Raw genomic sequence first — 72089 nt, 5'->3', positions numbered from 1 at the left:
CCTCGTCTTAACCATGTCAAACACATTCTCCGCTACATCAAAGGCACCCTAGACTATGGTCTCTCCATTAACACTTCCACTCCACATTCTCTCATTGGGTACTCCGATGTAGACTAGGCTGGTTGCCCGGATACTCGTCGATCCACTTCCGCTTACTGTGTATACTTGGGTGATAATTTGATTTACTGGTCGTCAAAACAACAACTAGCTAACAGTTTCCAGGTCCTCTGTGGAAGCCGACTATCTCTCCGTTCTCATGTAGTGGCCGAAACAGTCTGGCTTCGTCAGCTTCTTGGAGAACTTCATCGCCCCATTTAGCAAGCTATTGTAGTGTACTGTGATAACATTTTTGCTATGTACATGTCATGTAATCTTGTCCAACGTCGTAGGACTAAACACATAAAAATTGACATACACTTTATAAGAGAGAAAGTAGCTCTAGCTAGGGGAGGTCAGAGTCCTTCATGTTCCTACCAGCGCACAGTTTACGGACATATTCACCAAGGGCCTTCAGACAGCATCCTTCATCGACATACGGTCCAGTCTCAACGTTGTTGAGCCCAATGTTGACACTGCGGCGGGGACGTTAGACGACTTACTCGTTCAGCGCAGGAGTTGCGCCATGTTCCCTCCCACGATCTCCATGATGCCCACGCATCAGTATGGCTGCAGCTGATATATGTACTCTGTAGTCTGTACTCCTTTCGTGATCAATCAAGACTGTTGTTCTATTGTTTATCACATAAGAATGGTGCTTCCTGCACAACAACCAAGTTATGCAAGCATCACAAAACCAAAATGATTCATAAACAACTGGTAAAAGTTTCTGCTATATTTGATAACCATGCTTCCATCAATTATTAGTACCGTATGCTTCGTAACAGCAAAGTAAAGCTTCTGTCACAATCTGTTCTTCATAACCCTCACCATACAAGTGCTTCGTTGCTCCCTAATTCTGTATAAATTTTTCTGGGGATACGTTGAATTAGATGACAGAAAAATCTTCCAATACCATGCTTCTGCTGCATTGGTTCTTTTGTTTTGAGGCGAAACCAAAGAATGGAGGAAGCTACGGGGAGTTGAAAACTTCTGACTGTCCATATGATTTCAATTCCGTTGCAAGCTCTTTGTGGTGGAATACATGGCGTCCGTGGCTCTGTACATCCGTTGGCGTTGGGTGCGCAACTTGGGCGCCATGCCAAAAGTCGTCGCCTGCATGCTTGTCAACAGCCCTGCAGCGGCTATGATCATAGTCTACACGACGTTTTTGTGGGGACGATTTTTCGGGGATCCCCAGCTCGCCGCTTGCCTCTCGTGGGTATTGGCGGCGGCGCTCGTCGTCTTCCTCAGGCGGTGCATCTCCATCGACAGGGCTCTTTCAAAGAACTCATCCCTGCCTCACCTCGAAGAAGATACGTGTAAAATGACGGCGTGCTCCATATTTTGACATGCGATTATTAGCGAGGTATTGCTAGTGCTTGCTTTAATTTCTCGAAATTAGTGTGCACACCAAACTTTAATCTGCTTTTTAGATGATGCAATAATTCAGTGAAGGACTGTTTAATCTGCTTTTTAGATGATGCAATAATTCATTGTACTTTTACCTAATGTGTTTCTGACAAGGCATTAATTCCCTGAAATATATCTAGTGTAGTCAATTGTCGCTGTCTTCATTGAATAGAAAGCAAATCCTATAAACTTGTATTTCTCACGTTTTCAAAAATTGCTAAGTTTTTTGAAAAATATGGGAGTAATTTTTTGAACCGCCCGCTACAGTAAATCAACTAAGTCGCAGTAACTTCGCATGCTACTATGGCTGCAAGAAAAGCTGAAGGCTCATGAACCGCTCAAGATCGACTTGAAAAGAAGCGAGTTGAGTTGATCTTGAGCCAACAATGGCTTTTTAGTGCAATATTATATAATAATATAAAATAACCCTGATATATATTAAATTGGCATAGGATAATTTATTACCACGTATGTTGTATATGGGTTTTCTTCATTTTATCTACTAGCAAACATGAAAGTTTAGTTAACTACGGAGAAAAATAGCAATATGATACGTAGTCGGTCATGTGTTAAGGTCAATTCTAACCAATCCCCTATAACAGGTTACAGGAGTAAAAAATCGGTTTTACTCCTCTAACCCAGACCTAGCCGCCCCTAACACTGTTAGAGGAGTAAAAAAATTCCTCCATCGCTTATCCCGTGCCTATATTTACTCCACAACTCAGCATTGGAGTAAAAAAAATCTTCACCCTCCTCTGCCTCTCCTCCTCCGTCCCTGCTGCTCCTACCGCCCCAATGGACGGATCTCGTGGCCGCCGGTCCCCGCCGCCCATCCGCAACACGGATCCTCGCCGCCACGAGCTCAGCGTAGGCGCGCCCTCCTCGCGCTGCCGCCGTGAAGCTGCAACCCCCTCCGGCGGGCTAGCCGGCTTTCCCGACCTCCCCACGCCGGCGTCGCTGCTGTAAAGACAGTACCTCGACATCCGACAATGGTCGTGGGGACGTGGGTGGCCAAAATCACGGATCAGAAGACCCACCAAGAACCATTGGTTGGGCTCCTTTCACACTGTCGAGCTCGCCGCAAAGGAGTACGACTGGTGTCAGATCCGCCTGCACGGCGCCGCCGACCGCCTCAACTATGCGTGGGGTGAGGGTCCGCTGCAACCTCCACCAGCATGGAGGATGGTGACTGCGGCGGTGGTTAGGGAGGACCGGGAGGCGAGGGAGCGCTTCACGGCGAAGGCTGCGGACGAGGAGTACACGCCAGACCTCCGCCGCAAGTACCTCGAGCTAGTGGAGGCGAAGCGCGGGTCATCACCCTCTCGGACGATGAGCATGACGGCAACGCGGAGGGCGGCGAGGAGGACGGCGAAGCGGAAGACGACGAGGACTTCGACGTTGAAGAGTGCCGACGGATCTTCCCTGACCGCTGTGACGACGGCACATGGTCGGACCCCATGGGTGGTGGAATTTCGCGGAAGTATTGGCTCACCCTCTACAAGGGTAACAATGTTTAATTTTAGTTTGAGTTCATTTTTTAGTTTTAACTTCAAGTTTATGTTTAGATTTTAAAACAAGACTATGTTTTATGTACATTATGTTTTGAATTTCGGTTGTTTAAATTGAATCTATGTTGAACTAATGAAAAAATGCTTTTTACTCCATTAAATTTAGGAGGTCAGCTAGGGCCAACCAAAATTTAGTGAGGTAAAAGAATCCTCCGCTAAGTTTACTCCGCTGGTTTGCTTCTCTTTTTTTAGGCGATCCATTAGTGTTGGTCTAAATATATTTTTGTTGCCAAAGTTTGGCGCACCTTCATTTTCATCTCTTACTACTTCACCACTGATCTCCTGCTATTAATTACTAGTCTTGAATTGAGAAAGAATACGTCAAACTACCTTGAATCAAGAAAATAGTGAAAGAAAAATCAAGAAAGAAACAAAGAAAACCAAAATATAATGATGAAAAACCAAAAACAATTGTAAAAACGAAAAAGTATAATGAAAAAACCCGATGAAAAAACCAACAAAAAAACATTCAAAAACAAAAGAAAATGAAAAAGAAAGAACCTCAAAGAGAATGGGAGTAGAGCGAACCACACAGCGACAGGAACGGCAGCACCTCTAATGAGCCGGCCCGATTTGCTCGTCTGTAGGTGATTTCTAATAGAAGTGGGTACGAGTGAGACATAGCTTTCTCGGACATGGGATAAGTTTTCTTGTTTTAGACACGGACATGAGATAAGTTTTTTTTAGCAAAACGGGCATGGGTTAGAAAATTTAGCTTTTTTAGGGGTAAATTCTTTTTAGCTTTTTTTAGAAAAGGCACCCTTTATTAATTGCAAATGTTCAAAGGAATACAAATAATCTCAGGCAAATCTAAGAGCCACACATGGCACCTGGTAGAAAGAGAGGATGCCGCTTTGGCGAGGTTATGAGCCTTAACATTAGACTGGCGTTTTTCATGCATAAATTTGACATTTCGGAGCAAACTCCGCTGAAAGTTGATCTCCCATAAGATAGTTGCATACCGACAGGGAGCTTCAGATGCAATATTGGTCACCGCTTCCAAGAAGTCCGACGCAATGCACAACGAGTCGAGATGAAGGTCCGTAGCCAAATCCAGAGCCTCCTTGACCGCCGGAGCTTCAAGTGTCGCGGGATCCACGAGCCCCTCGAAGACCACGGCAGAGGCGCCCAGGTACTTGCCGTTCTTAGAGCAACTCTAGCAGAACCCGCAAAACGCCCCAGCCCGCAAAATAACCGCCAAATTACGGGTCGGGGCCAAAAACATTGCACGACCAGACCCCGCATCCGGCACCAGCCCGCAAAATTTTTTGCAGGGTGTGGCAAATCTTCTCCCTCAATCTCTATCTTCACGGGCTGGGAGGCCGACCCGAGCTCAACCCCCATCCGGCGCGAGATTTGGCGGGAGGGACATTTCCGCGCGCCTTTTCCCGCTCCCCGCACCCTCCGCCACCATTGCCCCCTCCGAAAGCTCTGGCTGCTCCTCCCCGGCCGTCCCTCGCCGCCATGGACGACCCCATGCTGTCCCCCGTCACCGTCGAGGTCGCGCACGCCCCTTCCCCTCGGGCGGATCTCGTCGCCGGCCATGTTGGCCCCGCCGGCGTCGCCCAAGCACACGCCGCGCCTGCCCGCAAGCGGCAGGGCAACGTGGTTGTGCATGTCGGGAATCCGGCTGCCCCCGCTGGCCGGAAGGTATATCTCTTCGGACTTCGACCATTCTCTTTCATTTTCGCCATTGTTTTCGATAGCTCATGACTTGTTATCGTTCACTATAGCGGTGGTTCGAACAATGCAACAACCGAGTTCGTGAACTTGTTGGACACGAACGCGGTTGACATTGATCAAGTCCCTTTCGAACCTTTCAACTACAATGAAACGGAGGGCGGCGTGGATGATCATGGTTGTGCGGACGACTTGGCGGAGATCGAAGCGGAAGCGTTTGAGAATTCACAAGCAAAAACTAGGAAAAGCCAAAGATCAAAGAACTACACTATCTTGGAAGATCAAGCTTTGATCAAAGCATGGAGTGCAGTGTCTCTTGATGCATGCACGGGTACTAATCAAACCGCCAAGAGATATTGGCAAAGGATTGAAGATCAATACTTACGCATTATGAAAAACTACCCCAATAAGACTCCACGCACATTTCATTTTCTTCAAGGTTGTTGGGAGAACATCAAGCCTATGTGCAGCTGTTGGGCACCTTGCTTGGAGCAAGTACGCAATGCACCTCCAAGTGGCACCATGGAGTCTGACTATGTGAGTTTTCTTTGCCTTTGTTCAAGTTGTTCACATTGTGTAGGACAAGATTGCTCAACATAGATACAAGGACACGGAAGCTTCGGAAGGCAGATTCTTCAAATTAGAGCATTGTTGGGAGTTGCTCCAAAACTGCGACAAGTGGAAGTTGATCGACAAAGAGTCCCCACCAAAGAGAGGCTCACTTAAAAACATGGATGAAGATGAGGATGATGATGGCCCAAGAAATTTGAACAAGCCCGATGGCGACAAGAAGACTAGAGAGAAGATAAAGAGAGAGCAAGAAGCATCGAGCTTGAGGGAGAAGATTGATGCCATGGTGCAATCAAATGAGTTGATGTTGTTGAAGTCGTTGGAGATCAAGAAAGAGTTGGCCGAAAAGAAGGCAAAAGAGAAGCAAGAAAAATGGCAAATGCTCAAGGAGGAGGGGCTGCGCAGAGCTGCCATTGAGGAGAGAAAAGTACGCGCCTCTGAAAACAAATCGCTGTCATTGTTGCTCGCCGAAGAGAACAAGATCATGTCAATGAACCGCAATGACATGGACGACGTCACCAAAACATGGCATGATATGGCAAGGAGAGAGATCTTGAAGAGGAGAATGGTCGCCTCGGCCGGTCCGTCTGCCAGTTCCGGTGATGTTTTCTCTGCTCCATATGGTGGCAATATGGATGATTTCGGTGCGGGAGTTGGAACAAGCGACGAAGGTGGCTACGGTGGCTACGGTGGCGCCGATGAACTTCAAGATGGACTCCATGGCGCGGAGTGAAGATCTACCCCCAAGATGATGCCGGACATGGGCGCATACCTTTGCATGCCCTCTTTTGCGTAATGAACTTCGCTTTTATTTACGCGCAAACTGTTTATGTCATTTGAATTTGAACTTGTTTGTGAAACCCTATGACAAATTTCAGATTTGCAGTTTTTCTGTTTGCGGGTCGTTGCGCTATTGCCCGAGAAAAACCCGCATAGCCGACCCGTAAAAAAGCATATTCCGCGAATATACTTTTTTACGGGTCCGTTTAGGGGGTCTGCATCTGTGCTAGCCCTCGCCAGCCCGCAAAAGCGGTTTTGCACGAACTGCAAACGCGTTTTGCGGGATCTGCTAGAGTTGCTCTTATCCCTGCAAATAACCGCTGGAGCCCCCTTTGAACCATCCCTAGCCAGGCCACCATCAACATTCAGTTTGTACTCATGATCAAACAGGTCGCAGCGAACAGTGGCCTGTAGGCGCTAATTCTGTCTCATGTGTGATAAGTTTTTTTTTGAGCAACTGCATCCTTTATTAACAGTTCAAACACATGGGGATACAGATAATATCGGGCAAAGTACCAAGCCACACATGGCGCCCGGGGCTAAGGGAGGCAGCTGCCTTTGCTAAGGCATGTGCTTCACCGTTGTGCTTCCTACTCTCATGAAGAAACTTTACATCGTGAAATTGACTCCTCTGGTACTTGATGTCTTGTAGGATGGGGAAATATCGGCAAGGAACTTCCTCTTGAATATTCATCACTACTTCCAAGCAGTCTGAGGCCACACACAGAGAAAAGACCTGCAAATCAGAGGCGAGGGAGAGGGCCTCGCAACAGGCATGTGCTTCGAGAATAGTTGGATCAAGGCGGCCTTCGTGGATGATGGCCGAGGCACCTAGAAAGTTGCCGCGTTTATCTCTGCATATCACTGCTGCTGCTGCCCGATCGCCGATCTTCGAAAAGCCACCATCAACATTCATCTTGACATCATGATGCTCCGGTGTGAGCCACGCATTCGAAGGCGGACCCCCATGGCCACCTCTAGTCACATGCAGGTCCCTGGAGTTCACAAGCAGGTCCCTGGAAGTTACATGTAAGTCCTTGGGGTGTGCTTTCTTATCTGGCATCATCACGAGCTCTGCTAGAAACTTGTCGATGAAAATACGGGTACTCAGTGGGCTCTGGTACTGGTTGTCATGGATGGCTCGGCGTCTCGCCCACCATATGGCCCACACTGTAACCAATACTCGTACTAGGTCAGCCGAAGGTAGGGTATCAACCAACCAAAGCATCCAAAGCTTGGCATCCTTCTTCCTGTTTGATATGATTGTTTCCGTCAGATCCTCATCGGAGAGGGCCCAAACACATCGGGCCATGCGACAATCAAAGAGGGAATGGCGCCATGTATCGACCGCCGCGTGACAGATCGCACACTTCGCAGAATCAGCCATATTTCGGTGTTTTCGGACATCTCCGGTAGGGATCGAACTCTTGGCCAACCTCCAGGCGAAAACCCGCACTTTCACGAGCACTGCAACACCCCAGAGTCTGGCCCAAGACCGGCGATCTGCATCGGCGCGCGAGTGCCCCTCATTGTGTTCGAGCCAATCTGTGCGTTGCTGCTTTGTAGAGGACAAAAGTTTGTAGGCCGACCTTACCGTGAAAACGCCCTTGCGCTCATAATGCCACGCCCAGAAGTCATCGCGGACTCGAGAGCTGAGAGGGATATTGAGGATCGCTTCCTTGTCCATTGTATAGAAGTATGTTTCGAGCATATCGACATCCCATGAAAAGGTGACAGGGTTGATGAGTTCTGACACCGTCTGTGGAGGGTTAGACATCTTCGGGCACACCGGTCTGAGCTTAAAATCTCGTGGTATCCAGTTATCCACCCAAATGTTGGTGTCCTCGCCAGAGCCAATACGTTTCACGAGCCCAAGCTGTAGAGTGTCTCGTCCTTCTATCAAGGAGCGCCAGACTTGTGATGGGTTCCTGCCTAGCTCGGCTTCAAGGATTGACGAGGCGGCACTGGTAGAAAAAGGGCCTTTAGTCCCGGTTTGTAAGGGCCTTTAGTCCCGGTTCTGGAACCGAGACTAAAGGGTCGGTACTAATGCCCTGACCCTTTAGTCCCGGTTCAATCCAGAACCGGGACTAAAGGCCCTCCACGTGGCCGGTCCACCTTTAGTCCCGGTTGGTAACACCAACCGGTACTAAAGGAAATTTTCTGGTTTTTTTTGAAATTTTTTTTGAAATTCTTTTTTGAAAATTTTTTTATTTTCAAATTTCTGAATTAAATACGTTTCACGAGCCCAAGCTGTAGAGTGTCTCGTCCTTCTATCAAGGAGCGCCAGACTTGTGATAGGTTCCTGCCTAGCTCGGCTTCAAGGATTGACGAGGCGGCACTGGTAGAAAAAGGGCCTTTAGTCCCGGTTTGTAAGGGCCTTTAGTCCCAGTTCTGGAACCGGGACTAAAGGGTCGGTACTAATGCCCTGACCCTTTAGTCCCGGTTCAATCCAGAACCGGGACTAAAGGCCCTCCACGTGGCCGGTCCACCTTTAGTCCCGGTTGGTAACACCAACCGGTATAAAGGAAATTTTCTGATTTTTTTTGAAATTATTTTTTGAAATTCTTTTTTGAAAAAATTTTTATTTTCAAATTTCTGAATTAAATACGTTTCACGCGCCCAAGCTGTAGAGTGTCTCGTCCTTCTATCAAGGAGCGCCAGACTTGTGATGGGTTCCTGCCTAGCTCGGCTTCAAGGATTGACGAGGCGGCACTGGTAGAAAAAGGGCCTTTAGTCCCGGTTCTGGAACCGGGACTAAAGGGTCGGTACTAATGCCCTGACCCTTTAGTCCTGGTTCAATCTAGAACCGGGACTAAAGGCCCTCCACGTGGCCGGTCCACCTTTAATCCCAGTTGGTAACACCAACCGGTACTAAAGGAAATTTTCTGATTTTTTTTTAAAAAAAAATTGAAATTCTTTTTTGAAAATTTTTTTATTTTCAAATTTCTGAATTATTTTAACCTCTAATCTCTAATCACCCCTCATCACTGCTCAATTTAATCTCTAATCACCCCTCATCATTCCAAATTATCTAACTTCCCGAACGGTCACCCATCCTCTCACTACTCCAGCCTGAGCACGCTTAACTTCCAGGTTCTATTCTCCCTCGTTTCCAAGTCTGCACTTGTTGTTTTCCTAACAATAGTAAGATGTCAATCCTATTAACCCTCAGGAATTTAGCTTGAGCATGAAGTCACATATTTCACTGTTTGAGTTTAAAACTATTATTCTAAAAAACAATAATTTTTTAGTAACACTAATATTTCTTCAATAAGTAGTTTGACCATTGTTTGACCACGGTTTGACCATAGTTTGACCATTGTTTGACCAGATTTGACCAAAATTCAAAAAAGGTGAAATAATTATTTAATAACACTAATATTCTTGAATAATTATTTAGTAACACTAATACTTCTTGAATAAGTAGTTTGACCATAGTTTGACCAGATTTACTGAAAATTTAAAAAAACTGAAATTTGAGCATAACTTTTTTTCCTTTTGGAATTTGAGGATTCTACAAATTTGCAAACAGGCCATAGGCAGTCTCCATCGGATGTAACTTTTCGAGTAGATGATTTTTCATATAAAAAACTTTTTAATCCGAGTTCGTATGCAAAAGTTATGCCCATTTTACAAATTCCAGAGAGATTTTGTAAATAAAGTCGAAATTCATATTTGTAAATTTTCCCAACAACTAGACCACATATCACATGGAAAACTTATTTTATTTTCTTTTTATTGACATTTCCATCATTTTCTTTTGTTTTTTTCTCACCTGGGCCCTTTAGTTCCGGTTCGTGCCATGAACCAGTACTAATGCCTCAAAGCCCATTAGTCCCGGTTGGTGGCACCAACCGGGACTAAAGGTCTAACCTTTAGTACCGGTTGGTGCCACCAACCGGGACCAATGGGCATCGCACCCTTTAGTCCCGGTTCATGGCACGAACCGGGACTAAAGGGCCCAGGTGAACCGGGACTAATGCCTTAGCCGCATGAACCGGGATAAATGCACCCATTGGTCCCGGTTCTGGACTGAACCGGGACTAATGGGCTTACCCGGCCTGGACCAAAGCCCCCTTTTCTACTAGTGCGGGGTAATAAACAGCCTTGAGAATTCGAGCGCTCAGGGAGTTTGGTTCCTGGAGGAGACGCCACGCTTGCCTCGCAAGCAGGGCTAGGTTAAAAAGCTCAATGTCACGGAATCCCATGCCCCCCCCATGAATTTCGGCTATGTCATGACTTCCCAGGAGAGACCCAAGCAGTTTTCCTCTCGCCGTTTTTGGATCCCCACCAAAACTTCCGCAAGATGCCGTTGATGTGGTGGCACAAGCCTCTCGGAAGCTTGAAACAGGCCATGGAATATGTGGGAATTGCTTGAGCCACAGACTTGATGAGCACCTCCTTTCCTCCCATAGAAAGCGCCTTCTCCATCCAGCCTTGTACTTGCTTCCAAATCCTGTCCTTCAAATATTTGAAAGATCCCTCCTTAGCTCTGCCCACATCGGCAGGAAGTCCAAGATATTTTTCGGAAAGCTTCTCATTCTGAACTTGAAGAAGTTGTTTTATCTCTTGCCTTGAGGATTCAGAATAGCCGTTACTAAAAAATATGGAGGATTTCTCCTTGTTAACGCGCTGCCCTGAAGCCGCACAGTATTTTTGAAGAAGGGTATCCACTCTGTTTGCCATCTCCGGTGTAGCATTGAAGAATAAGAGGCTGCCATCTGCAAAAAGCAAGTGATTTACCTGTGGTGCACCAGCCGCCACCATGATTCCATTCACAATCTCATCAGGTCTTGTGGATTTCAGGAGGCAAGAGAGCCCTTCAGCAGCTAATAGAAATAGATATGGGGATATAGGGCAGCCCTGCCTGAGACCACGGGAGGGCCTGAACTCCTCCTGTTTGCCTCCGTTGAAGATAACCGAAAAGGAGACAGATGTGACACACCTCATGACTGTTTGTGTGAAACGTGGGCTGATGCCCAATTTGAGCATAACCCTCTCCAAATAATTCCATTCGATCCTGTCATAAGCCTTCATCATATCAAGTTTTACGGCACAGTACCTGTTACCCTTTAGCTTCCTTGTTTTCATATAGTGGAGACATTCGTAGGCTGAAATGAAGTTGTCCGTAATAAGACGTCCTGGTACAAATGCGGACTGTTCTTCAGAGATGATATGGGGGAGAATAAGCTTGGGCCGGTTTGCCAATGCCTTGGATGCAATCTTATAGATCACATTGCAGAGGCTTATCGGTTGAAACTGTGCTAACTTTTTTGGACTAGCAATCTTGGGAATTAAAACAATGAACGTTTTGTTGATCTCCTCCGGGGAATCCTCTCCATTAAGAACTCGGAGCACCATAGCAGTAACCTCATCACCACACAACTCCCAGTGCCGTTGGAAAAAGTGTGCAGGCAAACCGTCAGGCCCAGGGGCCTTAGTCGGGAACATCTGAAATAGAGCCATTTTTACCTCGGCGTTGCTATACTGTGCATTAAGTGAAGCGTTCATAGAAGCGTCCACTCTTGAGGGTATGTGTGAAAGCACTTCCTCAATGCCCACCGTATTCTCTGAGGCATACAAGTTGTTGTAAAAGGATGTGGCCAAGAGACCGACATCTCGTGCTCATCCGTACAGGTAGAGCCATCCGGCCGTTGTAGCTCAACAATGCGGTTCTTGGCCTTACGAGCGCTCGCCTTGCGATGGAAATTTTTTTTGTTGATGTCTCCTTCCGCAAGCGACTGAATTCGCGCCCTCTGGCGCCACATGATCTCTTCCCTCAGACAGAGTTCTATCATGCGGGTTTTCACCCGCTCCTCTTCATCCGATGGTCCCGTGTGATTAGGAAGTGAACGCAACTCCTCTAGTTGCTTGCGTAGACGGCGGAGCTCGGCCCAGACTGCACCGAAAGTGGTTTTTCTCCAGCGTTGCAGCCTGTCAGCTACCACTGCCAACTTGTCTGACAGTTCTGTGATGGTTTCCGCTCTTCCCGTTGAATTCCATGCCTCGTGAGCATGTCTCCGAAACGTGTGTCCCGCTCCCACATACACTCATAGCGAAATTGATTCTGTTTTGCCCGCACACATGCAACATTCAGGTCAGTCTCCAGGAGGATCGGGCAATGATCAGATTTTGCTGCTGTAAGGAGCTCAACTGAGGCAAACGGGAAAAGAGTAGACCAGCAAGGTGATGCCAAAACTCTATCCAACCGGACGCGACAATAATGTCCCCCGGCTACCTTCTTCTCCCAAGTCCAGTCGAGGCCGCGATAACCCAAGTCCGCTAGGCCACACACATCCACTGCTTCCGGGAAAGCTTCGATCTGAGAGCTGTCACGTTCATTGGGACCATGTTGCTCTTCAGGCCGCAGAATCTCGTTAAAATCGCCTATACACATCCACGGGAGGGTGCTCTCCCCCCTCAAGCATTTCATAGTATTCCATGTCTTGTAGCGCAAACTTTTGGTCGCTTCCCCATAAAAGCATGTCATCCTCCATTGCTCCCTCCCAGGTTCTTTGACCCAGGTGTCAAAATGATACTCGGAATATTTTTTATTTCAACATACAAAGAGTTCTTCCAAAAGATACAAAGGCTGCCACTGCGACCACTACTCCCTAGTCCAAAACTGAAATCAAAACCTAAAGATGTGCGAAGACCTTCCACACGACTCTTCTGCAATTGAGTTTCAACTAAACATAAGATAGTTGGCGAACTAATCTCCATGAGGTTGCGGAGTTCACGAACTGTCGCGGGATCGCCTATCCCGCGGCAGTTCTAGCTTAAGATTTTCATTGGGCCTGGCGGCGCCCCGAGTCGGAGCCCGCCAATGATGCCATCTTGTTTGTGTTCTGCTTCTTGGGTGAAGTTGTTGTCTTTGCCTTTTGCCTTTTTGGATTCCTGGGAGATACATACTGTAGGGGTAGTGGAGGGACGATCACCAAAGCCTGACTCTTGTCCCCCAGACTTGTCATGCCCGCATCAGGTACCTTTGGTTGCTAGTCTTGGCCCTGTGTATCAGACAGGTTGAAGTCCAGGTTTCTACGGGCCCCCAATGGTTCACCTTGATCTTTCCCCTCGGCGTCGATCGGCTTCAAGGGGCTGGTGACATCTTCTTCTCCCTCTTCTGCATCTGAGAGACCCGCCTCTTGAGATGAGCGTTTACGCACTGGAGATGTTTGGCGAGTTGGTGCAGCACCCCGGCTTGATCTTCCTCTGCCTCGACCTCCAAAACGGCCTCCTCGAGGAGCTCGGCCACCACCTAGCTGCTCCTGAGGTATCTCCCTTCGCTGCGTCAGCATCCAGCCACCCCATTGCTTGTCTTTCGCCCCCCAAACTCCATCTCCACACACCTCGTGGTTGTGACCCATGAGACCGCAGACTTGGCAAAAATAGGGTATCTTTTCATACTTAACAGGGAGGAATTTCCTGCCCTCGCCCGCCACATTCAACGGAGTCACCCTTGTCAGGGGTTTATTGACCAAAACCCTAGCACGGACCTGTACATAGTCACCCTCGTAGAAAAGTCTAGGTGAAAGTTGTGTCTCCTTAACCCGGCCGATCCGCCGTGCTAGTTGATCAACTACCTTGATCTTGCGATACAATTCTGGAATATTGTGGATCTGCGCCCATACATGCAAGCCATCGAAGACGAAAGATGCTGGATCTTGCTTGCCGTCATAATCCTCAATGAGCATACTCATCCCCCTGAATAACCAGGGTCCTCCATGAACAACCTTCTTCCAATCTCCCAAGCAGAACATCTGAAAGATGTAAAGGTTCTCACCTGCTTCTGTGTACTTTGGCACTTGTGCTAATCCCGAGATGGATTTCATGGTCTCAAACATCGATGATGAACTGAACTGCCGGGCCGTGTTAACCTTCCCGATCGCCAGCCAACGCGCATCTGCTGCGTACTTCTTGGTTTCCTCCTCTCCCACAATCACATCATCCAGTTCATCGTCCTTGAGGTCCAGGTGCTGCAGCATCTCCTCCAGCTTCTTCCCCGACCAACCTGCGGAAGACGATCCTGCTTCGGCCGCCATCTAGGGTTTACCCTCGAAACAGCTCGCCAAGTCAAGCCAAACAGCTAGCCAGTCTTCTCCCTCCGTTCGCCAGCACCAGGGCGGGCTCGAGCGGGGAACACACCGGCGGTAGATCGGACGAAAAAACTCTAGACGGCGATGGCAGTGCCGCCAGAGGCAAGAAACCCTAAACTTGAGGGTAGTATTGTGTTCATGCATGATAAGTGGGCCCGAAACAACTTCGGTGCGTGATTAAGGGGCCGCCCGAATGGGCCGTGGCGAGGCCCCCATCCCTGCTACGGCATACTAGAAGTGCTTCCTCTCTCTATTTATTATCGTGAGGGAATCACCCAGTCGGTCAGTTTTTGCCCTAAGTCGATCTCCACCGCCGCCGCCGCCGCCGCCAGCCACCTCTGCGTCATGCCTTTTCATTTCCATTGTCATCTGTGTGGTCTGCGCCGCCACCGGTGGAGCAAGCAGGTCTCCCATGGATCTTCCACGACATTTACATGGCGCTGGGCTCTGTTTTGGCAATATACTTTTTACTAGTAGATGTACGCTACGAGGAGTTAAAGACTTCGTGCGCCTTCAGTTCAGACAACCCATGCGTCTTCAATTCCCTGGCAAGCCTCTATGCCGTGGTATTTATGGCGTACATGGCTTTGCTAAGCCGCTGGCGTTGGGCGCGCAACTTGAGCACAACGCCGACAGCCGTCGCCTGCATCCTCGTCAACAGCCCTGCAGCGGTCACGATCATAGTCGCCCCGACGTTCTTGTGGGGGCATCTTTTCGGGGATGCCCAGTTCGCCACCTGCCTCTCGTGGGTATTGGCGGCGGCGCTCGTTGTCTTCCTCCGGTGGTGCATCTCCATCGACAGGGCTCTTTCAAAGAACTCATCCCTGCCTCACCTCGAAGAAGATACGTGTAAAAATGACGGCGTGCTCCATATTTTGACAATCGATTATTAGAGCGGTACCATTGCCAGTGCTTGCCTTGACTTATTATAAATTTCCGAGATTCACTTAAGGACTGTTTAATCTGGTTATTAGATGATGCAATAATTCATTGTACTTTGACCGTATGTATTTATTACATGACATTTATTCAGGGAATCATGCCTACTGTAGTCAATTGTAGCAGCTGCCTTCATTGGGTAGAAAGCAAATCCTAAAAGCTTGAAAATTTTCATGTTTTCAGAAAATGTTTACGTTTTCGAAAAATTGCGTGCAGTTTTATTGAACCGTTTAGTACAGTAAAGTTGTGTGCTGCAGTATCACATCACAGTAACCTCGCACACTACTGTGTGTGCGTGCGTGTGTGCGATTCTAAAATATGGAAGTGCACATATTATTTGTATTAGGAAAAATGTGAAATCTATTCACCATATTAAACCTTGGTTTCACTTTTTTTGCATATTGTGAGCCTCGTGACAGCAATATTTGGTGTTTTTCAGTTCATTGTATTTCTCCAGAAAATGTTAGACTTAGAGTGAAAGAGAAGCCATGGGAACCTCATCCGTTTGCTCCCGCATGAGGTCTGAGTAGTCGATGGACTATGGATTCTTAGAAATAATTATGTCCTGTTCCATCTCTCTTTGTGCTTCGATGCTAGAGTGTAAGATAACCTTGATTCCTCCGTAAGCAGATTCACATGTGCCCCGTCTTGATGCCTTACTTTTTCTGCCCATAAAATCAAACTTTGTAGCAGACCTGATGGGTTATTCCAAGATAACACTGTTAACAAGAATTTCTCTGCTCGGTCCTTCATAGTCAGAGCAGTGATGACTTTCCTACTGGTTTGCCATATCCAGTTTGTCCTGGGAGTGAAAGATCACGAAGATTCTTTATATGAATGGTCCTTGCTCCTAGGATCACAAAGGAGTGAAAGTTCATGCACTCACAAGCTTAACTGAAGTAGCATAGAAAGCAGTTTTAATCGTTTCTAATTCCATCGTCAGTTTTAATAGTTAGTGCTAATTGTATGCGGTTTGGCACATATCATGCAATCTCATTCTCAACCTCCTATCCGTATCTCTCTATGCAAGAGCATTTCTAACGGCTTCCCTATTCAAAAAAAAATCAGGTGCATGGAAAGTTGGCACAAAAAAGCGCTCCAGTATATGCATCTTCCCCTATAAACCAATTGAACCGAACCACCTCAACCTTCACATACTGGCGCGCCACAAACATCACCAGCGGACGCCCTTCTCGCCACCGACAATTGCCTCTCCCCGAGCCGGCTCCACTAAACTTTCATTTTGCTGTCTCAAAACAGAAAGCTATCATTTCCCTACACCTTAACACAATTTGTAGAAAACGTGTTTCTCCATGATATGTGGACGGTTAGGTTAGCCAAGCGACCAAGAGGCGAGAGGGTGAGTGGGTCCCTTTGTGATCCACCAGCGATGTCACTGGTTCCATCTCCCTCCGCCGGCAGCTCCGGCGGCGGGAGGAAGGAGGAACCTCGGATATGTGCCTCAGGTGAGTTCTCAATAGGGTTATAAGTGAGGGAGACGCTGCCTAGGTCGTTGTGGCGGCGGTGCGTCTGAATAAGTTTCCCAGGACTCTGTTCGTGGCAGCCGGAGCTTTTGCCTTTGTCTCCGAGCCCAAGGGGGAGGGGGGGTCCCTGGATCTCATTGAGGTCATGTGCTATAGTGTCTAGAGGTCAACCGACACTGGCCGGATTGGACCTCGGGTGGGTGGTAGTTGTGTGGAGATGAAGATTCTTCTTCCTCCTCGTCGGTATGACTTTACGTTGTTGTTCTTTCTCTTTCTTTGTGTTGTTGTTCTTCCTCTTTCTTTGTGCTACTGCTGGAGGGAATGTCCTGCTTTACCAGGGCGGTTGGGCCGGTCACAGTGCCAGAACCTGATCTTAGTTCTCTTCCATCTAGAAGGGGCACATATAGTGGTACTCAAAGCCATAGATGACGAAGCCTGGTGCAGGTGTGTTGGATGCACATGTGTCTCCTTGTCTTTTCGGTGTCGGAGTGAAGAAAAGGGAGAGCAGCGTGGCGGCAATTATGTCGTGGCGAAGATGATGAACTACTTGGGTCTGATTGTAGATTCTTGTGTTGCAGGGTCTTCTCATAGGGTTTAGGGATAATGGCACAAGGCTCCGGAGATCTTCATGCTTTTACCGATTGTTTTAGGATGCTCTTTGTTATTATGGTTCATTGTGATTATGTTAGTGTGTGCTTGTACCCGATAAAGACATTGTATTATTTTATGATTTGAATATAAACATACTTTAAAAAACGCAATTTGTAGTTCTGTACATTCGAAGAAAAAACAAATGAAATTTGTACGTCCATGATAAGCAGTTACGTTTGGCCATCGGAGAGGCCGTGTGGTGGTCGCGTTCACGCAAATATAGGTGATTGTTGTTGCGCCATCCCAAGATCATCCTATAATTTTTCCCTAGCCAGATCGCCGCCGCCCCTATGCCTGCTGCACCATGAGTTTTCGCTGCGACCTCTCATGGTCATGCCTATGGCAACGCTACGACCTCTCATGGTCATGTTCATGGCGGAGCCGACCAAACAAGCCGGTGGAAGGAAAGAAATCTGAGCCCAAGGGACTCAGATGATGAACTGTTTAGGTCTGGTTGTTGATTCCTATGTTGCAGGTCTCCTTGCAAGGTTTAGGGATGATGGCACAAAGCTCCGAAGAATTTATTGTTTTACTGGTCATTCTAGGGTGCTCTTTATTATTCTGGTTTATTGTGCATGTGTTAGGATGTGCTTGTACCAGATAAAGACATTGTATAATTCATGATTTGAATAGGCATACTTCAAAAAATGCAATTTATGGTTTTGTACACCCAAGGAAAAAAATGAAATTTGCACATCCGTGATCAGCAGTTACGAATAGCCGTCGGAGAGGCCGCGTGGCGCTCGCGTTCGCGCAAATATAGGCTATTGTTATTGTGTCATCCCAAAGATCATATAATTTTGCACTAGTCAGATCGCCGCCGCCTTCGCCCCCGTGCCGGCTACATCATGAGTTTTCGCTGCGATCACTCATGGTCATGCCTATGGGAACGCTACGACCTCTCATGGTCATGTTCATGGCGGAGTCAACCAAACAAGCCGGTGGAAGGAAAGAAATCTGAGCCCAAGGGCTTAGCAAAAGCGGTGCAGAAACCATTGTCATCGACGCCAAAGTGCGGCGAGGACCTAGTACCATACGCATGGATCTACCTAGACATGTGCCTGGCAATTTCCTCCGCCGTGCTCATCTTCGAATTGATTCAAGTCATCCATGCGTTTAAGTCTCTATCGGGTTTCCCATGGGGCTACGCCTTCTTCGTTGTCTACGTGGGCACGGCCAACATGGCGTTCGTCGCTGTGCACGTACGCTGGCGGCAATTGAGCAACTTCGACAGGATCCCCAGAGCAGCCGTCTACTGTCTCGTCTACAGCCCATGGACCCTGCTCCTTGTCGTCCCAACAACTTCCTTAGGTATGTTTTTCAAAGATCTCCCATCCGCCGCCTGCGTCTTGTGGATAGACATGGTGGCGCTCGCCGTCTTCCTCCCGTGGTGCATCTCCCTCAACAGGGCTCACTCCAAGAACTCGTTAGCTGGTCTCACGGATAAAGGCAAAACATGTGAAACCGATGATGAATTTCATAGGTTAGCATCTACTATCTGTTAGTAAGCTCTTATTTAGGGCTCGTTTTTTTTATGAAATAATTGTCCCATATGCATGTTCTTGGTTGTTTCACAAACTTATTGGAGATTCAGTGGTAAATTAATTATTACACTCAACTGGGGTATTTAATAGTACAAGATTATTGTGCTTAGCTGCTTATTGTGCATTCCACCAAATATTATTAATCGACTGTTGTTAAATTGTTATCCAATTGGAAATTCACTGCATCCTATATACTTAAATCGTGTTTATATATGATATGCACATAGTATGGTTCTTCATCAAAAAGCTACTTTGGTGCAGGCGTCTAGTGCTATGCTTATCGGAACCACTCCTTTGCATGTGGATCTGCACAACGCAGTTATGAATCGATGTATATCAACGCAGCGTTTTCATTACAGCATGTAGTATATCACTGGTATAGTGCATGGTTTGGCCCTGGATTCGTCTGCTGGTAGCAGCAAATGTTCCCTGATCCAGCTCCTTAGTATGACGAATTCTGGCTCAGGTAGTAACTTGTACCAGCCAAGGTACACATCCAGACCACGTGTACCGAACCGGGGGTGTGGTCAAGACCAGAGATGCCAGCCAAATAGTTTGGCCCGACAATACCTGCCTCACCCATGCCGGGCACATAGTTATCATGCACATTTAAGGCGACTTTTTATTACCCCATAATCAGTCACTACATTGTTTTTATTATGTAGTTGCCTCACATGCCTAAGACAAAAATCGTTGTCCGGCGGGTTTGATTAATAAGCTCTCTATACTGCATGCAGTATGGGCTAAACATGATTAGGCTAGAGTTTTCTCTCCCACACGTTGAATACAAACTTTGATTTATTAGCCAGCTTTTGAGCAAGTTCCACTATCAGTTGCTAGAGCCTTCATGTATGTAACCTTGTTTTGACCAGTCAATCCCGCTCGCCGCAGCAGCACCATCCGAAGCTCATTTACTGTTCTTGTCCCCCTTCCTCACCTACCCAAAGAAGCTCACTCCCGTGTTGAAGAACAAGATATTCATGGATCCCCACCTCACTCCCCACAAGTATCTTGATCCATAACGAGCGCCCCGACGCAATTCATGATCTTCTTCAAGCGCCAGTCCCCAAATCTATGTTGACGAACTCCATTTTTCATGCAAGAAGGAAAAAGATCGAGATGTATCACCTAGCCTCCACCAGACAGACACCACACAAACCACCCGCCCAACGCATCATGTGTTTCTTTTGCCTGCTAGCCGTTGTTTTGACTATAATAACACCTGAGCAATGAATGGGTCAAGCCAGGACAGCGCGTCCCAAAACTTGTACCAGGCCCTTGTTGTGCCGTACCACACGCCGCATGCAAAGTGGACATGTGCCGGTTTTCACATCGGGTACGAGCATCCGTGGAACAAGTGCCAGAGGGAGGGGGGCGCATGTGTATCCATACTGAACCGTAACATGAGTTAAATGTATCACCTCCATGCAGTATATGGCTCACGTATTGCTGATATATTTGAGCATGGGTCCCATTGTGCCAATCACGATGCATGCAGCGCACGACGTGGATAAAGTGCGCCAATGGCGCCGTGCACTGAAAGTCCGCTCCGGGTTCTTCATGCCTTATAATATTTTGACTATTTCGTGATATTTTTTAATGGCGCTTTTTTGGGGTCAGTGCCAAGCACACATGATCCTCGAAAAATGTAGGGTTTCTTTGATCAAAGCAATTGATTTTTAGAGGATTCAAATATTCGAATTTTTTACATCATAGGTTGTTTGATTCACCATATATCTGTAGAGGAACTCTTGCTATAATTTCTATATTTTCGTATAGTGTGTGGTGTGCTAAACACTCCATTGATTCTAGTTAAGTCATGTAGTTTTCCAGTCTCATGCCTTGTTATAGAAACCATGAGAATATGATTTATGACGGATCATTTGCTACGGTATGCGGATTACCAAAATAAGTATTGTACAAATATGCCAACGTGCTTCATGATGTGCCCATGTGCATTGAGTAGGAGGGCATGTTGATAGACGTACGCCTCGCCTCAAGCGTTGCGAGAATGGGCCGGTCCAATAATGTTCCTTACTTCGATTCTCTTAGTTTGTTTGTTTGATCGCTCCCTTGTCAAGTTACAGTTTGTTCTGTTCATTTCCCCCCTTTTTATATTTTTTATATTTTGAAATACTTATATTTCACAGTACTTACCTCTAAATTTGAAAAAGGTTCATCGCGCATAAAAGTGTTCATGTAGTGTAAAAATTGTTTGCTCATTTTCTTTTAAAAAAAGTTCCATCCCATTGAAAAAATGTTCGTGACATTTAAAAAATGTTCACGCATTTAAACAATATGGTCATTACATTTCATAATGTTCATGAAAATGTAAAAACATGTTCACGTAAATTATAAAAAATGTTCATAATATTCAGAAAATTACGTATGGCATTTATAAAATGTTTTTACATTAAAAATAGGTTACATGCCATTTTTAAAAAATGTTCATGAAATGTACAAATTTGTTCCCATGGAAGTATTTTCATGACATAAAAATGTTGATGCCATTTAAAAACTTGTTGCAAAACATATAAAAATTTGATTGTTTTTTGGAAGATGCTCATGAATTTTCTGAAGACAAGTATACGTGTGTCTAAAAATGTTCACCATGTATTAGAAAATATATTAAATGTGCATTTGCACGTATTCAACATGTATTTGAAAAAAATGTTCAACACTTATTTGAAAAATGTTCAACATGTATTTTCAAAATATTTAACCTGCATAAAAAATGTGCAACATGTATTTAAAAAAATTGACAAAGTATTTGAAAAAAGAAAAAAAGCTAAAAAAGAAAAGCAATAAGAATTGAAAAACTCTGAAATAAAACCAACAAAACAATAGTGAAAACATACGGGAAAGATAAAAGGAGAAAAAACTCAATAAACAGATAAAGAAAACATAGATCAAAAAGGGGATCAAAACTGTGCAAAGGTTTCTAAAACCGATCCATACTGTGTGTTGAGCCTTCCCAAAACCGCTTTATTGGCCCGACCTACTAGGTCGTGTGCTGAGCCGAATGCTAGAGGTGAGACGGTGCTACATCGCAAAGTAAGCAAGTAGGACCTCTAACGATGACATGCTCCCAAGGTATAGCAACGGAGGGAGGACTTGGCCGAACCACCATGAGATGGCTCAGGCTCATTACTCAAATTCAACCACATACTCATGGGGCGCATACTTAGAGTTCAATTGTAAACCGACTCCGCCCCATGTAACTCTAGCTCTCATTCTAAAAAAAAGGTAATAACTCTAGCCCTCGTCCACCTATATAAGGCGAGGTAGGGGCCTCTCAATCTGTATGCTCAATACGCGGTCTAATACATCATATGTGCTCGCACACAAACCATACCTCTCATGCGAGGCAACCATCAATAATATCAACAAAGTCATGAGGTAGGGTATTACATTGTCTTTAGGGTCTGAACCTGGGTAAATACTTGTCTCGCGTGCATTCCTCTGGATTCTCTATGCGTACGATGCCCCATGTTAATTATTGCTGGAAACAACACTGACAATTCACAATTCTATGTTTAACCTTGATATTTGCATCCACACATCACCGTCATACATGAGTGAGATTACATCCAACATCTATATATATATATATATATATATATATATATATATATATATATATATATACTAGCAAAAGGGCCCATGCGTTGCAATGGGAGAAAAGAATATCACACGCTCTTAATTTACAAAAAATTATTTATAATCTGAGTATTTGTAGCTACGGCCCAAATAATGATGGTCTTTGCCTACAAAAGCGCAAGTTCAAGATTCCACATGTCTTCTATTTAAACATGGCTTGCATGTAGATTTAATATGTACAAAGAAACGGGCAAGTGAACTTCAATTTCGTCCCCAATCCTGATTTTGCTGAAATGTTCATCCATAATCTGGATCGGTACCGATATGAAAGAAAGACGGATAATGCACTGCCGATTAAGATTGCAGCTTAGATAGTATTTTTTTTAAATGGTTAACAGGTAAAATAACAACATATTCAAATTCTATATATTTTTCTAATCAAATTTCATATATAACATGTTAAATTTGAAGTTACGGTTTATAAGATATGAGTATTGTAAAAAACATTTGATATATACTGCGGGTTTTAATGTCAAAAACATCATAGGGTTTTCTATAAAATGGCATGACGGACTAAGAATATCTATTTCTTTTATTAGTAGGTATAGATTATGAAGTCCTAGATTGCCTTCAATATATATTATGAAGTTCACAACCAATATTATATCCAAGCAATAAAACATAGATTACAATTTGGCAACGAAATAGAAAACTCATCACTTTATTTATTATCTCGTTGTCTTTGCCTTTCGGAAGGATGTGGTGCAAAAATGGAAAAGGAGAAACATGTTGGCGTATCTTAATCTCCCAAAATACTAGCCTCCTAGATGCATGCTTCTCTGCCTTGCCCTATACAAGAAGATTTGACGCCTGAGTGAGCACAACAGCTCATCGAAATATACAATAAGGAGACCATTTTTTTTTACAAAAATTCCAACTTTATTCATTAAATAACCAAATTACATCAGATCAAAGAAACTGAACCACAGTCGGTCAAAAAAGATCTCTAATACAGCCAGAAGTTACATTGAGGTTCTTTGAATTTGTTGTCTCTACCTCTATGGATTTAATTTTCACTTCTCATCAAGCCTCCAGTGAAAAGGCTAGAGAACATAAAACTGCACAAGTTGGACTAACTTTGTAGGATTTCAAAAGCCGCATAAGCCGCCCATCCCAATGGGTGAGAACATAAGATCGTTGAACACATTGTGGATGGGGAGATGCTCCTTTCAAAGTAGGTTGTTTACTCGTTGCTTCATGTCATATTGTCGGGGAAGAAGATCAAAAACACAAAATAGTGAATAGGAGAACCGCTGAGTAGACCAAATTCAGACTCAAGACTTGACATCACCATGATCTTGACAGGCCGAAGCGTCGAATGATAACCCACCAGATCTAGATCCGTGGGACGACAACACCATAAACTTCCCAACGCGTGGCATTTTCAGCTATGATGATTGGTACTTATATTCCTTACGAAAGTTGCCTCCACCAATGAACCGCCGTCGGTTTGGACACATAAAAGTAACATTAAAAAAACTTACACTACACTCCATCTTTGTTATGTGGTTCCCCTCGCCTCCTAGCGCTAAAGTGTCCACCGGATAGGAGGTGAACCTGTGGAAACACGAGCTAAAAAATGGAGCTTCGCTTCCTCCGTCGGCTAGGGTGTCAACTGTAGAACCAAATTGGTTCGACTGTAATAAAAATGCCATACATATCGGCATCAATATGATACAAATTAATAAAGAAATTTAAAGCAAGGATGCTAGCAGTGGGGTATATATGTGGGAAACACATAACATAGATATGACATCTGTTACCCTGCAAAAAGAAAACACATGACATCTGTTGGTAAACTACTATGCTTTGTTGGAAATATGCCCTAGAGGCAATAATAAATTGGTTATTATTATATTTCCTTGTTCATGATAATCGTTTATTATCCATGCTAGAATTGTATTGATAGGAAACTCAGATACATGTGTGGATACATAGACAACACCATGTCCCTAGTAAGTCTCTAGTTGACTAGCTCGTTGATCAATAGATGGTTACGGTTTCCTGACCATGGACATTGGATGTCGTTGATAACGGGATCACATCATTAGGAGAATGATGTGATGGACAAGACCCAATCCTAAGCCTAGCACAAGATCATGTAGTTCGTATGCTAAAGCTTTTCTAATGTCAAGTGTCATTTCCTTAGACCATGAGATTGTGCAACTCCCGGATACCGTAGGAATACTTTGCGTGTGCCAAACGTCACAACGTAACCGGGTGGCTATAAAGGTACACTACAGGTATCTCCGAAAGTGTCTGTTGGGTTGGCACGAATCGAGGCTGGGATTTGTCACTCCGTGTAAACGGAGAGGTATCTCTGGGCCCACTCGGTAGGACATCATCATAATGTGCACAATGTGACCAAGGAGTTGATCAGGGGATGATGTGTTACGAAACGAGTAAAGAGACTTGCCGGTAATGAGATTGAACAAGGTATCGGGATACTGATGATCAAATCTCGGGCAAGTATCGTACCGATAGACAAAGGGAATTGTATACGGGATTGATTAAGTCCTTGACATCGTGGTTCATCCGATGAGATCATCGTGGAGCATGTGGGAGCCAACATGGGTATCCAGATCCCGCTGTTGGTTATTGACCAGAGAACGTCTCGATCATGTCTGCATGGTTCCCGAACCCGTAGGGTCTACACACTTAAGGTTCGATGACGCTAGGGTTATAGGGAATAGATATATGTGGTTACCAATGTTGTTCGGAGTCCCGGATGAGATCCTGACGTCACGAGGAGTTCCGGAATGGTCCGGAGGTAAAGATTAATATATAGGAAGTATGGTTTTGGCCACCGGAAGTGTTCCGGGCATCACCGGTAGTGTACCCGGACCACCGGAGGGGTCCAGGGGTCCACCAGGTGGGGCCACCAGCCCCGGAGGCCTACATGGGCCAATAGTGGGAAGGGACCAGCCCCTACGTGGGTTGGGGCACCTCCCCACCAAGGCCCATGCGCCTAAGGGGAAGAGGGGGCAAACCCTAAGGGCCGATGGGCCTTAAGGCCCATGCCTGGTGCGCCTCTCTCTCCCCCTCCACTTGGCCGCCACCCTAGATGGGATTGGGGCTGGCCGCCACCCCTAGGGAGGGAACCCTAGGTGGGGCGTAGCCCCTCCTCTCCCCCTATATATACTTGAGGTTTTGGGCTGCCATACACACGATTCAATCTCCTTCTTGGCGCAGCCCTACCCCTCTCCCTCCTCGTCTCTTGCGGTTCTTGGCGAAGCGCCCATGCCTGGGGCGCCTCTCTCTCCCCCTCCACTTGGCCGCCACCCTAGATGGGATTGGGGCTGGCCGCCACCCCTAGGGAGGGAACCCTAGGTGGGGCGTAGCCCCTCCCCTCCCCCTATATATACTTGAGGTTTTGGGCTGCCATACACACGATTCAATCTCCTTCTTGGCGCAGCCCTACCCCTCTCCCTCCTCGTCTCTTGCGGTTCTTGGCGAAGCCCTGCTGGAGTACCACGCTCCTCCACCACCACCACGCCGTCGTGCTGCTGCTGGATGGAGTCTTCCCCAACCTCTCCTTCTCCCCTTGCTGGATCAAGGCGTAGGAGACGTCACTGGGCTGTACATGTGTTGAACACGGAGGTCCCGTCCGTTCGGCACTAGGATCATCGGTGATTTGGATCACGACGAGTACGACTCCATCAACCCCGTTCACTTGAACGCTTCCGCTTAGCGATCTACAAGGGTATGTAGATGCACTCTCCTTCCCCTCGTTGCTAGATTACTCCATAGATTGATCTTGGTGATGCGTAGAAAATTTTGAATTTCTGCAACGTTCCCCAACAGTGGCATCATGAGCTAGGTCTATGCGTAGTTTCTATGCACGAGTAGAACACAAAGCAGTTGTGGGCGTTGATTTTGTTCAATATGCTTACCGTTACTAGTCCAATCTTGATTCGGCGGCATTGTGGGATGAAGCGGCCCGGACCAACCTTACACGTACGCTTACGTGAGACCGGTTCCACCGACTGACATGCACTAGTTGCATAAGGTGGCTGGCGGGTGTCTGTCTCTCCCATTTTAGTCGGATCGGATTCGATGAAAAGGGTCCTTATGAAGGGTAAATAGCAATTGGCATATCACGTTGTGGTTTTTGCGTAGGTAAGAAACGTTCTTGCTAGAAACCCATAGCAGCCACGTAAAACATGCAAACAACAATTAGAGGACGTCTAACTTGTTTTTGCAGGGTATGCTATGTGATGTGATATGGCCAAGAAGAATGTGATGAATGATATGTGATGTATGAGATTGATCATGTTCTTGTAATAGGAATCACGACTTGCATGTCGATGAGTATGACAACCGGCAGGAGCCATAGGAGTTGTCTTTATTTATTGTATGACCTGCGTGTCATTGTACAACGCCATGTAATTACTTTACTTTATTGCTAACCGGTAGCCATAGTAGTAGAAGTAATAAGTTGGCGAGACAACTTCATGGAGACACAATGATGGGGATCATGATGATGGAGATCATGGTGTCATGCCGACGACAATGATGATCATGGAGCCCTGAAGATGGAGATCAAAAGGAGCAATATGATATTGGCCATATCATGTCACTATTTGATTGCATGTGATGTTTATCATGTTTATACATCTTATTTGCTTAGAACGACGGTAGTAAATAAGATGATCCCTCATTAAAATTTCAAGAAAGTGTTCCCCTAACTGTGCACCGTTGCGAAAGTTCGTCATTTCGAAGCACCATGTGATGATCGGGTGTGATAGATTCTTACGTTCACATACAACGGGTGTAAGCCAGATTTACACACGCGAAACACTTAGGTTGACTTGACGAGCCTAGCATGTACAGACATGGCCTCGGAACACAAGAGACCGAAAGGTCGAGCATGAGTCGTATGGTAGATACGATCAACATGAAGATGTTCACCGATGATGACTAGTCCGTCTCACGTGATGATCGGACACGGCCTAGTTGACTCGGATCATGTAATCACTTAGATGACTAGAGGGATGTCTATCTGAGTGGGAGTTCATAAGATGAACTTAATTATCCTGAACATAATCAAAAGGTCTTCGCAAATTATGTCGTGGCTCGCGCTTAAGTTCTACTGTTTAGATATGTTCCTGGAGAAAATTTAGTTGAAAGTTGATAGTAGCATTTATGCGGACTAGGTCCGTAGACTGAGGATTGTCCTCATTGCTTCATAGAAGGCTTGTGTCCTTAATGCACCGCTCAGTGTGCTGAACCTCGAACGTCGTCTGTGGATGTTGCGAACATCTGACATACACATTTTGATAACTACGTGATAGTTCAGTTAAACGGTTTAGAGTTGAGGCACCGAAGACGTTTTGAAACGTCGCGAAACATATGAAATGTTTTGAGGGATGAAATTGGGATTTCAGGCTCGTGCCCACATCAAGAGGTATAAGACCTCCGACGATTTTCTTAGCCTGCAAACTAAGGGAGAAAAGCTCAATTGTTGAGCTTGTGCTCAGATTGTCTGAGTACAACAATCATTTGAATCGAGTGGGAGTTGATCTTCCAGATGAGATAGTGATGTTTCTCCGAACTCATTACCACCAAGCTGCTAGAGCTTCGTGATGAACTATAATATATTAGGGACATATATGATGATCCTTGAGATATTCGCGATGTTTGACACCACAAAAGTAGAAATCAAGAAGGAGCATCAATTGTTGATGGTTGGTGAAACCACTAGTTTCAAGAAGGGCAAGGGCAAGAAGGGATACTTCATGAAACGGCAAATCAGCTGCTGCTCTAGTGAAGAAACCCAAGGTTGAACCCAAACCCGAGACTAAGTGCTTCTGTAATAAGGGGAACAGCCACTGGAGCAGAATTATCCTAGATACTTGGTAGATGAGAAGGCTGGCAAGGTCGATAGAAGTATATTGGATATACATTGTGTACTTTACTAGTACTCCTAGTAGCACCATGGTATTAGATGCCGGTTCGGTTGCTAAATGTTAGTAAACTCGAAATAAAAGGTTGCGGAGTAAACGGAGACTAGCTAAAGGTGAGCTGGCAATATGTGTTGGAAGTTTTTCCAAGCTTGATGTGATCAAGCATCGCACGCTCCCTCCACCATTGAGATTGGTGTTTGCGTTGAGCATAGACATGATTGGATTATGTCTATCGCAATACGGTTATTCATTTAAGGAGAATAATGGTTACTCTGTTTATTTCAATAATACCTTCAATGGTCTTGCACCTAAAATGAATGATTTATTGAATCTCGATCGTAGTGATACACATGTTCATGCCAAAAGATATAAGATAGTAATGATAGTACCACCTACTTGTGGCACTGCCACGTAAGTCATATCGGTATAAAACGCATGAAGAAGCTCCATGTTGATGGATCTTTGGGCTCACTCGTTTTGAAAAGTTTGAGACATGCGAACCATGTCTATTGGTGTATATGCATGAAGAAACTCCATGCAAATGGACCGTTTGGACTCACTTGATTTTGAATCACTTGAGACATGCAAATCATACCACATGGGCAAGATGACTGAAAGCCTCATTTTCAGTAAAATGGAACTAGAAAACAGCTTGTTGGAAGTAATACATTTTGATGTGTGCAGTCCAATGAGTGCTGAGGCGTGTAGTGGATATCGTTATGTTCCTGCTTCACAGATGATTTGAGTAGATGTTGAGTATATTTACTTGATGAATCACGAGTCTGAATTATTGAAAGGTTCAAGTAATTTTAGGGTGAAGTTGAAAGATCATCGTGACAAGAGGATAAAAGATCTATGATATGATCATAGAGATGAATATCTGAATTACGAGTTTGGCACAGAATTAAGACATTGTGGAAATTGTTTCACAACTAATACAGCCTGGAACACCATAGTGTGATGGTGTGTCCGAACATCATAATTGCACCCTATTGGATATGATGCATACCATGATGTCTCTTATCGAATTACCACGATAGTTTATGGGTTAGGCATTAGAGACAACCACATTCACTTTAAATAGGGCACCACGTAATTCCGATGAGATGACACCGTATGAACTATGGTTTAGAGAAACCTAAGCTATCATTTGTTAAAAGGTTTGGGGCTGCGACGCTTATGTGAAAAGTTTCAGGCTGATAAGCTCGAACCCAAAGCGGATATATGCATCTTCATAGGACACCCAAGGGTGACAGTTGGGTATACCTTCTATCTCAGATCCAAGGGCAAATTGTTTGTCGCTAAGAACAGGACCTTTCTCGAGAAGGAGTTTCTCTCGAAAGAATTGAGTGGGAGGAAGATAGAACTTGATGAGGTTGTCGAACCTTTACTTCAACCAGAGAGTGACGCAACACAGAAAGATGTTTTCTGTGGCGCCTACGTCTGTTGAATAGGAAGTTAATGATAGCGATCATGAAGCTTCAGATCAAGTTGCTATCGAACCTCGTAGGTCGACAAGGATATGTACTACTCCTAAGTGGTACGGTAATCCTGTCTTAGATATCATGTTAGACAACAATGAACCTACGATCTATGGAGAAGCGATGGTGGGCCCGTATTCCGACAAATGGTTAGAAGCCATGAAATCCGAGATAGGATCCATATATCAGAACAAAGTATGGACTTTGGTGGACTTGCCCGATGATCGGCAAGCCATTGAGATAAATGGATCTTTAAGAAGAAGACGGACGTGGGCGGTAATATTACCGTCTATGAAGCTCGACTTGTGGGAAAGAGTCTTTTCACAAGTTCAAGGAGTTGACTATGATGAGAATTTCTCACCCGTAGCGATGCTTAAGTCCGTCGGAATCATGATAGCATTAGCTGTATTTTTTGATTATGAAATCTTACAGATGGATGTCAAAACAAGTTTTCTTACCAGTTTTCGTAAGAAAAGTTGTATGTGATACAATAAAAGGTTTTGACGATCCTAAGAATGCTAAAAGGTATGCTAGCTCCGGCAATCCTTCTATGAACTAGAGCAGGCATCTCGGAATCGGAATATATGTTTTGATGGAGTGATCAAAGCTTTTAGGTTTATACAATGTTTGCTAGAAACTTGTATTTACAAGAAAGTGAGTGGGAGCACTACAACATTTCTGATAAGTATATATGGATGACATATTGTTGATCTGAAATGATGTAGAATTTCTGGAAAGCATAAACGGTTGTTTGAAGAGTGATTTTCAAAGGAAGACCTGGATAAAGCTGCTTACATATTGGGCATCAGGATCTATAGAAATAGATCAAGACGCCTGATGATACTTTCAAAGAACGCACACCTTGCCATGTTTTTGAAGGATTTCAAAATAGATCAGTCAAAGAAGGGGTTCTTACCTGAGTTGTAAGGTGTGAAGTTGAGTAAGACTCAAAGCTTGACCACGGTAGAAGAAAGAGGAAGGACGAAGGTCGTCCCCTATGCTTTTGTCATAGGCTCTATACGGTATGCCATGCTGAAGTATCGCACCTGATGTGTGCCTTGCCACATGTCTGGAAAGAGGGTACAAAGGTGATCTAGGAGTAGATCACCGGGTAGCGGTCAAAAATTATCCTTAGAGGAATAAGGAAATGTTTCTCGGTTATGGAGGTGATAAAGAGTTCGACGTAAAGAGTTACATCGATGCAAGCTTGACACCTGTCCAGATAGCTCTGAGTAGAGATACCGAATACGTATAATGGAGCAACAATTTGGAATATCTCCAAGTGGAACGTGGTAGCAGCATCTACGATATGACATAAAGTTTTGCAAAATACATAGGGATCTGAATATGGCGAGACACGTTAACTACAACCTCTCTCACAAGCATAACATGATCAAACCCAGAACTCTTTGAGTGTTAATCACATAGTGATGTGAACTAGATCATTGAGTCTAGTAGACTCTTGGATGTTGGTCACATGGCGATGTGACCTGTGAGTGTTAATCACATGGCGATGTGAACTAGATTATTGACTCTAGTGCAAGTGGGAGACTGTTGGAAATATGCCCTAGAGGCAATAATAAATTGGTTATTATTATATTTCCTTGTTCATGATAATCGTTTATTATCCATGCTAGAATTGTATTGATAGGAAACTCAGATACATGTGTGGATACATAGACAACACCATGTCCCTAGTAAGCCTCTAGTTGACTAGCTCGTTGATCAATAGAAAGAGGAAGGACGAAGGTCGTCCCCTATGCTTTTGTCTGAGTTGTAAGGTATGAAGTTAAGACTTAAAGCTCGACCACGGCAGAAGAAAGAGGAAGGACGAAGGTCGTCCCCTATGCTTTTGTCATAGGCTCTATACGGTATGCCATGCTGAGTACCGCACCTGATGTGTGCCTTGCCACATATCTGGCAAGAGGGTACAAAGGTAATCTAGGAGTAGATTACCATATAGCGGTCTAAATTATCCTTAGAGGAATAAGGATATGTTTCTCGGTTATGGAGGTGATAAAAAGTTCGACGTAAAGAGTTACGTCGATGCAAGCTTAACACCTATCCGGATAGCTCTGAGTAGAGATACCGGATACGTATAATGGAGCAACAATTTAGAATAGCTCCAAGTAGAACAATTATTTGAAATGGCTCCAAATATAGCGTAGTAGCTGCATCTACAAGATGACATAGATATTTGCGAAGTACATACGGATCTGAATGTTGCAGACCCGTTGACTATAACATCTCTCACAAGCATAACATGATCAAACCCAGAACTCATCGAGTGTTGATCACATGGTAATGTGAACTAGATTATTGACTCTAGTAAACTCTTTGGGTGTTAGTCACATGGGGATGTGACCTTGAGTGTTAATCACATATCGATGTGAACTGGATTATTGACTCTAGTGCAAGTGGGAGACTGTTACAAATATGCCCTAGAGGCAATAATAAATTAGTTATTATTATATTTCCTTGTTCATGATAATCGTTTATTATCCATGCTAGAATTGTATTGATAGGAAACTCAGATACATGTGTGGATACATAGACAACACCATGTCCCTAGTAAGCCTCTAGTTGACTAGCTCGTTGATCAATAGATGGTTACGGTTTCCTGACCATGGACATTGGATGTCGTTGATAACGGGATCACATCATTAGGAGAATGATGTGATGGACAAGACCCAATCCTAAGCCTAGCACAAGATCATGTAGTTCGTATGCTAAAGCTTTTCTAATGTCAAGTGTCATTTCCTTAGACCATGAGATTGTGCAACTCCCGGATACCGTAGGAATACTTTGGGTGTGCCAAACGTCACAGCGTAACTGGGTGGCTATAAAGGTACACTACAGGTATCTCCGAAAGTGTCTGTTGGGTTGGCACGAATCGAGACTGGGATTTGTCACTCCGTGTAAACGGAGAGGTATCTCTAGGCCCACTCGGTAGGACATCATCATAATGTGCACAATGTGACCAAGGAGTTGATCAGGGGATGATGTGTTACGGAACGAGTAAAGAGACTTGCCGATAACGAGATTGAACAAGGTATCGGGATACCGATGATCAAATCTCGGGCAAGTATCGTACCGATAGACAAAGGGAATTGTATACGGGATTGATTAAGTCCTTGACATCGTGGTTCATCCGATGAGATCATCGTGGAGCATGTGGGAGCCAACATGGGTATCCAGATCCCGCTGTTGGTTATTCACCAGAGAACGTCTCGATCATGTCTGCATGGTTCCCGAACCCGTAGGGTCTACACACTTAAGCTTCGATGACGCTAGGGTTATAGGGAATAGATATACGTGGTTACCAATGTTGTTCGGAGTCCCGGATGAGATCCCGGACGTCACGAGGAGTTCTGGAATGGTCCGGAGGTAAAGATTAATATATAGGAAGTATGGTTTTGTCCACCGGAAGTGTTCCGGGCATCACCGGTAGTGTACCAGGACCACCGGAGGGGTCTGGGGGTCCACCAGGTGGGGCCACCAGCCCCGGAGGCCTACATGGGCCAATAGTGGGAAGGGACCAGCCCTTAAGTGGGCTAGGGCGCCTCCCCACCAAGGCCCATGCGCCTAAGGGGAAGAGGGGGCAAACCCTAAGGGCCGATGGGCCTTAAGGCCCATGCCTGGTGCGCCTCCCTCTGCCCCTCCACTTGGCCGCCACCCTAGATGGGATTGGGGCTGGCCGCCACCCCTAGGGAGGGAACCCTAGGTGGGGCGTAGCCCCTCCCCTCCCCCTATATATACTTGAGGCTTTGGGCTGCCATACACACGATTCAATCTCCTTCTTGGCGCAGCCCTACCCCTCTCCCTCCTCGTCTCTTGCGGTGCTTGGCGAAGCCCTGCTGGAGTACCACGCTCCTCCACCACTACCACGCCGTCGTGCTGCTGCTGGATGGAGTCTTCCCCAACCTCTCCTTCTCCCCTTGCTGGATCAAGGCGTAGGAGACGTCACCGGGCTGTACGTGTGTTGAACACGGAGGTGCCATCCGTTCGGCACTAGGATCATCGGTGATTTGGATCATGACGAGTACGACTCCATCAACCCCGTTCACTTGTACGCTTCCGCTTAGCGATCTACAAGGGTATGTAGATGCACTCTCCTTCCCCTCGTTGCTAGATTACTCCATAGATTGATCTTGGTGATGCGTAGAAAATTTTGAATTTCTGCTACGTTCCCCAACATGCTTGTACAGTATAAGCACCTTAGTTAGAAAAGAATCAACTAAGCAAGGGAAGAGACAATATATCGACATGCGAGGGGAGAAGGAAAGTGACAATCTGTATAAATGTGAGAGGAATAAGGGAGGCGACAAAAATATTTATTATATCAACCATATGAGGTTAGGGTGAGGATGGGATGATTAAAATGGACGGAGTACGATTTTGTTTATAACATTTTAACATGGATAGAGGGAATTGTGGAATACTCTCATATGGCTAAACTAGATATCTAGTATAGTACTAGGTCATGTCTACTAAACTCATGCACACAACACAAATATAGAATCTTATATTAATTAAATGAATTAAAGTTTCAACAATGACAAAATTTAACAAACCCGCTAGCATTTCAATTTAGTAAGTTGGATGTCCTGGTAAAAAGTAGTTGGATGTAACCAGCAAAACATCAGCTCTTATCTTACATCATTTTACGCTATAAAATTAAATTACTAATGACTACGTCTTATCTAACAATGGCATCAGTTCAACTTAACAACAGCAAACCAGTAGCATATTAACTGATTAGTTGAATATAAAGATAGCAAATAAGCAGCATCTTATCTCATACTAGCATCTTATGTTATAAACTTAAATTACTAACAATTGTATGTCTCTTCTTAATTATACGAAATAGTTCCATCTTATCACATAAATTAAATAACAATATATCATCTTATCTTATAATATTGAACAAACATACTACCGCACGCAAATGGAAGAACGTCATTTTCAGTATGTCCAAAGTGGCTGATAATCAACTTAATATGCTTATGTAGGTGTTTAATTACATGATAAGAAAGAAGAAATCAGACGTATAGATATTTTCTCAAGAAGTTTACAACTTATGAGTGTATGGGCATGTATGTGAGCGTCCGTGTTTGTCCTGTGTATTTCAACAAGAGAGTTTACAACTCAAAAATATATTTTCAAATTGAATATCGTCAATAGAATTTTTTTATAAGATTTGTAATCCTCAAATCTGTGATATGGATATGGAGAGAATTTATTTGTTACTCCCTCCGATCTATATCAATTGAACTTCTTTTTGGCAAGAACGGCCTTGCTTATAGTGGCATCATCGTTCTCTCTTGTGCAAGTGCATACCTAGTTATGGGCTGTTGAGACTCCACTTCTTCTAGCGATGGATATCTCTTGTTCGGTTGAGACCAATTTGTACCAACTGGTCATAGGTCACCACACTAGCTTTGAGCCAAGTACAACATTCCAACCGAGTAGACCTTCTAACAGTAATATGTAAGATTATGGAGAGCAATATATCTTCCTTCATCATTTCATCTTCGTAAGGTAGATTGGCATTAACACTTTCCCCTTTTTTGCACCGACCCTTTCCCTTAAATATATACGCAACATAACAAAGTATATGGTTAGGGTAATGGCTAGCTAATGGTCAACTCTTGTGTCCACTAAGTACATACGGTTTGGATTGACCTGCCTTTTGCGTTAGGATCAATCAAGCTGATTGATCCTTTGTTTGCTCCAAGGGTAAGAAGAAACACAAAATCATAAATCACTAGTGATCCAATTTTAATTTATAATCACGCTAGTTTTACCTTACATGAACCACATAATGGAACATGGCGAATTGGGCAATATGCCTCTAGATTAATGTTCAACAGTTAGCAGCGGTTGTTTACAAAAACTTAGTGGACATAGGTTAAACAAACACGGAATACAAAAAGTTTATAATACACTTCAATATCAATGGCTGGATTTAGTTGGTATTCTAAACCACACTCATGGAGTACCATGATACCGTAATAAATCTAAAAAAACTCAAAGATAACTGAGACCTATAATAAAATCGTCACATTTGCAGTGTAAAAAGTAGTACTATTTATTTATTCTTAAAATTAAAATCAAGTGGAGAGAACGAAAAAGTTTTGAAAGGAATTATATCGATCAGCCAAAATACATATACAAAAATTGTCAAGCGGTACGATCATTATGTGGAGGGCCTTACAATAATAATTTATACAAGTGTTCAAGCACACGCAATACCTTGAACATCCTCTACGCATACTCCTCCTGTGAGCTTCTATTTATTTATCCACTCTATATGTAGATATTCTTTCTTCCCGGGCTCTCACCTCATCACCTCACAATCTCACATCCAGTCCATTCATGGATATTATGGACATCCCAAAATCTAAAAAGTGGCTGCACGCTAAACGGAGAGAATGAGCGGCCGGCTCCGCCACACACATGCATGCGAGGTTTTTGTCTGTTAGTGCATGTGATTGATCATTAAATGCTTTCAGATTTATTATATCCGGTGAACAACAAAGCAGATTCACGTATATTTATTTCGGTTCTTCAATTTTTAAAAAGCCATATCTTTCAAACCACGTGTCGGAATTCAGATTCGTCTTCACTGTTGGGTTCGTCGTGACGAAATCTTTGAAAGTAGATCCCATATGGATATGTATCAATGAAATTTTTTTGATGCCAACTTTGATGATATATTTGTGCAACTTTAGTACTGTATTGTGCAACTTTAATACTACATCGTGCAACTGTTTTCCAAAACTAATGTTTAGAGCTGCACCTTCGTATGAGGTTGCAACCTAGCAACCCCGACAACTTTGATGTGCAACTAGTCTATTACCTCGACGAAAGTCGATGTGCAACCTCCTCTTGTAATGTAGTCTAGTCGCACATATATTGATATTTAGTTGGCTTGTAATGTAGTCTAGTTGCACACATATTGATATTTAGTTGGCAGGAAGAATAGTTGCACACATATGTGCTCAGTTGGCTTATAATTTAGTATAGTTACACATACATGGATGTTTAGTTGGCAGGACTATTTGGCACACACATATGATCAGTTGCCATCACATTGATGTTTAGTTGGCAGGACGATTTGGCACACACATATGCTCAGTTGGCGCGGCAATCTAGTCTAGTTGCACACACATTGATGTTTAGTTGGCAGGACACTAGTTGCACACACATATGCTCAATTGGTGCTGCAATGTAGTCTAGTTGCACACACATTGATATTTAGTTGGAAGGACTACTGGCACACATATATGCTCAGTTGGCGCGGCAATGTAGTCTAGTTGCACACATATTGATGTTTAGTTGGCAGAAAGACTAGTTCGTTGAAACATCCTCATACAGGATCTACTTTTAAAGAGCACGTCGTGATGGTTTCAATGATGAAAATAGATCTGAATTTCGACACGCGGTTTAGAAGATATGTCTTTTATAATTTTAAAAACCAAAAATTAATGTACAAATGACGAACATGAGGAACATTTAATGCATCGGCATGCAGGCACTAAACACATGTATGCAGCGGCTGTTCAAACAGGCACTAGTGCGAGTGGGGCCCGATCGGGTGGCTGTTTCCTTCATTTTCTTTTTCTGAACGTGAAAGAGACAGGTACTTTCTTTATTTAGCCGGCCAGTGGATCATACTAGTGGGCAGTCGGCCGCCCACTAGACGCGTCCAATGGACATTGTGAAGTGGTCCGCAGAAATGTCCGGCCGGCGAGAGGCTGTGATCAGTGTCTCTAGCATTTCCAGCACGAGGCGGCGATGACGGGCTTGCCCTTCCATCCAAGCACTAGGCACCCCTTCTCCTCGGCCACCGTGTACCCGCTGCCGCCGGCCTTCTCCTCCAGCCACTCCCGCGCCTTGGCCGCCATCTTGATCGGCAAGGACTGGAAGCCCGCGCGGCTCATGCGGCGCCGCCACTGGTCCGCGCGCTCGTGCCGCTCCACGCGCGCCGCGCCCTCGCACCCGACCACGTTGCGGATCTCGGCGCCATAGTAGAACTGCTCCACGCGCGCGCGGCGGGCGTCGTAGCGCGGGAGAGCCGCGTCCAGCGCATCGAACAAGGCGGCGTAGTAGTGGAGCGCCTCCATGGACCGCCCGAGGAAGAATGACCCGTTGTGTCCGGCGTCCTGTTCCACGAGCACGAATGCCTTGGGCGACAGCTTGCGGATGGTCTGCAGCATGGAGTTGAGCGCGCTGCGGCTCTCCTTCACCACGCAGTGCAGCTCCAGGACGCTGTTGATGGCGACGGCCTCGTGGGCATCGATGCAGAGATCGTCAACGTGGAGGCTCTCCAGGGTGCGGTCGATGGCCCTGAACTCGAGGCACATCCCGAGCTCCCCCGGGTACGCCTCGATCTCGCGCCCGACGGCCCTCATGGTGTCCACGCGGGCGCCGACGCCGGTGACGCGCACGCGTGCCGGCTTGCCGCCGGCCCGCGTTGCAAGGCCGTCGAGCAGGGGGCGCCACTGGTGGCCGCGGTTCAGGCCCATTGTCATGCCAAGATCAACCACATGGACGTTGCTCTCTCCATCGAAGGCTTCCAGGGTGGACGCGTTCGCCACGAAGTGCGCGAAGCGCAGGTACGGGCACAGCTCGTACGCCACGGCGAGCGCCTCGCGGCGAGCTCCGTCAAGGCACGACGACCGCGGGACACTGAACGCCATGCTCGCCGGGCCCAGGGCCGGCGGGTGCGCCAGGGCCAGCCGGTCCGCCAGGCCCTGCAGGAAGCACGACGCGACGCGCTGGAACGCCGTGCCGTGCACGGGCGCGCCGACCTGGAGCTCGCGCAGCAGCGCCGCCGCCTGTGCGCGGTCGCGGCACGCCCCCGCCTCGGCACATGCAACATGAAGCTGCATGAGCCGCATGCCGTCAGCCCCGCTGCCACCGCCACCGGCCCCGACATCTCCTACAGCGACCACAGCCTCACCTGCTTGTTCCTCATATCCACCACCGGCCACCGGCGGCGAGTGCTCCAAAGCCTCCATGGCCTCCACCTTCTGCTTGCAGGTCTCAAGGACGTCGCGGAACTGCTTCGTCTTCCTGACCCGCGACGACTCGAAGTCGGCCTGCGCAGGCGGCCATGAGGCGTTGTACGGCGAGCTGAGGTAGTCGACCTTGGTCGCCTTGGGAGCCCGGGGGCCGAGCTCCAGCTCGACGCCTTCGAGCGCTACGTCCTCAATGCCGAGGTAGTGAGGATGGTCATAGTCTAGCTCTTGATTAGTGCAAATTGAAGCACCTTCCTGTGTTTGCATGAAGTAGGGAAGGGGTTGGTTGCCATGCCCACCATTTACGTGTGTGTGTGTGATGAACTAGATAGTTAACTAGGTCTTGTGCTGAATTTTGTCTATTTTGGGCCTAGCCTAATAGCAGTTTAAGAAATTCCTAATAAATCCTAAAGACCCACGCAGCCCATTCGTGCAAGCCAAGAGGTGGAACTAAAGTTTAGTCCCACATTGCTAGTTTAGAGGGAGTTGGACCTCTTTATAAGAGAGGCTCTTTCTCCACATGTATGAGGATGAGAACAAGAGGGACATCCACGTGCGCTCCTCCTCCTGCCGCCTGTTCGTTTCGTCTCCCTTGTTCTCTTCAGCTCCCGGTGCAGCCTCTCGCCTCCTTCTCCTGCGCCTATAAAAGGGAGGTCGCTCGAGAAGGGTGATAAGGTGACATGGCTGGTGAGGACACCGACCCCAAGGCCGGTGCATCTGCTCCCGTTCCGTATGTTCTCATACTCTTTCTGTTAGAGGTTCTGTCACAACTTCTTGCTCTAGTGTCCGTTCTAGATGTGTTCGGTTCTAGTTCATATATACAGATGCTATTTACCTTCTCTCTATCGAATTAAATGACTTGTTTTATCTCTGCTATATTAGTCATGCTTTATCTAGTATTTCTGTCAATACAATCATTCGGAAAATTGCTCATATTTCCAACAATCCAAAAACGTTATTATAGGCAATTTACCCCGAGTGGTTTTGCTGCTTCCATGAGACCTTCTATGTTGGGGGTATCCACTATAAGAGGTGGCACATGAGAGCAGTCTTATGGTTTCAAACGATGAGTTGCTATGACGCCACTCTTGGCAAACCTGAAGGAGAGCTTGATGCTCAACAGGCACAAGCTTTTTAGAAAATGGATACTCTGTTTAAGGCTGCTCTCTTGAGTGTTCTTGGTGAGAACATAGTTGATGCTTATGCGTCAATTGATAATGGAAAAGATATGTGGGATGCACTCGAGGCCAAGTTTGGGGTCTCGGATGCTAACACTGAGTTTTACATCATGGAGCAATTCTATGATTATAGGATGACTGAAGAGCGCTCCGTGGTTGAGCAAGCTCATGAGATACAGTCATTTGCTAGAGAACTTGAGCACTTCAGTTGTATGCTACCAGACAAGTTTGTTGCCGGAGGTATCATCACTAAGCTTCCTCCTTCGTGTATGAACTTTGCTACCTTACTGAAACATAAGAGACAGGAGTTTTCCGTCCCGGATCTCATTGGCACTCTTGATGTGGAAGAAAAGGCGAGATCAAAGGACACACGTGCTCGAGGTATTAAGGGAGGATCTAGTGCCAATCTGGTACAGAATAAGAACTTCCAGCCCCACAAGTTCAAGAACAAGGGCAAGTTTGATGGTAAAGCAAAATTTGATGGGAAGAACAAGGTTGTGCAACACATGAACTTCAAGAAGAAGAATGACAAGAAGAAAGGTGTTTGTCATGTGTGTGTGGATCCTGATCATTGGGCTCCTAGTTTCCCTAATCGCTATGACAAGTGTCATCCTGGGAAAGGCGGCAAGACCGCTAATGTTGTCATTGGAGACATTGACATGAAGGATGCTGGGTATGGTATATTTCCTACTATTCTTTCAGTATTTCATTCTCCTGATTGGTTGATTGACACGGGTGCTAATGTGCATGTATGTGGTGATATTTCCATGTTTTCGTCTTATCAGACCGCAGGGACTTCAACCGTGCTGATGGGCAACGGTTCAAGTGCTTATGTTCGTCGTGTTGGCACGGTCGATCTGAAGTTTACTTCAGGGAAGTCGAGCGGCTGAAGAACGTGCATTATGTCCCCTCCGTCAATAAAAATCTTGTTAGCGGATCTCTTCTATGTAGAGATGGCTATAAGCTTGTCTTTGAGTCGAATAGATTTGTAATATCCAAGTATGGAACCTTTGTCGGTAAAGGCTATGAGTCAGGAGGCCTGTTTCGTTTATCCTTATCAGACGTTTGCAATAAAGTTGTTAATCATGTTTACAACAATACTGAATCAAATGTGCGGCATTCACGTCTTTGTCATGTTAACTTTGGTTGCATGTTGCGACTAGCGAAGTTGAACTTAATCCCTAGTTTCACCACTATCAAGGGATCCAAGTGTCAAGTGTGTGTGCAAGCTAAGCAACCTCGTAAGTCTCATGTGACTGCGGAAACGGGAAATCTTGCACCACTAGAACTCATACATTCAGATCTATGTGAAATGAATGGTGTTTTGAAAAAAAAGATGGAAAGAAATATTTCATGACGTCAATTGATGACTCCACTAGATACTGCCGTGTGTATCTTCTGAAATCTAAGGATGAGGCTTTGAACTTTTTCAAGATCTATAAAGCTGAAGTGGAAAACCAACTTGATCAAAAAATCAAGAGGCTTAGGTCCGACCGGGTGGAGAGTATTTTTCCAATGAATTTGATGCTTTTTGTGCGGAACATGGTATAATCCATGAGAGGACGCCTCCCTATTCACCTCAGTCAAATGGGGTGGCCGAAAGAAAGAACTGTACTCTAACAGATTTGGTTAACGCCATGTTAGACACATCGGGTCTCTCCAAGGCATGGTGGGGGGAGGTGATATTGACTGCATGTCATGTCCTAAACTGAGTCCCCACAAAGAATAAAGAGATAACTCCATTCGAGGAATGGGAGAAGAAATGATTAAAACTCTCTTATCTACGAACCTGGGGTTGTTTGGCGAAAGTCAATGTGCCAATTCCAAAGAAGCGCAAGCTTGGACCAAAGACCGTTGAGGGAGTCCGGATTAGGGGGTATCCGGATAGCCGGACTATATCCTTTGGCCGGACTGTTGGACTATGAAGATACCAGATTGAAGACTTCGTCCCGTGTCCGGATGGGACTCTCCTTGGCGTGGAAGGAAAGCTTGGCAATACGGATATGTAGATCTCCTTCCTTGTAACCGACTCTGTGTAACCCTAGCACCCTCCGGTGTCTATATAAACCGGAGGGTTTAGTCCGTAGGACCAAGAACAACAATCATACCATAGGCTAGCTTCTAGGGTTTAGCCTATTCGATCTTGTGGTAGATCAACTCTTGTAATACCCATATCATCAATATCAATCAAGCAGGAGTAGGGTTTTACCTTCATCGAGAGGGCCTGAACCTGGGTAAAAACATCGTGTCCCCTGTCTCCTATTACCATCCGCCTAGACGCACAGTTCGGGACCCCCTACCCGAGATCCGCCGGTTTTGACACCGACATTGGTGCTTTCATTGAGAGTTCCTCTGTGTCGTCATCGTTAGGCTTGATGGATCCTTCAATCATCGATAGCGATGCAGTCCAGGGTGAGACTTTTCTCCCCGGACAGATCTTTGTATTCGGCGGCTTCGCACTGCGGGCCAACTCGCTTGGCCATCTGGAGCAGATCGAGAGTTATGCCCCTGGCCATCAGGTCAGGTTTGGAAGCTTAAACTACACAACCGACATCCGCGAAGCCTTGATCTTCGACGGATTCGAGCCCCTGCCGAGTGCGCCGCACGGTCACGATGAGCATGATTTAGCTCTGCCGTCGGACAGTGCTCTGGAGATCGCACCCGCAACCGCTCCGACCCTCAATCCGGAGCCTATGGCGCCATCCGTGGATGGGTGGCCAGACCCCACCACGGAGGCCGCAATTTCAGCAGCGATCGAGCCGAGTACTGACCTTACCCTTCACAAGAGCCGTGACGCCAAACTGCCGGATTCTTCCCCGGCCACTGACTCCGAACCGCCTGCACCCGTGCCTATCGAATCCGAATGGGCGCCGATCATGGAGTTCACCTCCGCGGATATCTTTCAGCACTCGCCCTTCGGCGACATACTGAACTCATTAAGATCCCTCTCCTTGTCAGGAGAAACCTGGCCGAACTATGTCCGGCAGGATTGGGATGCGGATGACGAAGAAATTCGCCGCCCACCCACCACCCACTTAGTAGCCACTGTCGACGATTTGACCGACATGCTCGACTTCGACTCCAAAGACATTGACGGTATGGACGACGATGCAGGAGACGAACAGGAACCACTACCCACAGGGCACTGGACAACCACCTCATCCCATGATGTATACATGGTGGACACACCCAAAGAAAATGACGACGAGGAACGGAAGGACGCCGCGAAGGATCGTTCCCTCGAGAAGCAGTCAAAGCGGCAGCGTAAACGCCGCTCCAAATCCCGCGTCGGCAGAAACAGCGATCATATAGGCCCAGCGATAGAGCAGGGTGAGCCAGCGGACGACGAACACGGCATTAAACAACCGTCCGACGATGGCAACACGGAGAATCAAACGAACAACCCGTCTCCGGTGAAGATAACAGTCCGGATGACATCACACCAGACAAGCTCCTGGAGCAGAAAATCTCCATCAAAGGCTTGTCGCCACCGCGCGGAGCCTGAAAAAGCAGAAGCGAAAGCTCAAGGCTGCGGAAGATACACTCAGAATCAGATGGAGTAAAGTACTCAACGCCGCAGAAAAGTATGGCGGCAGTCGCCACACAAAGAGCTACCCGAAGCGAAAGCTACTACCTGAATTCGATGATGAGGCCTTAGAGCCCCCGCAATCAAAAAACAAAACAGCCATCCGGTCGGATAGATGACCTCGTGGCCAACATAGAGTGGCAAACGACGCCGCACACAAGCTAGTACGTGATCCACGTGAGGACTCGCATCAAAAGGACGGCCCAACCAGATCCATCTACGGGCCAGGAAAACGTGCTCCAACACGCAATGCAACACAACAAAAATCCGAACACCACGGTACACCCAAATATAGGGGTGCCGCACACCCCCTATGTTTCACCGATGAGGTGCTGGACCATGAATTTCCAGAGGGATTCAAACCCGTAAACATAGAGGCATACGACGGAACAACAGACCCTGGGGTCTGGATTGAGGACTACATCCTCCATATCCACATGGCTCGAGGAGACGATCTCCATGCCATCAAGTACTTACCCCTCAAGCTCAAAGGGCCAGCCCGGCACTGGCTTAAAAGCCTCCCCGCAAACACAATTGGAAGTTGGGAAGAGCTCGAGGACGCTTTTCGGGCAAATTTTCAAGGGACCTATGTCCGACCATCGGATGCAGATGATTTAAGTCATATAACTCAACAGCCCGGAGAGTCAGCCCGAAAGCTTTGGAACAGGTTTCTCACTAAAAAGAACCAAATAGTCGACTGTCCGGACGCCGAAGCCTTAGCAGCTTCCAAACACAGCGTTCGAGACGAATGGCTTGCCAGACACCTCGGCCAAGAAAAGCCAAGAACAATGGCAGCATTAACAAGCCTCATGACCCACTTTTGCATGGGCGATGACAGCAGGTTAGCCCGATGTAGCACCAGCGACCCAAGTACATCCGAAGTCAGGGACGGAAACGGGAAGCCGCCACGCAGAAAAAACAAGCGCTGAAATAAAGAAGACAGCCCGAAGAGAACGGCGGTAAACGCCGGATTTAGAAGCTCTCAGCCAGGTCAGCAAAAGCTGCCCTCCAAAGGCAACAGAGATGAACTGTCCAGCCTAAACAAGATTCTGGACAAACTATGTCAGATCCACAGCACCCCCGACAAACCTGCAAATCATACCCATAGAGAATGTTGGGTCTTCAAGCAGTCCGGCAAGCTCAACGCCGAACAAAACGTGAAGGATACACCAAGCGAAGACGAGGATGAGCCTCGCAAGTAAGGCATTGGGGAACAGAAGAAGTTCCCACCGGAAGTCAAAACAGTAAACGTGTTACACGTGATAAAGAAAAACAACACGACACTCATAGAGACACGTGCCCCATGGCCTATCACCATGGAGTTCCGCCACTGGTCGTCCCAACCGATCACCTTCGACCATCGGGATTACTCGGCAAGTATCCGGCATGCAGGATGGGCTACCTTGGTGTTAGACCCGATAATTGACGGATACCACTTCACACGAGTCCTGATGGACGGCGACAGTAGTTTAAACTTGATATATCGGGATACAGTCCACAAAATTGGGATAGACTTAGCAAAAATCAGCCACAACAATATTACCTTTAAAGGAGTAACGCCAGGCCGAGAAGCCCGTTGCATGGGCTCCCTGCTACTAGAAGTTATATTCGGCTTTCCCAATAACTTCCGTAGGGAAAAGTTAACCTTCCACATCGCTCCTTTTCAAAGTGGCTATCAAGCACTACTCGGACGCGAAGATTTCGCTCGCTTTAACGCAATACCGCATTACGCTTCTCTCATGCTTAAGATGCCCGGTCCACGTGGCATCATTACAGTAAATGGAAATATTGAGCGCTCCTTGCGCGCGGAAGACCGTGCGGCTGCTTTGGCAGCCGCACACTAAACGACCTCACCAGCTAGAGCATTTGACAGGTTGTTAAGACCACGGACACGGTTAGACGAGTCCGCCGTAGCTATATAATTGATACAGGTTTGATGGCCATACCCCTATAACAATACAAGGGGCTCAACGCGTGTAAACAAGTGACAAATAGGCTCAATTTTACTCATCTTGAACTATACTTGGCTTATTTAGTATAACCTACCTTTTGCATGACAACTTTTCACCTAAGTTCCTCTCTTTTATAGATGACCATCATGCTACACCCGTCCAGGATACGACACAACGGAGACACAGGCGCAGACGTGCAGCAGGGACCCGTTCCAAGCTGCGTAAACCTTTTTTACTGTCTCTTGTTGATACACATCCCTCGGATTCTCACTACAACTGAGATGGATGCTGACGTATTGGCATGTGGCCATGTCAGATGACTGCACATACCTCGACACCAGGGGCTTATTACAAAGGGCACTGCTTAGCCCGGTTTACATAATAAAGACCGAATACCTTAGGGAGTGTTCGGCGTCACGAATTTGGCCTTATATGCATCAGCTCCGAATCATGTCTTTGGTCAAATGTTGGGTTTGCCCGGCTCCCGTGTTTTGCTGCCTTAAGTTCCGCTCCATCGGCTAAGGCGGCACCAGGAGAACTACTGCGATTGTGCCCTGGTTCATCCAGACGAGCACCTCAGTAGAGAAAGCCGAAAACTGACTGTCATGATATAGCGTGAGACTGGTCAACCACTCGATGACCTAGCGGAATCTTCGGGATTCCTCCGCCTTAACGAAGGGCCGTTTCCCGGCCAGGCATGTACGCGCCCCGAATACGGATAAGCGCGGAGCCACCAGGGGCTATATAGTAGCCCCACTGTCAAACTCCTCTGGCTAAGTGAAAGTGTTAAAGCATTATAGTCCGATTGCCTGGTTCGCTGCGCTATCACCTCCTTAATGGACCAAGACGTTGGATCAAGTGTGAACACGCGTCTTCTGCGAACACCCCCGCATTATATGCGTGGGGGCTGAAGCCGACGACTGCCATCTTTCAGGTTATATACATACATACATACATACGTAAACGGCCGCACTGGAGGTATTATAATTCTTGTAGGCACAAGTATAAAATAGCCTTCATAATTAAATAAAACATTGTTTTTCAATGGGAATACATGTCATTAGAACATAATATTCTTCGAGCACTGCGCCTCTATGGAGCGAGCGCCCTCAAGAACTTCTCAAAAGTAGTGCTCGATAGGAACTCGACTCTCATCCGAATCTTGGGCTGCAATGGCGGTGACCTCCATCTCCGCCCAGTATGTCTTCACACGGGCAAGGGCCATCCGCGCACCCTCTACGCACGCCGACCTCTTCATCGCGTTGATATGCGGCACTGCACCAAGGAACTGCTGCAACAAACTAAAATAATTGTTCGGCTTTGGCCTTTCCGGCCACAGATGATCCACAACAGACCTCATGGCGAGTCCGGACAATCTATTCAGCTTGGCCCATTCGGCCAACCGACCAGTCAATGGAAGCGGACGCTCTGGAACATGAAATTGTGACCAGAGCAGCTTTTCCACTTCGCTATCTTTTTTATCTCGGAAGTATTCGGCCGCATCAGCAGCACTCGCTGCTAAGTCCAGATATGTGTCCGCGGAACTCCACAGCCGGCCCAAAGGGGCGTACTTAGGATCTCCGAACTTCATCCGCAGCATAAAGGGCTTCCCAGCCGTAATATCCCCGGCTTGGCGCAGCTCCTCCTTCATCACTCTCGTTGCAGAGCGGGTGTCTTTGGCCGCCACCGTGGCCTTCTCTAGGTTTGTCCTCTTCGCTTGATCTTACTTTTCAAGAAGCTTGCAACGGTCAACGGCATTCTTCAATTCCACAACCATCCTGACTATTTTTCCTTGCTTTGGCAGTGAGCAGCCTGTTCGGCCTTCAGCTCCTCGATTGCCTTTAGGGTATCCGCATCGCTTTTCCTGGCTTGTTCTTTGGCTCGAGAAAGTTCTGCCCGAAGGTTCTCCACGGCCGCAGCTCCATCTGCATTCACACACATGTTATAGATACTGGCATCATGCTCCTCTTCCCATGTGTCATCGGAGGAATCACATACCTTGTGCCTCGTCAAGCCGCTTGTTGACAAGTACGATGTCGGCATCTGCCACATCAAGTTGCCGCTTTAACTCGGCAAACTCATAAGTCCGGCTGGCCACCGGACCCTCCGCCACCTGCATATCATGGCGGCACGATTATTCCTGGGACTATGATCCTCTATGCGCCGTTGTCTTCGACGGCACCCAGAGTCTCAGGGGCTAATATCTGTACAGGGCACATCTAAAAATGTGCGGTACTGTCAAAAATGTACACCATTTCGCATACCTCAAAACCCGTCAGAAGACTCATAACAGCTTCATGCAACCCGCTTTCGGCGGACGAAATTCTTTCAATCACCGCACCAATCAACGCGCGGTGCTCTTCTGAGATAGCCGATCACTCTAGCAGATCCCTTAGTACGTCCGACCGCACACCAGACGGAGCCGGACTCTTTTGATTGCTCTCTTCAAAAGCCGGACACTGAGGTCTTCGGGTGGCCATATGACTACCTTCTGGCCTTGCCGGATCAGGAGAAACCCTCCGCGACGACACCTCGGGGTCGCCCGCCTCATGAGGCGGTATGGCAGGGGGAGGCGTTTCGCTCTCCATCATCTCTGGAAGAAGATCCCCGGAAGACGAGCTCTGCTGAGAAGGGCTAAGATCCGAACTGCAAGATAAATGCTTTGGTTGTTTTCCTCAGAAGTAAGGCAAGGTTTTTTCATTATTAAGTCCCATTTTTACTTACAGCTCGGTGGAGGGCTGATTCCCTTGAGGGCATAGTGCGGCCAGGGTATCCCCCGGTACAGGACCCTCTGGCGAAGATTTCTTCCCCCGTTTGGAGGCCATTGTCTCTTGGTCCTCAGAGGCAGTCCTCTTTCTTCCCTGGGAGAGGAAGTTTTAGTTCCTCCTCCCCAGCTGACGTCCTTCCCGGAGGCGCTAGCCTCCTTGTTCCCCCCTTTATCTTCTCCTGAAGGCGCTTGATAAGGCGCGATCTCCAGCATCCTGGTTAACACGGGGTCTGGTGAGGTCTCAGGGAGGGGGGCCGGACACCTGATCAACTTTGCCTTCGCTATCAAATCCTGGTCAAAGAGCGGCTTTTTTAGGGTAACGTTGCGATAAATAAACGGACAATGTGTTCGGATGCAGGACTACTTACTTGGGTATCCGGGCGATTGCAGCTCAGACCTGCATCCTCCGTAGAGTTCGGACACATTATTTGTGGTCCAAAGAACAACTTGTACATCTCCACAAGCGTCATGCCGAGGAAGTGTTGAAGAGCTCGCGGTCCCTCCGGATTGAACTCCCACAGGCGGAGGGGACGACGTTTGCAGGGTAGGACCCGACGAATTAACATGACTTGCATCGCCGTGACCAGACTAACATCTCTCTCAAGGAGATCTCGGATGCGGCTTTGCAATGTGAGCACATCCTTTACGGGCCCCCAGTCCAGCCCCTTTCTGACCCACGATGTTAGTCGTGGTGGAGGACCCGAGCGAAAAACCGGGGGAGCCACCCACTTGGTACCCCTGGGAGCTGTGATATAAAACCACTCTTGTTGCCATAAACTGGACACCTCCTGGAAAGAGCCCTCGGGCCATGGGGCATCGGCGTTTTTGCTTATTATGGCGCCTCCGCACTCTGTGAGCCGCCCCTCGATCATCTTCGGCTCCACTTTGAAGGTCTTGAGCCACAGTCCGAAGTGAGGGGTAATACGGAGGAAAGCTTCGCACACGACGATGAACGATGAGATGTGGAGGATAGACTCCGGAGCTAAGTCGTGGAAGTCCTGCCCATAATAGAACATAAGCCCCCTCACGAAGGGATCTAGTGCGAAGCCTAGCCCTCGGAGGAAGTGAGATACGGACATGACGCTCTCACCGGGCTTGGGAGTGGGAATAACCTGCCCTTGAGCAGGCAGCCTATGCGGGATTTCGCCAGTCAGGTACCTGGCCTCCCTTAGCTTTATTACGTCTTCCTCTGTGACGGAGGAAGGCATCCACCGACCTTGAAGGTTGGATCCGGACATAATCGGAGGTCCGAAGCGCCCAAACCTGAGCTTTGGGTGTTGGAACTCGAGGCGGGAGGCGGATTCGATTAAGATCAAGAGGAAAAAGAATAGGCCTTGGTCTCTTTATAAAGAGGTTGAATACCAAGAGCCATCCTCGTGACTGTTTGGGACTTACCTTCAATCGAGGGGTCATACCAACATGCACGATTGCGTTACCCACGTCCGGGTTGATGAGAATCCCGTAATAAAGGGGACATGATCTCTGCTTCGACAAGACGTGCCATGGAAACCGCCTCGCGAAACACGCTGAGATTGGTTATAAAAAATGATTTGAATAAAGACCTGGCTGTGGTGTGATGTCACACTACGGGGTACGTCAGCAGATTAGATTTGTGGAAATACTATTCTCTCTACGGTGGTATGTGCAACTTGTTTTGCACAGCCGGACACGATCCTCGTGTTCAAAATCTTCTATGAAGTATTCGGAGGAGGAACCCGCCTTGCAATGCCGAAGACAAATCTGCACGCCGGACTCATCGTCATTGAAGCCTAGTTCAGGGGCTACTGAGGGAGTCCTGGATTAGGGGGTATCCGGACAGCTGGACTATATCCTTTGGCCGGACTGTTGGACTATAAAGATACCGGATTGAAGACTTCGTCCCGTGTCCGGATGGGACTCTCCTTGGCGTGGAAGGCAAGCTTGGCAATACGGATATGTAGATCTCCTTCCTTGTAACCGACTCTATGTAACCCTAGCCCCCTCCGGTGTCTATATAAACCGGAGGGTTTAGTCCGTAGGACCAAGAACAACAATCATACCATAGGCTAGCTTCTAGGGTTTAGCCTCTTCGATCTCGTGGTAGATCAACTCTTGTAATACCCATATCATCAATATCAATCAAGAAGGAGTAGGGTTTTACCTCCATCAAGAGGGCCCGAACCTGGGTAAAAACATCGTGTCCCCTGTCTCCTGTTACCATCCGCCTAGACGCACAGTTCGGGACCCCCTACCCGAGATCCGCCGGTTTTGACACCGACAACCGTGGATTGTGTTTTCCTGGGATATGCTTTTCATAGCATTGGTTATAGATTCTTGGTTGTAAAATCTGAGGTGCCTGACATGCATGTCGGTACGATCATGGAGTCGAATGATGCGACTTTCTTTGAAGATATCTTTCCCATGAAGGATATGGCTACCTCATCTAATCAGGAGATGCCTAGTTCATCGAATCAGGAACCAGTTACAATTACCGAACCTGCCATTTCGATGGAACACTTTGAAAGTCATGTGGAGGAGAACAATGAAGCTCCTACTAGGAGCAAGAGACAGAGGACTGCAAAGTAGTTTGGTGATGATTTTCTTGTGTATCTCATAGATGACACTCCCATTTCTATTTCAGAGCCCTATGCATCTGAAGATGCTAACTACTGGAAGGAAGTGGTTCGTAGCGAGATGGATTCCATCTTTGCGAATGAAACTTGGGAGATGACTGATCGTCCTTATGGGTGCAAACCTATAGGATGCAAATGGGTATTCAAGAAGAAGCTTAGGCCTGATGGTACTATTGAAAAGTACAAGGCTCAGCTCGTGGCTAAGGGTTATACCCAAAAGGAAGGTGAAGACTTCTTTGATACTTACTCACCTGTGGCTCGACTGACCACTATTCGAGTTCTACTTTCACTAGCTGCCTCACATGGTCTTCTCGTTCATCAAATGGATGTTAAGACTGCTTTCCTAAATGGAGAGTTGGACGAGGAAAGTTATATGGAACAACCAGATGGGTTCGTACTAGATGGTCAGGAAGGAAAAGTGTGTAAGTTGCTGAACTCTTTGTATGGACTCAAGCAACCACCCAAACAGTGGCATGAGAAGTTTGAAAGAACTTTAACAACTGCAGGCTTTGTTGTAAACGAAGCTGACAAATGTGTGTCCTATCGCCATGGTGGGGGCGAGGGAGTTATCCTTTGCTTGTATGTTGATGACATACTGATTTTCGGAACAAATCTGAATGTTATTAAGGAGGTCAAGGATTTCCTATCTCACTGTTTTGAGATGAAGGATTTAGGAGTGGCTGATGTCATTCTGAACATCAAGTTGTTGAGAGACGATGATGGTGGGATTACATTGCTTCAATCTCACTATGTGGAAAAGATCTTGAGTCGCTTTGGCTATAGTGACTGCAAGCCCTCTCCAACACCATATGATGCGAGTGTGTTACTTCGAAAGAATCGAAGAATTGCTAGAGATCAATTGAAATATTCTCAGATTATTGGCTCGCTTATGTACTTAGCCAGTGCTACAAGACCTAACATCTCTTTTGTTGTTAGCAAACTGAGTTGGTTTGTCTCAAAACCAGGAGATGTGCATTGGAAAGCTCTAGAGAGAGTTTTGCATTATTTGAAAGGCACTACAAATTATGGAATTCACTACACCGGGCACCCAAAGGTGCTTGAAGGGTGTAGTGACTCAAACTGGACTTCAGATGCTGATGAGATAAAGGCCACGAGTGGATATGTATTCACTCATGGAGGTGGCGCTGTTTCTTGGAAGTTTTGCAAGCAGACCATCTTAACGAGGTCAACAATGGAAGTAGAACTCATAGCACTAGATACAGCTACGGTCAAAGAAGATTGGCTTCGTCGGCTCTTGAATGACTTGCCGGTTGTTGAGAAACCTGTACCGGGTATTCTTATGAGCTGTGACAATCAAACTGTGATCAAGAAAGTGAGCAGCTCAAAGGATAACATGAAGTCATCAAGACACGTTCAGAGAAGGTTAAGGTCTGTCAGGAAAATGAAAAACTCTAGAGTTATTGCATTGGGTTATATCCAAACGTCTAAGAATCTGGCAGATCCTTTTACTAAGGGTCTATCACGTAATGTGATAGATAATGCATCGAGGGAGATGGGTATGAGACCCACAATATGAGTTGTTCACAGTGGTAACCTATTCTTTGTGATCGGAGATCCCGTGAATTAGATGTGGAAGACAAGTTGTTGGTCAACTGAGAGGAGAGTATCCTTACTATCAACAATACCACTCCATGAAGATGCTATACTCTCCTAATCTGCATGGCAGGTTGATGTATATCTTAATGTGTTCTAAGTGGCTCATTGAAGCAGAGATGTCGTCCTGTAGAACATCTTTTGAAGAACACACCTATATGAGTCTAATTGTTAAACGTCGCAATCTATGAGAGTAGGGTTCTCTCTAGTAAACTCATGAAAGGTCTCGGAGTATGACGCATAAGCTCCACCCACGGGGAAGACCCACGGTAGCCACGTATCGGTCAAGGCTTTATGTGAAGCTAGATTCGCAGAAAACTTGCAGTTCAAGGCCCAGTCCATTGTTCAAGTTGCTAACTAGTGTAGCATAGAGTTCTAGGTGGAAGTTCAACTTAACAGTCTCCACTGCAGTACCGGTATATAAAACAGTGTTTTGGAACCAAAGGAAAATTTTGGGTGCCTCTGGGATCTGGTGGGGGATTGCTGGAATTTTGTCTATTTTGGGCCTAGCCCAATAGCAGTTTCAGAAATTCCTAATAAATCCTAGAGGCCCACGCAGCCCATTCATGCAAGGCAAGAGGTGGAACTAAAGTGTAGTCCCACATTGCTAGTTTAGAGGGAGTTGGACCTCTTTATAAGGAGGCTCTTTCTCCACATGTATGAGGATGAGAACAACAGGGACATCCACGCGCGCTCCTCCTCTGCCGCCCGCGTCACCACACCACGCCTCGTCACGATGCGCCGCGGGTTGCGAGAATGAGCCGAGCTGATGTCTAAATTTTTGCCATGCACGACGGGTATACGAAAGGTCACGCGGAAGCTGAAACGTTTTTGCAGTAGTGGAGATTGAATACGAACGGCGCACCTCTTCGCCTGTTCATTTCATCAGCCTCTCGCCTCCTTCTCCTGCGCCTATAAAAGGGAGGTCGCTCCTCTCAGAGAGACGCACCAGAACCTCTTCTTCCTCTCGCCACAAGTTCCTGAGCATTGTGCTGCTACTACGTTCTTCCCCATCCCAGCTTGCGGCGTGCACCGCAGGTCGGGACAGTAGGCCTCCGGAACCGCACCTTTTGAGTCCTATTTGGGAGAAGGGTGATAAGGTTTTTGGAGAGCGCTCAGCGCGACTACTGACTTCTTCGTCACGGACGCCCCGGACTCCGACGACTACTTTCCCGACGACGACTTCTTCCCCGACGTCGACAACCTCCTCGACGACATGGCTGGCAAGGACACCGACCCCAAGACCGGTGCATCTGCTCCCATTCCATACGTTCTCATACTCTTTCTATTAGAGGTTCTGTCACAACTTCTTGCTCTAGTGTCTGTTCTAGATGTGTTCGGTTCTAGTTCATATATACAAATGCTATTTACCTTCTCTCTGTCGAATTACATGACTTGTTTTATCTCTGCTATATTAGTCATTCTTTATCTAGTATTTCTGTCAATAACATCATTCAGAAAATTGCTCATATTTCCAACGTCTTGTTGCAGCGCAAATGACCTACCTAATTTTAACTTGTTACCGGATTCAATCAACCTCTATATATAGGCACATATCTGCCTGTGCTGGGTTGATACGAGTATATATACGATGTGCGAGGTGGTGAAGTTAATTAATTCATCTATGTCATCTAAAACAATGTCTCTGTTATAAAAATCAACTTTTTTAATTAGAAACCAGATTTCGTATAACTCACTCTAATGCACGAAATAAACCACCTCTTCAAAGAATTTTTTTTTTAGATCATGAGCACTAGCACCCAAAACATATTTTTATAGAAGCCCACCCCGGGTGAGGGACCAGAAATTTGCTCCCGACGGGATTCGAACTCCCGTGCCACTAGGCTACAGCCTAGTACTCACCACCTCTTCAGATTGATAAGGTTTTTAGGATGTACTAACTCCTTATTGCAGTGTGTTAAACGAAAAGAAGTTGATATTTTAGAAACAACCATTGAGACAAATCCATATAGGCGTGTTTTTCAAATTTAAGTATTTAAAATAATATTGATGGTCATAGTTTAATATGATGGCAAGTGTGTCAAAACATCACTTATTTATGAACCGGTGGTGTGCAAAATTCTAGTACAAACCCTTCATCACAAATGGTTTACAAAAGTTGTTACTATTGAACGTATCATGATACCACAACTCTCACCATCGATCATAGAGAGAAGATAAGATTTTTGTTACACTATGGGAAAAACCTTGACAAGTGCATTTCATTGGGACAACCAAGAGCCTAAGCTTGGGGATGCCCCGGATGGCATCCCCTCTTTCGTCTTTGTTCATTGGTAACCTTACCTGGAGCTATATTCTTATTCACCACATGATATGTGTTTTGCTTGGAGCATCATTTTATTTTCTTTTGTTTTGCTTGCTGTTTGAATAAAATACCAAGATCTGAAATTCTCAAATGTTGGAGAGTCTTCACATAGTTAAATAATTATTCTACTACTCATTGATCTTCACTTATATCTTTCAGAGTAGTTTGTCATTTGCTCTCATGCTTAACTTATATTATTTTGAGAGTCTTTAGAACAGCATGGTAATTTGCTTTGGTTATGAATTTAGTCCAAATATGATGGGCATCCAAGATGGGTATAATAAAAACTTTCATATAGAGTGCATTGAATACTATGAGAAGTTTGATACTTGATGATTGTTTTGAGATATGAAGATGGTAATATTAGAGTTGTGCTAGTTGAGTAATTGTGAATTTGAGAAATACTTGTGTTGAAGTTTGCAAGTCCTGTAGCATGCACGTATGGTAAACATTGTGTGACAAATTTGAAACATGAGGTGTTCTTTGATTGTCATCCTTACGAGTGGCGGTCGGGGACGAGCGATGGTCTTTTCCTACCAATCTATCCCCCTAGGAGCATGCGTGTAATGCTTGGTTTTTGATGACTTGTAGATTTTTGCAATAAGTATGTGAGTTCTTTATGACTAATGTTGAGTCCATGGATTATACGCACTCTCACCTTTCCATCATTGCTAGCCTCTTCGGTACCGTGCATTGCCCTTTCTCACCTAGAGAGTTGGTGCAAACTTCGCCGGTGCATCCAAACCTCGTGATATGACACGCTCTATCACACATAAACCTCCTTATATCTTCCTCAAAACAGCCACCATACCTACCTATTATGGCATTTACATAGCCATTCCGAGATATATTGCCATGCAACTTTCCACCATTCTGTTTATTATGACACGTTTCATCATTGTCATATTGCCTTGCATGATCATGTAGTTGACATCGTATTTGTGGCAAGGCCACCATGCATAATTTTTCATACATGTCACTCCTGATTCATTGCCCATCCCGATACACCGCCGGAGGCACTCATATAGAGTCATATTTTGTTCTAGTATCGAGTTGTACTCCTTGAGTTGTAAATAAATAGAAGTGTGATGATCATCATTAATAGAGCATTGTCCCATGAAAAAAAAGGAATGGCCAAATAAAAAAGGGAAGGCCCAAAAAAAGGGGGAAAAGAAAAGAAGGGACAATGCTACTATCATTTTTCCACACTTGTGCTTCAAAGTAGCACCATGATATTCATGATAGAGACCCTCCTATGTTTTCATTTTCATATACTAGTGGGAATCTTTCATTATGGAACTTGGCTTGTCGATGTCTACTACACAACCTTCTTCTTGTAGACGTTGTTGGGCCTCCAAGTGCAGAGGTTTGTAGGACAGTAGCAAATTTCCCTCAAGTGGATGACCTAAGGTTTATCAATCCGTGGGAGGCGTAGGATGAAGATGGTCTCTCTCAATCAACCCTGCAACCAAATAACAAAGAGTCTCTTGTGTCCCCAACACACCCAATACAATGGTAAATTGTATAGGTGCACTAGTTCGGCGAAGAGATGGTGATACAAGTGCAATATGGATGGTAGATATAGGTTTTTGTAATATGAAAATATAAAAAAGCAAGGTAGCAAGTGATAAAACTGAGAGTAAACGGTATTGCAATGCGTTCAAACAAGGCCTAGGGTTCATACTTTCACTAGTGCAAGTTCTCTCAACAATAATAACATAATTGGATCATATAACTATCCCTCAACATGCAACATAGAGTCACTCCAAAGTCACTAATAGCGGAGAACAAACGAAGAGATTATTGTAGGGTACGAAACCACCTCAAAGTTATCCTTTCTGATCGATCTATTCAAGAGTTCGTAGTAAAATAACACGAAGCTATTCTTTCCGTTCGATCTATCATACAGTTCGTACTAGAATAATGATACGTCTCCAACGTATCTATAATTTTTGATTGTTTCATGCTATATTATATTCTATTTTGGATGATTAATGGGCTTTGTTATACACTTTTATATTATTTTTGGGACTAACCTATTAACCGGAGGCCCAACCCAGAATTGTTGTTTTTTTGCCTATTTCAGAGTTTCACAGAAAAAGAATATCAAACGGAGTCCAAACGGAATGAAACCTTCGGGAACGTGATTTTCGGAACGAACGTGATCCAGAGGACTTGGACCCTACATCAAGACATCAACCAGGAAGGCACGAGGTAGGGGGCGCACCTACCCCCCTAGGTGCGCCCTCCACCCTCGTGGGGCCCATGTTGCTCCACCGACGTACTTCTTCCTCCTATATATACCTACGTTCCCCCAAACCAACAGAAGCATCCACGAAAACCTAATTCCACCACCGCAACCTTCTGTACCCGTGAGATCCCATCTTGGGGCCTTTTCCGGCGTCCTGCCAGAGGGGGCATTGATCACGGAGGGCTTCTACATCAACACCATAGCCTCTCCGATGATGTGTGAGTAGTTTACCTCAGACCTTCGGGTCCATAGTTATTAGCTAGATGGCTTCTTCTCTCTTTTTGGATCTCAATACAGTGTTCTCCCCCTCTCTCGTTGAGATCTATTCGATGTAATCTTTTTTGTGGTGTGTTTGTTGAGACCGATGAATTGTGGGTTTATGATCAAGTTTATCTATGAACAATATTTGAATCTTTTCTGAATTCTTTTATGTATGATTGGTTATCTTTGCAAGTCTCTTCGAATTATCAGTTTGGTTTGGCCTACTAGATTGATCTTTCTTGCAATGGGATAAGTGCTTAGCTTTGGGTTCAATCTTGCGGTGCTCGATCCTAGTGACGAATGATTCGGATTTATTAGAATACTCTATGCGCTTCACTTAAATCTTTTGAGCTATATAGTTTTTGCTCTAGTGCTTCACTTATATCTTTTATAGCACGGTGGTGGTTTTGTTTTATAGAAACTATTATTCTCTCATGCTTCACTTATATTATTTTTAGGGTCTTAAACAGCATGGCAATTTGCTTAAATAATCCTAATATGCTAGGTATTCAAGACTAGTAAAAAACTTTCTTATGAGTGTGTTGAATACTAAGAGAAGTTTGATGCTTGATGATTGTTTTGAGATATGGAGGTAGTGATATTAAAGTTGTGCTAGTTGAGTAGTTGTGAAATTGAGAAATACTTGTGTTGAAGTTTTCAAGTCCCGTAGCATGCACGTATGGTAAACGTTATGTAACAAATTTGAAACATGAGGTGTTCTTTGATTGTCCTCCTTATGAGTGGCGGTCGGGGACGAGCGATGGTCTTTTACTACCAATCTATCCCCCTAGGAGCATGCGCGTAATGCTTGGTTTTTGATGACTTGTAGATTTCTGTAATAAGTATATGAGTTCTTTATGATTAATGTTGAGTCCATGGATTATACGCACTCTTACCCTTCCATCATTGCTAGCCTCTTCGGTACCGTGCATTGCCCTTTCTCACATTGAGAGTTGGTGCAAACTTTCTGGTGCATCCAAACCCCGTGATATGATACGCTCTTTCACACATAAACCTCCTTATATCTTCCTCAAAACAGCCACCATATCTACCTATTATGGCATTTCCATAGCCATTCCGAGATATATTGCCATGCAACTTTCCACCATTCCGTTTATTATGACACGTTCATCATTGTCATATTGCTTTGCATAATCATGTAGTTGACATGGTATTTGTTTTTTTTGACCTTGGACATCGTATTTGTGGCAAAGCCACCGTTCATAATTTTTCATACATGTCACTCTTGATTCATTGCTATCCCGGTATACCGCCGGAGGCATTCATATAGAGTCATACCTTGTTCTAGTATCGAGTTGTAACCATTGAGTTGTAAATAAATAGAAGTGTGATGATCATCATTCATAGAGTATTGTCCCAAAAAAAAAGAGAAAGGCCAAAAAAAGGGAAGGCCCAAAAAAAGAAAATAAAAAGGGACAATGCTACTATCCTTTTTTTCCACACTTGTGCTTCAAAGTAGCACCATGATTTTCATGATAGAGAGTCTCTTGTTTTGTCACTTTCATATACTAGTGGGAATTTTTCATTATAGAACTTGGCTTGTATATTCCAACAATGGGCTTCCTCAAATGACCTAGGTCTTCATGAGCAAGCAAGTTGGATGCACACCCACTTAGTTTCTTTTGTTGAGCTTTCATGCATTTATAGCTCTAGTGCATCCATTGCATGGCAATCCCTACTCCTTGCATTAACATCAATCGATGGGCATCTCCATAGCCCGTTGATTAGCCGCGTTGATGTGAGACTTTCTCCTTTTTGTCTTCTCCACATAACCCCCATCATTATATTCTATTCCACCCATAGTGCTATATCCATGGCTCACGCTCATGTATTGCGTGAAGGTTGAAAAAGTTTGAGATTACTAAAGTATGAAACAATTGCTTGGCTTGTCATCGGGGTTGTGCATGATGAGAGCATTCTTGTGTGACGAAAATTGAGCATGACTAAACTATATGATTTTGTAGGGATGAACTTTCTTGGGCCATGTTATTTTGAGAAGACATATTTACTTAGTTAGTATGCTTGAAGTATTATTGCTTTTATGTCAATATTAAACTTTTATCTTGAATCTTTCGGATCTGAATATTCATACCACAATTAAGAGGGTTACATTAAAAAAGTATACTAAGTAGCATTCCGCATCAAAAATTCTGTTTTTATCATTTATCTACTCGAGGACGAGCAGGAATTAAGCTTGGGGATGCTTGATACGTCTCCAACGTATCTATAATTTTTTATTGCTTCATGCTATATTATATTCTGTTTTGGATGATTAATGGGCTTTGTTATACACTTTTATATTATTTTTGGGACTAACCTATTAATGGGAGGCCCAGCCCAGAATTGCTGTTTTTTGCCTATTTCAGAGTTTCGCCGAAAAAGAATATCAAAAGGGGTCCAAACGGAATGAAACCTTCAGGAACGTGATTTTCGGAACGAACGTGATCCAGAGGACTTGGACCCTACGTCAAGACATCAACCAGGAAGGCACGAGGTAGGGGGCGCGCCCTCCACCCTCGTGGGGCCCATGTTGCTCCACCAACGCTCTTCTTCCTCCTATATATACCTACATACCCCCAAACCAACAGAAGCATCCACGAAAACCTAATTCCACCGCCACAACCTTCTGTACCCGTGAGATCCCATCTTGGGGCCTTTTCCGGCGTCCTGCCGAGGGGGTATTGATCACGGAGGGCTTCTACATCAACACCATAGCCTCTCCGATGATGTGTGAGTAGTTTACCTCAGACCTTCGGGTCCATAGTTATTAGCTAGATGGCTTCTTATCTCTTTTCGGATCTTAATACAATGTTCTCCCCCTCTCTCGTGGAGATCTATTCGATGTAATCTTCTTTTGCAGTGTGTTTGTTGAGACCGATGAATTGTGGGTTTATGATCAAGTTTATCTATGAACAATATTTGAATATTTTCTGAATTCTTTTATGTATGATTGGTTATCTTTGCAAGTCTCTTCGAATTATCAGTTTGGTTTGGCCTACTAGATTGATCTTTCTTGCAATGGGAGAAGTGCTTAGCTTTGGGTTCAATCTTGTGGTGCTCGATCCCAGTTACAGAAAGGGAAATGACACGTATTGTATTGTTGCCATCGAGGATAACAAGATGGGGTTTATATCATATTGCATGAGTTTATCCCTCTACATCATGTCATCTTACTTAAAGCGTTACTCTGTTCTTTTGAACTTAATACTCTAGATGCATGCTGGATAGCGGTCGATGTGTGGAGTAATAGTAGTAGATGCAAGCAGGAGTCGGTCTACTTGTCGCAGACGTGATGCCTATATACATGATCGTACCTAGATATTCTCATAACTATGCTCAATTCTGTCAATTGCTCAACAGCAATTTGTTCACCCACCGTAATACTTATGCTCATGAGAGATGCCACTAGTGAAACCTATGGCCCCCAGGTCTATTTTCCATCATATTAATCTCCCATCAACAAGCTATTTCTTTTGCCGTTTATTTTGCTTTCTTTACTTTGCATCTTTATCATAAAATTACCAAAAATATTATCTTATCATATCTATCAGATCTCACTTTCGTAAGTGACCGTGAAGGGCTTGACAACCCCTTTATTGTGTTGGTGATATGTCTCCATCGTATCTATAATTTTTGATTGTTCCATGCCAATATTCTACAACTTTCATACACTTTTGGCAACTTTTTATACTATTTTTTGGGACTAACATATTGATCCAGTGCCCAGTGCCAGTTCCTGTTTGTTGCATGTTTTATGTTTCGCAGAAACCCCATATCAAACGGAGTCCAAACGGGATAAAAACGGACGGAGAATTACTTTGGAATATTTGTAATTTTCAGGAAGTAAAATCAATGCAAGACGGTGCCCGAGGTGGCCACGAGGGTGGGGCCCACGTCCACTCCAGGTGGGCGTGATGTCTACTACACAACCTTCTTCTTGTAGACTTTGTTGGGCCTCCAAGTGCAGAGGTTTGTAGGACAGTAGCAAATTTCCCGCAAGTGGATGACCTAAGGTTTATCAATCCGTGGGAGGCGTAGGATGAAGATGGTCTCTCTCAAGCAACCCTACAACCAAATAACAAAGAGTCTCTTGTGTCCCCAACACACCCAATACAATGGTAAATTGTATAGGTGCACTAGTTCGGTGAAGAGATGGTGATACAAGTGCAATATGGATGGTAGATATAGGTTTTTGTAATCTGAAAATATAAAAACAGCAAGGTAGAAAGTGGTAAAAGTGAGCGTAAATGGTATTGCAATGCTAGGAAACAAGGCCTAGGGTTCATACTTTCACTAGTGCAAGTTCTCTCAACAATAATAACATAGTTGGATCATATAGCTATCCCTCAACATGCAACAAAGAGTCACTCCAAAGTCACTAATAGCGGAGAACAAACAAAGAGATTATGGTAGGGTACGAAACCACCTCAAAGTTATTCTTTCCAATCAATCCGTTGGGCTATTCCTATAAGTGTCACAAACAGCCCTAGAGTTCGTACTAGAATAACACCTTAAGACACAAATCAACCAAAACCCTAATGTCACCTAGATACTCCAATGTCACCTCAAGTATCCGTGGGTATGATTATATGATATGCATCACACAATCTCAGATTCATCTATTCCACCAACACAAAGAACATCAAAGAGTGCCCCAAAGTTTCTACCGGAGAGTCAAGACGAAAACGTGTGCCAACCCCTATGCATAGGTTCATGGGCGGAACCCGCAAGTTGATCACCAAAACATACATCAAGTGAATCACGTGATATCCCATTGTCACCACAGATACGCACGGTAAGACATACATCAAGTGTTCTCAAATCATTAAAGACTCAATCCATTACAAGAGAGTAGAGGGGGAGAAGAAACATAAGATCCAACTATAATAGCAAAGCTCACGATACATCAAGATCGTGCCAAATCAAGAACACGAGAGAGAGAGAGAGAGATCAAACACATAGCTACTGGTACATACCCTCAGCCCCAAGGGTGGACTACTCCCTCCTCGTCATGGAGAGCGCCGAGATGATGAAGATGGCCACCGGTGAAGGTTCCCCCCTCCGGCAGGGTGCCGGAACAGGGTCCCGATTGGTTTTTGGTGGCTACAGAGGCTTGCGGCGGCGGAACTCCCGATCTATTCTATTCTCCGAAGGTTTTAGGGTATATGGATATATATATATAGGCGGAAGAAATACGTTAGGGGAGCCATGAGGGTCCCACGAGGGTGGAGGGCGCGCCCAGGGGGGTGGGCGCGCCCCCTGCCTAGTGCCTTCCTCGTTGCTTTCTTGACGTGGACTCCAAGTCTCCCGGGTTGCTTTCTTTCCAAAAATAACTTCTCCAGAAGGTTTCATTCCGTTTCGACTCCGTTTGATATTCCTTTTCTTCGAAACACTGAAACAAGGAAAAAACAGGAACTGGCACTAGGCTCTAGGTCAATAGGTTAGTCCCAAAAATAGTATAAAAGTGTATAGTAAATCCCATAAAACATCCAAGATGGATAATATAATAGCATGAATACTTCATAAATTATAGATACGTTGGAGACATATCAGCATCCCCAAGATTAATTCCTGCTCGTCCTCGAGTAGGTAAATGATAAAAGAAAGAATTTATGAAGTGTGAATGCTAGAAGGTGCATAAGTTTGATTAATGATAATTTCAATCACCTTTTCTAGCATCATTACATGTCATAACAGTAGCTCATATCATAAAACTTTGCATGATCAAGTAACAAACTATTCACATGTTAAAGTATAGAACATAAACTTTCTTGAAAACTAACAAACCGTGTTATTAGTCATCAAACAATTACAATTCATCTTATTTTTAGGAAGAGTCTATGTGAGAGCGTTGATTCGGCAAACTTCACATACTCAACTATCATTTAGTCTTCCATGATTGCTACCACTCAAAGCATATTTTTAGAACAAATAGTATTCATCGAACACAGAGAAAGATAGGGGCTTAATGTTTCGCCTCCCAACCTTTTACCTCAAGGGTAATGTAAACAGTAATAATTCATGCTCAAATATATTTGAATGGCCATATATGCTTAGATCTTTCCATCACATGATGCTTGCCAACTAAAGAATGTGTTGGAATGAGAAGGAATACTACTGACTCTTGCATAAAAGTAAAAGATAGGCCCTTCGCAGAGGGAAGCAGGGATTTGCAAAGGTGCCAGAGCTCGAAGCTAAAACAGAGATGAAAATAATTTTGAGAGGTATGCTTTCATTGTCAACATAACAACCAAGAGTTCCCAATATCTTCCATACTACATACATTATAGGCGGTTCCCACGCAGAAAGGTAAAGTTTTTACTCCCCCTCCACCAACATTCACACTCCACGGCTTGTCCGAAACAACGGGGGCCGTCCAACTATCAACATTCATGGGGGAGTTTTGTTTAAATTATTTGCAAATTTGTTTTTGATCTTTTGATCATAGGACTGGGCATCCTAGTTACCAGCCATTTTCTCGTGAATGATGAGCGGAGTCCACTCATCGTGAGAATAACCCAACTAGCATGGAAGATACTGACAGCCCCTAGTGACTACATGAGCGATTCGGGCATACAAAATAGATTATTATTTGAAGGTTTAGAGTTTGGCACATGCAAATTTACTTGGAATGACAGGTAAATACCGCATATAGGTAGATATGGTGGACACTCATGGAAGAAACTTGGTTCATGGAGTTTGGACGCACAAGCAGTATTCCCGCTTAGTACAGATATTTTGGGTAGCAAAGGATTCAAAATAGCAAGCACCACATGTTAGAGGATCCATAACAATAAACTTCTATACAAATATACCCAAGCATAACTCATTATGTTGTCTTCCTTGTCCAACTTCAACTAATTTGCTCAGGTTTGAAAATAATTAATGGGGCTCACAATCATAGAAGATGTCCAAGATAGTATATTTATATGTGAAATCTCTCTTCCTTTAGTATTCTTTCATGAATTGTTCAAGTGACAAATACAATGTTTGCTAACCTTCAATAAATTTATCACCTCTACTTCTTATATGTGAAGGTATTACTCCCCATGAGATAAGCATATGAAACATATATAATTTCATATTTATGACATTCAAATTATTCAACCATTTACTCATAGGATATAAGTGAAGCATACGAGTAAATGACAAACTACTCCAAAAAGATGTAAGTGAAGATCAATGAGTAGTTAAATATTTATGTAGCTATGTGAAGACTCTCTCTCATTTAAGAATTTCAGATCTTGGTATTTTATTCAAACAGCAAGCAAGGCTAAAGAAAATAAAATGACGCTCCAAGCAAAACGCATATCATGTGGTGAATAAAAATATAGCTCCAAGTAAAGTTACCGATGAACGAAGACGAAAGAGGGGATGCCTTCTGGGGCATCCCCAAGCTTAGGCTTTTGGTTGTCCTTGAATATTACCTTGGGGTGCCTTGGGCATCCCCAAGCTTAGGCTCTTGCCACTCCTTATTCCATAGTCCATCGAATCTTCACCCAAAACTTGAAAACTTCACAACACAAAACTCAACAGAAAAGTCGTAAGCTCCGTTAGCGAAAGAAAACAAAACACCACTTCAAGTTACTGTAATGAACTCATTATTTATTTACATTGGTGTTAAACCTACTTTATTCCAACTTCTCTATGGTTTATAAACTATTTTACTAGCCATAGATTCATCAAAATAAGCAAACAACACACGAAAAACAGAATCTGTCAAAAACAGAACAGTCTGTAGTAATCTATAACTAACACAAACTTCTGGAACTCCAATAATTCTGCCAAAATAAAAAGACCTAGACAATTTGTTTATTGATCTGCTGCAATTGGAATCAATATTTTATCACGTTCTGGTGATTTTAAACAATTGTTTTTGTGAACAGAAAGTTTCTGGAATTTTCAGCAAGATCAAATAACTATCATCCAAGAAGATCCTATAGGTCTTACTTGGAACAAACACTAACTAAAACATAAAACCACATCTAAACAGAAGCTAGATGGAATATTCATTACTAAACAGAACCAAAAATCAACAAACTAAAATAAAATTGGGTTGCCTCCCAACAAGCGCTAACGTTTAACGCCCCTAGCTAGGCATGATGATTTCAATGATGCTCGCATAAAAGATAAGAATTGAAACATAAAGAGAGCATCATGAAGAATATGACTAGCACATTTAAGTCTAACCCACTTCCTATGCATAGGGATTTTGTGAGCAAACAACTTATGGGAACAATAATCAACTAGCATAGGAAGGCAAAACAAGCATAACTTCAAAACTTTGAGCACATAGAGAGGAAACTCCGTACTATTGCAATTCCTACAAGCATATGTTCCTCCCTCATAATAATTTTCAGTAGCATCATGAATGAATTAAACAATATAACCATCACATAAAGCATTCTTTTCATGATCTACAAGCATAGAAAATTTACTACTCTCCCCATAAGCAAATTTTTTCTTATCAACAATAGTGGGAGAAAACTCAACAAAATAACTATCATGTGATTGAAAATTAAGATCAAGATGACAAGTTTCATGGTCATCATTATTATTTAAAGCATACGTGTCATCACAATAATCATCATAGATAGGAGGTGAGGGAGTCCTGGATTAGGGGGTGTCCGGATGGCCGGACTATACCTTCAGCCGGACTCCTGGACTATGAAGATATAAGATTGAAGACTTCGTCCCATGTCCGAAGGGACTTTCCTTGGCGTGGAAGGCAAGCTTGGCGATGCGGATATTTAGATCTCCTACCATTGTAACCGACTCTATGTAACCCTAACCCTCTCCGGTGTCTATATAAACCGGAGGGTTTAGTCCATTGGACAACAGATAACAATCATACCATAGGCTAGCTTCTAGGGTTTAGCCTCCTTGATCTCGTGGTAGATCTACTCTTGTACTACCCATATCATCAATATTAATCAAGCAGGACGTAGGGTTTTACCTCCATCAAGAGGGCCCGAACCTGGGTAAAACTTAGTGTCCCTTGTTTCCTGTTACCATCCGCCTAGACGCATAGTTCAGGACCCCCTACCCGAGATCTGCCGGTTTTGACACCGACATTGGTGCTTTCATTGAGAGTTCCTCTGTGTCGTCGCTTTTAGGCCCGATGGCTCCTCCGATCATCAATAATGATGCAGTCCAGGGTGAGACTTTTCTCCCCGGACAGATCTTCATCTTCGGCGGCTTCGCACTGCGCGCCAATTCACTTGACCATCTGGAGCAGATCGAAAGCTACGCCCCTGGCCATCAGGTCAGGTTTGGAAGTTTAAACTACACGGCTGACATCCGTGGGGACTTGATCTTTGACGGATTCGAGCCACGGCCGAGCGCGCCGCACTGTCACGATGGGCATGATCTAGCTCTGCCGCCGAACAGTGCCCTGGAGGCCGCACACGCATCTGTTCTGACCCTTAATTCGGAGCCAACTGCGCCGATCGAGGATGAGTGGTTGGACACCGCCTCGGGGTCAGCAATCCTTACGGCGATCGAGCCGAACACCAGCCCTGTTCCCCATGAGGCTCGTGACTCCAAGGGGCCAGACTCCTTTCCGGATTCCGAGCCCTCCGTGCCCCGGCCTATCGAATCCGATTGGGCGCCGATCATGGAGTTCACCGCCGCGGACATCTTTCAGCACTCGCCCTTCGGCGACATTCTGAAGTCACTAAAGTCTCTCTCTTTATCAGGAGAGCCCTGGCCGGACTACGGTCAGCAAGGTTGGGATACGGACGATGAAGAAATTCAAAGCCCACCCACCACCCATTTGGTAGCCACTGTCGATAATTTAAACGACGTGCTCAATTTCGACTCTGAAGACATCGACGGTATGGACGACGATGCAGGAGACGCACATGAACCGGCGCCTATAGGGCATTGGACAGCCACCTCATCTCATGATGTGTACATGGTGGATACACCTAGAGAAAGTGACAACGAGGAACACGGGGATGCAACGAGGGATCGATCTCTCGAAAAGCAATCAAAGCGGCGGCATAAACGTCGCTCCAAGCCCCGCCTCGATAAAGACAACAGCCATACAGACCCAGCCATAGAGCAGGATGAGCCGGCGGACGACGAGCATACCTTAGAGCAACCGTCCGAACAGGGCAACTCGGATAAAGAAACCGAACAACCCGTCCCCGGTGAAAATGGCATTCCGGACGACCTTACGCTGGATAAGCTCACGGAGCAGAAGAACCTCCACAAAAGGCTCGTTGCAACCGCACACAGCCTGAAAAAGAAGAAGCGGAAGCTAAAAACTGCGGAAGATGCACTCAGAATCAGATGGAGCAAAGTACTCAATACCGCAGACAAATACGGCAGCAGTCGCCCCACTAAAAGCTATCCGAAGCGAAAGCTACTGCCTGAATTCGATGAAGAGGCCTTAGAGCCCTCGCATTCAAAAAGTAAGAAAGCCACCGGGTCGGATAGACGACCCCATGGCCAGCATAAAGCGGCAAGCGGCGCCGCACTCAAGCCGGCATGCGACCCACTCAAGGATTCGCATCAAAAAGATGGCCCAGCCAGATCTATTTATGGGCCAAGAAAGCAAGCTCCTGTAAGCAATGCAACAAAACCAGTATCCGAACATCACGGCACACCCAAATACAGGGGTGCCGCACACCCCCTATGTTTCACCGATGAGGTCCTGGATTATGAATTTCCAGCGGGATTCAAACCCGTAAACATAGAGGCATACGACGGAACAACAGACCCTGGAGTCTGGATCGAGGATTATATCCTCCACATACATATGGCTAGAGGAGATGACCTCCACGCCATGAAATACTTACCCCTCAAGCTTAAAGGGCCAGCCCGGCATTGGCTTAAAAGCCTTCCTGAAAACACAATTGGAAGTTGAGAAGAGCTCGAGGACGCTTTCCGAGCAAATTTTCAAGGGACCTATGTCCGCCCTCCGGATGCAGACGATCTCAGTCACATAACTCAACAACCCGGAGAGTCAGCTTGGCAATTCTGGAACAGATTTCTTACTAAAAAGAATCAGATAGTCGACTGTCCGGACGCCGAAGCCTTAGCAGCTTTTAGGCATAACGTTCGAGACGAATGGCTCGCCAGACACCTCGGCCAAAAAAAGCCAAGAACAATGGCCGCATTAACAAGCCTCATGACCTGCTTTTGCGCAGGAGAGGGCAGCTGGTTGGCAAGATGTAGCACCAGCGATCCAAGTACATCCAAAACTAGGGATGGAAACGGAAAACCGCGACGCAACAAGGACCGTCGCCGGACTAAGTAAAACAGTCCGAAGAGCACGGCAGTCAATGCCGGATTCAAAAGCTCACGGCAAAATCAGAAAAAGCCGCCCCTCCAGGATAACAGGGACGAGCTATCCGATCTAAACAAAATCTTGGACAGGATATGTGAAATACACAGTACTCCCGGGAAGCCTGCCAACCATACCCACAGAGATTGTTGGGTCTTCAAACAATCCGGCAGACTCAACGCCGAACACAAGGGGCTCGACACACCAAGCGAAGACGATGACGAACCCCAAAAGCAGAGCACCGGGAAACAAAAGAATTTTCCACAAGAAGTAAAAAACAGTAAACTTACTTCACATAACAAAACATGCCACGCCCATAAAGGTACGCGCCATACGGCCTATCCCAAAGGAGTCTCGCCACTGGTTGTCAAAACCAATCATCTTTGATCATCTGGATTACTCTAGAAGTATCAGGAACGCAGGCTGGACTGCCTTGGTACTCGATCCAATAATTGGCGGACTCCAGTTTACAAATGTCCTGATGGACGGCGGCAGCGGTCTAAACCTGATATATCAGGACACAATCCGCCACATGGGGATAGACCCAACAAGAATTCGCCACAGCAAAACCTCCTTTCAAGGGGTAACGCCAGGTCCGGATACCCATTGCATGGGTTTTCTCCGGCTTGAAGTTATATTCGGCTCCCCCGATAACTTCCGCCGCGAAAAGCTAACTTTCCACATTGTCCCATTCTCAAGTCGCTATCAAGCACTGCTGGGACGCGAAGCTTTCGCCCGCTTTAACGCAATACCGCATTATGCATCTCTTACGCTTAAGATGCCCGGTCCACGAGGCATCATCTCCTTAAAGGGGAAGCATTGAGTGCGCCCCTCGCGCGGAAGATTGTGCGGCCGCCTTAACAGCCCCACAATAAAATGGCTTCACCAGCCAAAACATCTAAGCAGGTCATTAAGACCACGAACACGGCTAGACGAGTCCGGCACAAAAATATCATTGATAAAGGCTTAATAGCTGTATACCCCTGCTCTAGGGGCTCCGCACACATAAAATAAGAGACAATCAAGCTCAGTTTTACCCATTTCAATTTATACTTTGTTTATTTAGTATAACTTTTGTTCGGCACGACCTTTTCTCAACTAAGTTCCTCTCTTTTACAGATGAACATCGTGATGCGCCCGTCCAGGATACGGCACAACGGAGACACAGGCGCAGACGTGCAGCAGGGACCCGTTCCAAGGATTCTTTTTAGATTAAGACCCTGCGTCAACCTTTTTTACTGTCTCTTGTTGATACACGCCCCCTGGTTTTCTCTGGTATAACCAAGGAGGAGGCTGGCGTCTTGGCGTGTGGCCACGTCAGAATTTTTGCGCGTACCTGGACACTAGGGGCTTATAACTAAGGGCGTTGTCTCGCCCGCCCTCATAAAGACCGAATACCTTAGGGAGTGTCCGGCGTCGCGAGTTTGGCCTTATATGCATCAGCTCCGAATCATGTCTTTGGTCAAATGTTGGGTTTCCCGGCTCCTGTGTTCGGCTGCCTTACATTCCGCTCTATCGGCTAAGGCGGCACCAGGAGAACTACTGCGATTGTGCCCCGGTTCGGCCAGGCGAGCACCTTAGTAGAGAAAGCCGAAAACTGACTGTCATGATATAGCGTGAGACTGGTCAACCACTCGATGACTCACCAGAATCTATAGGATTCCTCCGCATTAACGAAGGGCTGTTTCCCGGCCAGGCACATACGCGCCCCGAATTCGGGCGAGCGCAGCCGCCACCAGGGGCTATCTAAGTAGCCTCACTGTCAAGCTCCTATGGCTAAGTGAAAGTGATAAAGCATTATAGTCCGATTGCCTAGTTCGCTGCGCTATCACCTCCTTTGTAGGACCAAGACGTTGGATCAAGTGTGAAAATGCACCTTCTGCGAACACCCCCGCATTATTTGCGTGGGGGCTGAAGCCGACAAGTGCCATCTTTCAGATTTTATATATTTTAAACGGCCGCACAAGAGGTGTTACAATACTTGCAGGCACAAGTATAAAAAGTTCCTACAATTTATCAAAATATCATTTTACAATCGCATATGCTATTCGAGCATAGCATCCTTCGAGCGCTGCGTCTCTATTACACGAGCGCCTTGCAGAACTTCCTGAAAATAGTGCTCGGTAGGTGCTCGGCTTCTGTCCGAATCTCGGGATGCAACAGCAGTGGTCTCCATTTCCGCCCAGTATGTCTTGACACGGGCAAGAGCCATCCGCGCACCCTCTATGCATGTTGACCTCTTAATTGCATTAATATGCGGCACCGCACCAAGGAACTGCTGCACCAAGCTGAAATAACTCTTTGACTCCAATCTCTCCGGCCACAGGTGACTCATGACGCACTTCATGGCGAGTCCGGACAACCTATTCAGTTCGGCCCATTCGGCTAGACGATCGGCCACTGACAGTGGACGCTCTGGATTGTGGAACTGTGACCAGAAAAGCTTTTCCACTTCGGGATCTTCTTGATCTCGAAAGTGTTCGGTCGCATCAGCAGCTCTCGCTGCCAAATCCAAATAGGTGTCCGCCGTACTCCACAACTGGTCTAACAGAGCATGCTTAGGATCACAAAACTTCCTCCGCAACATAAAGGGCTTTCCAGCTGCAATCTCTCCAGCCTGACGCGGCTCCTCCTTCGCAGCTCTCATCGCAGAGCGAGCATCCTTGGCATCGGCAACGGCCTTCTCCAAGTCCGTATGTCCCGCCCGGTCTTCTTTTTCAAGAAGCTTGCAACGGTCAGCAGCGCTCTTTAGCTTCACGGCCATCTCTTTCTTGCTTCGGCAGTGAGCAGCCTATTCGGCTCTTAGCTCTTCAAGGGCCTTCTCGGCAGCCGCATCACTTTTTCTGGCTTGTTCCTTGGCTCGGGCAAGTTCCACCCGAAGACTCTCCACGGCGGCCGCATCATTTGCATCAAGCACACACATTGTAAGATACTGGCATAAAGCTCCTCTTACCAGGTGCCGCCCGAGGAATTACATACCTTGTGCCTCGTCAAGCCGCTTGTTGACAAGCGCGATGTCGGCATCTGCCACATCAAGTTGCCACTTTAGCTCGGCAAATTCATCAGTCCGGCTGGATTCCGGACACTTCGCCACCTACATACAAAGGCGACATTTTAGACCTGGGATTATGATCCTCTGCGCGCCGTCACTTTTGACAACGCACAGAGTCTCAGGGGATACTATCTACACAAGGTGCATCTTATTTATGCGCAACTGTCAAAAAGTGTACATTATTTCACGTACCTCAAAACCTGTCAGTAAACTTCTGACGGCCTCGTGCAATCTGCTTTCCGCGGATGAAATCCTTTCAATCATCGTACCCATCAATGCACG

The 72089-nt window shown here is 45.6% G+C and overlaps 1 protein-coding gene across 1 annotated transcript; it reads right to left on the bottom strand.

Annotated features, from left to right (window-relative positions):
* Positions 1-37354: 37354 nt before the first annotated feature.
* LOC125548907 (GRAS family protein RAD1-like) lies at positions 37355-39313 on the bottom strand. The gene has a single exon (XM_048712430.1). It carries the CDS (start codon positions 39159-39161, stop codon positions 37644-37646), a length of 1518 nt encoding a protein of 505 aa, XP_048568387.1. The 5' UTR covers positions 39162-39313; the 3' UTR covers positions 37355-37643.
* Positions 39314-72089: the final 32776 nt, after the last annotated feature.

The sequence above is a fragment of the Triticum urartu genome, chromosome 3, assembly GCF_003073215.2.
Source record: "Triticum urartu cultivar G1812 chromosome 3, Tu2.1, whole genome shotgun sequence".
In the NCBI taxonomy this organism is placed as follows: Eukaryota; Viridiplantae; Streptophyta; class Magnoliopsida; order Poales; family Poaceae; genus Triticum; species Triticum urartu.
The sequence above is the reverse complement of the archived record's forward strand: the minus strand, read 5'-3'. Positions and strand labels throughout refer to the sequence as shown.

Excerpts from the sequence above, each read along its gene's own strand:
- LOC125548907 (XM_048712430.1), bottom strand. The coding sequence starts at position 39,161 with ATGCAAACACAGGAAGGTGCTTCAATTTGCACTAATCAAGAGCTAGAC.